Source organism: Trematomus bernacchii, unplaced genomic scaffold (genome assembly GCF_902827165.1).
Source record: "Trematomus bernacchii unplaced genomic scaffold, fTreBer1.1, whole genome shotgun sequence".
NCBI classification, from domain to species: Eukaryota; Metazoa; Chordata; class Actinopteri; order Perciformes; family Nototheniidae; genus Trematomus; species Trematomus bernacchii.
The window spans coordinates 13,291,454-13,363,542 of NW_022987727.1; the positions used below are offsets into that span (position 1 = coordinate 13,291,454).

At 40.4% G+C, this 72,089-nt stretch overlaps 3 protein-coding genes across 4 annotated transcripts in view; all 3 read left to right on the top strand.

Annotated features, from left to right (window-relative positions):
* The first annotated feature begins 3,829 nt into the window (after positions 1-3,829).
* ampd1 lies at positions 3,830-16,407 on the top strand. Its single transcript, XM_034144583.1, has 16 exons — positions 3,830-3,944; positions 6,326-6,331; positions 7,036-7,201; positions 7,507-7,660; positions 8,703-8,868; positions 9,276-9,495; positions 10,142-10,271; positions 10,391-10,585; positions 11,199-11,330; positions 11,541-11,704; positions 12,396-12,522; positions 12,715-12,878; positions 13,591-13,711; positions 15,002-15,175; positions 15,524-15,634; positions 15,989-16,407. The coding sequence occupies exons 1-16, from the start codon at positions 3,923-3,925 to the stop codon at positions 16,142-16,144; spliced, it is 2,208 nt and encodes a 735-aa protein (XP_034000474.1). The 5' UTR covers positions 3,830-3,922; the 3' UTR covers positions 16,145-16,407.
* An 8,502-nt stretch (positions 16,408-24,909) lies between these two features.
* On the top strand, positions 24,910-46,511 carry dennd2c (DENN/MADD domain containing 2C). Of its 2 annotated transcripts, none has more exons than XM_034145244.1 (19): positions 24,910-25,203; positions 28,545-29,594; positions 31,112-31,236; positions 32,328-32,401; positions 32,560-32,718; positions 33,828-33,906; positions 34,143-34,187; positions 35,237-35,424; positions 37,123-37,232; positions 38,051-38,120; positions 39,323-39,400; positions 39,746-39,886; positions 41,394-41,542; positions 42,463-42,640; positions 42,880-42,921; positions 43,766-43,874; positions 44,248-44,490; positions 45,606-45,692; positions 45,770-46,511. In XM_034145244.1, exons 2-19 carry the CDS (start codon positions 28,741-28,743, stop codon positions 45,799-45,801), a joined length of 2,763 nt encoding a protein of 920 aa, XP_034001135.1. In that variant the 5' UTR covers positions 24,910-25,203; positions 28,545-28,740; the 3' UTR covers positions 45,802-46,511. The 2 variants fall into 2 exon arrangements, with proteins under 2 accessions (XP_034001135.1, XP_034001136.1); XM_034145245.1 differs by having other exon boundaries at positions 35,240-35,424.
* A 24,760-nt stretch (positions 46,512-71,271) lies between these two features.
* The window catches only part of LOC117494137 (RING finger protein 223), an 11,229-nt gene continuing 10,411 nt past the window's right edge, over positions 71,272-72,089 (top strand). Inside the window, exon 1 of the mRNA XM_034144852.1 lies at positions 71,272-71,566. The gene's annotated coding sequence lies outside the window, so the exon portion shown is untranslated. The remainder of the gene's footprint in view (positions 71,567-72,089) is intronic.

Genomic DNA, 72,089 nt, shown 5'->3' on the forward strand with positions numbered 1-72,089 from the left:
ATTCAGCCCTAGGGTTCAAGATAATGTTTCAAAACTGTTTTAGCTGGAATCTTAAATAAACATTCTAAAAGTATGCCTAAAACACATTATCTTGAAAATATCAGAATTGACTAAATGTCCTGTGAGAAAAAATGGTATGGCATTTTTACAACAACTTAAATTATCATCTGCCAATGTCTTACTTGATCTCTTTCAAAATAGTTGCAGCCAAGGAACGTTGACATTTAGGATCACATTCCCTAAAAATAGATGGCTTGTTAAGTGTCTTCGTGCTGCACAGCGTTTTAGGATGGACTGAGAAGCAGAAGTGTGTAACATAAGTGAATGGCAAAGTCTGTGCAATGATGATGAGAAACACTTATTTCACTCACAACCCAAAATTACACAAGATGTACTTATCTATACTTACCTCTTCTGGAATCTAAGAATAAAGATAGTATTGGTTTTAAATTGAATTTGTGGAGATTTTGAAATATCTGTTTCTAAGACCTTTGCCCCTACCATAATGGAGGTCAATGGAATGGTTTGTGGTGCTCAAAAATCACATAACAATATATGTATATAGAGAGAAATATCTCATAAAGGTTGGTGACAGCATGTTGTCTGGATTTGACAGAGTACCAAGCACGCTGATTCTGGAAAAAAAAGTGTCAATGTGGAACTTTTCAAACATACATTTTCTGAGGAGAAAGAAAATCCAAATCCATTCATCTTGTGGCAGAAGTATCAGAGATGGTTATATGAAAACCGGGATGAATAAAGCTTATCCCAAAACTGGATATTTGAATATGAATTATGTATTTTGGCCTTGTTAAAGGTGGGGTAGGTAAGTTTGAGAAACCGGCTCGAGATACACTTTTTGTTATATTCCATGGAATGCTCTTAACATCCCGATAGCAATGAATATCTGAAGTGCTTTGACAAAAAATCCATTAAAAAATGTAATCTGTGGAAGCCCTAGTACTGTAAAAAGCACGACCAATCATTTTAGCCGGCCCGGCTAAAATAACTGGATGGCCTACCTGCCTGTCAGCCTTCCAACTGTGCACAAACTTATCTCGTGCCCTCATTGGTCATGTGCGCGTTCGTGTGTGTTGGAGGAGGGGCTCTGTAAGGAAGTGGGAGATTTTTTCCGGTTGTGTATTTTCAGATTCTAGCGCACTCGAGCCGGTTTCTCCAAAATTACCTACCTTTAAATGGTTGAAATATATATTTATTTGATTTATTTATTTTTGCAGCAAAGTCGGTTTTACCAGTAACTTCCGTAGGGATTGATGGTTATTAGGGGCATTTTATTTGTAATGGCGTCTGCTCCACTTGTCAACAGGGCCTTTAGGTACAGTCAGTGGCGACCAGTGGCAAGTTACTTCCAAAATGTAATACAGAAGCCTACAAATGACTTATTACTGTCTTTTTTAAGTAATAAGTTACATTACAATATTACTGTCTCTGAAATGTAATGAGTTACACTACTTTTATATTACTTTTGAGTGACTTTACCAAAATAACCGCAAAAGAATGGCTAGGTATTTTAAATGCTAAAATGTAGTTTAGTGCAGCTCATTATACATCCAGTGAAGGGCAATGTGGTATAGCATAACAACTTTTATTACACGGTTGTTATTAGTTGAATACTCAATTCTTTGTTAATACAGCAGTACAGACCACTGTCAAGGACTATAATGAAGGTTGCTAAGGAGGATCAAGAAAGAGAAAGGAAAAGAGGTTAAAAGACGGAGCACTGGACGTCAGATAAATCACCAGAAGAAGGCAGAGAGGAAGTAAACAATAACAGGAACACGGAATGGGCTCTGTAGTTTGTTTAGTATATGGCCGTGTAATAAGCGGGATAATGTGCAGCGAGGCGGTCATTATGATCAGGGAACCCGACGCGAAGCGGAGGGATCTGATGAGCCTGAAGGGTAAACACCAGGCTTACTAATCTACCCGCACAATTTTTCTCTGGTGTCGGAATGTCTTGCGATGTTGGTAAATTCTTAAAAAACAAAACACCATTTAATTTCGGGTTGAAATGTGTTGTAACTGCGTTACTGAGAATTGTTACGGGTAGTATATTACCCAAATTTCATTAGTAATGCGTTACATTACTTCGTTATAGCAAAAAGTAATACATTACTGTAACTCCGTTACTTTTGTAACGTGTTACACCCAACACTGGTGGCGACTCGTCATTAGGGGCAGGTACAGCCCCACCTAGTGTCAGCAGAAAGTAATGAAAATAATAATTCCAAAAATATGCAAAAAGAAAATATGTTAAAATATATTTTAAGATCATGTTTAGTCGTCTAATTCGTCTGTACATTGCTGTTTTAGTCTGCGTTCTTCTAATTAGTGTCCACAGTGTGCCTATTGAGCCGTGTTGAGCGATGTGGGGCAAGCCCCTCTCTCTGCTGTCAAAATGAATGGGTGCTGTAAAAACTACACTGCGCATGCTCAGAGTATTTTTCTATTCAATGTGCGCGTCAAAAAAATAATCACCAGTGGGGCCAGTGGCGGTTCAAGACCAATTTGACCAGTTATTTTCTGAGGGGGGCACAATAAATGCAGGATGAAAAAGACAAAGACAGTATGAAGTAATTGCGCATAAGAAAACAATGCAATACAGTTATTGGTATTTGTTTCAGTACACATATTTATTTCAGATACTTATAGTTACCGTTTTTACGCTCTAATGGGTCCGACTAGAATGACAAATAGCGTTAGTTCCGCCTATTCCGTCAGCCAAGAAATCGTTTAATCATAAACCTTTTTTTTTTTTTCATTTTCAAAGTCAGTGTTAGGGGGGCACTGGGTTCTTTACTGAAACTCTGCCTTCATTAACTCGGCCATGATGAAGTCTGTTCCTGGTCCCTTCCAATTCTGTGGTCTTTTTATCGCCTTTGTAACACCTCCTTATGATACGATCCTAATGACTGCGATCTATTCATTAATATCTTAATTTATCGTCAATTATTGGGTTTTCTGGTTCTTTTCTACAAAGCACATCCTTAAAGTGGCTTGACCATCGTGACTGCACATTTGTATATTTCTGGGTTTTCATTCTTATCTAAAACTTCTATTCTCTGCCTAGGTCCCTGGTCCCTCCGGAGATTCCTATGTTGCTTTTTGCATATCATTATGTGGAAATATTGTTACCGGTATGGCCAGCTTGTTCTTGATGCACATTTTGTACGGCCTTTGCCTGTTATCGTTCTGCTTTAACAGCGCGTGCCTGCCTGTCATCCTTATATAGGCTCTGTTTAGCATTCATGTCTTCAGTAACAATAAACTGAGAGTTCCTTCCATATAGTTCATCTTGCAGTCCAAGGAAGAACTGGTTCTCTACTTGTTTGTCTGCATCTAGGTGGTCCTCGCCATCTCTACCAGTATTGCTTCGTCATCTTTTCCTTGTCCTATCCAGTGTGTTTTACTGATACCCATAATTAGTAGTATAAAAAATGACCTGTCATGAATTAAAAAACCTTTGTAAACAGAAATATCTTTCTTATTTCAGAAAGTTCTGGACATTTTCACGCAACATTAAAATGTAAATGTTTTCGTGATGAACACCCATCAAAAAACCCATCAAGCATGTGCAGAGCTACTTGTGCAGCTATTGTATCAGGGTGTTATATAATACAAGTCCCCCCTACACACACACACTCTTTGTCTACACTGTGGCTCTCAGGGACTCCTGTGTGCACATAGACTACTTAAAATAGAGTTGGACACATATGTGTTCCCTCGTTACGTCTAGGCGTGTCTCTAGTGGGCATAGCGGGTTCTGGTTACACTTGAGAGGCTGAAGGGGCTTAATACTGCACAGACCCGGCAAAGGGCTTCACTCTTCCCTACTACAGTGGCACAGTAGCTGACCACCCTTTACCAGTCCTAAGGGAGCGTTTCATAGAAGAGCGTCACCATGCCTAAAGTTTCAGTGCCAGGTGAGTATCGGCAGAATGACTCGGTTTGAACGTTTACACTCATCTATACAAATAGCATTTGGATATCATTTTCAAGAGGTTTCTTTAAACGACTGCACAGATGAACTGAGACGGTGTTCACTAAAAATGTTCAATTCATTTTTATTATGCTCTTCCATTAGTTGTTTTGGCCAACATATGAATAACAAAAAAAACCTTGACCTTTCTGTCAAATGCTGCCCTCATGGCTGCTTGTTGGGATGCATGGAAAGAATAGAAGTGACTGGCAGAACCTGCAAATATGCTTTGAATGCATATTACAAGGGTCACGCCTCTTACTGTGTGTAACATAAACAGCTGTCAAGGAAATAAATTCCCATCTGTTAGCCATTGTTACATTGTCAGTCTAATGTATGGCACTGACAGCTTTAATGGCAGGTTCATTGGGGTTAAAATGCATATAGTTCCAATATGAAGTCCATACAGACTAATATATAGCCATCGCAAGGTGTCATTGTCTTCTCATAATTGGAAATAACTCAGTGGAAATTACATTTAACTTTGTGATTTGTGTGATTCCAATTCCAATTAAGCATTTTAAAGCATTTTAAATTCATATTATAAAACTCTAGGGTTATTTATCCAGTGAGGAATTGAGTATCAGCTGTCAACATGTCAAGAGAGGATGTTTGATGGATGTGAAGCGTTAGCAGATTCTCAAAGGTCAATTCTTACTTAGGTGTTTTTCATTTTTCTTCTTATCCCCAGTTTAAAAAACGCTTTATCATTACTACTAATAAAATGCTGTTCTAATGGTTGCTAATCCTAGACTTACCATATTGCCAGCTATGATGACACATTATGCCTTTAACAGTTTTTAAAATGGTAAAAAATAGAAATGCAATGGTCCAGCCAGCTGCTGCCTCAAGAGCTTGGTTTCACAACTAATAGGCGGTTGTAAGTATTGGTGGAGCGTGTTTTTCAGACTGTTTCCGCTTGTTGGTTATGTGGCGACAGGGATTCCACACCGGAGTTGTCGTGCAGTCCATGCAAGCAGCTTTAATGATCTGCCAAAGCAGAGCTGACAACAAATGTATCAATGATAAAACCCTGATCAGTCTTATATTAAAGGGCCAGATTGACCAAATACCATATTAGCCACACAAATTGTTTTAATTTCATTTAATGTGATAATTATATATATATTTAATTGATAGTTATCCTCGTTAAACAATCTCAAGAAACACGTCTTGGACGATAACTGTTAAATACTTTCCAGTTACTATAGTATACAGTCCCAACACAGATCAACACAGATCTTTTAATGTAGTTTTGTTTTTATTAACTTACTCCCTTTTAATTGCTGCTCGAGACATGACCACACTTATTTTGTTTCCCTTTAACCTGGACCGCCCCACCCTGACTGGGAATTTTTGCTTCCTCATCAGAGGGAGGAAGTGAGTATTGGGAAGACGAGAAGCATTTAAAAACCATGATTTACTGTATGGATAGATGTGAGACATCTAAAATATTCTTTTCCCGAAGCCTATTTGAATTCAACCTAGTAATATGGATCTTGGTAAATGAACTGGATGTTTACACCATACCATGTGAAATGGAAAAAATCGAATATACTGGGACTGGACACCATTTATTATATATTGTTCACATTCAATTTCAGTTCGATTTGTATCAGATGCCTTACAAACAGAGCATCATCAACACTAACTGAACTGAATGTGAACTTTTATATTTATAAATTACTCTTCCACCAAGCACCAATGCTTATCAGTTAGCAAAGCAACGCACAAACAAGATTTAATTGATCTTCAGGCTTGTTTGAGCCCGTTGAGGAATGCCAGGGAGAAACAGGAAATGCATCTTCACATGCACAGAGAGGTTTCATAATGCAGTCATAGAATCACATCACCTGAGTATCCTGCATATTTGATCCAAAACGTCACCATAAGGACTGAGACCACGAGATCATGCATGTATCGTGAAGATGCAATTACCATCTTGTCCAGCTGCTGTTATTTGAAACATTATGTAAAGTCATGTGTCCTCTCCATTATTCATCCTCAAACTGTATGTTACATTAATTCCACTTATCCATTCACCATTAAGTGTATGCATTGTACAGATATCTCATCTTAATTGCTCATTACCTTATCTTCTACAATTGCATGTATTTTTTTATGAGTATTCTATATTGCAAATGTATTAATAATAAAGGAAAGGTATAGTCTGTATCTAAAATGTAATAAATTAATAACTACAGCAGTAAAATTGTGTCATGCATTTACTGTCACACTGGTTTGTATTACCTTTCTAACCAATGCTTTTTCTAACACTCGCTTTCCTATTCCTGGTGGTACTACTTTCTTGTTGGGCGTAATCAGGTCAGAGTAAGTATCCAGGGTGAGAAGTGAAACCCTAAAATCTCTTTGGCGTTATATGCCATGTGTCTTAGAGTAGAAAGCCTTGGCTTGTGGCTAGATAGTGCATGTAACAAGTATAGTTTGAACTAAAGAGTAGTAAAGCAAGAAATGCCACTCATGTCGTTTCTTTTTTGCTTGTTGCGGAACTTCTTCATAGCTTGGTTCCTCTAGGACCGTGGCCCTCTTTTTTTGTCATTCTTTCAACATGAATTCTGATCAAATCATTTCACTACAGCCTGATAGATTGGGTGCAAATAACAATTACAATGATACAGTGAGAGATGATAAGAAAACTGGGTCTGTAATTAGTTTGAAGGTTTGAACCATGTCATATAATGTATAGTATTTCATATAGTGTGTGTCAGTGGTTTATCACTGTAGTGCTTGTAAGTGTAAAGTGACTTTAGTTGTTGAATCGATCTTTGGTCATGTATACAACGCATGTGCTGGAGTCTGTACACAGCAGGTTGGGTAATGTATGTGCATTTTTTCACGTCATAGATGTAGGATGTCATGTGCACCATTCATTCGTCAAGAAACTAAATAATTCTCCCGTCATATTCATGCAGCATAGATTAGAGGTCAAGAGCTTCTGCTTGTGGCTGCATGATTTGATTGAAGCAGAGTGAATTCCTGTTTTTAATCACACAAACATTTGCTGTGCCTGACAGAGACCGATGATAAGATGAGGGCCTTCGCGGAACAGGTCTTCGCGTCGGAGACCAAGGGTGAGGATGTCCGCGATGAGCTCTCTATATTTGATGTGGATGAGGACTGTCCCATCATGCACATGGAGATGGCCCACCATCTGCACACTGAGGATGATGCTGAGAAACGGTGAGATGGGAGATCACATGTTTTCAGTTTGTGCTTGTGTCTTAAGAAACTAATCAAACAATAAAATTAAATAATGTACTTTGAGGGAAACTTTTCAGATATGAAACAGTCTTTCTGTGGTTGCAGTGTGGCTGGTATGTGCAACCATGTTTGCATACCTTCCTTGTAACAGTGTCCTTAATAATTGACTAAGAAATTCTGCTGGATGACTTCATGTGTTTCAAATTGCTTTAACAACAAAACCTTTCAGACATTTTGACATTGGATGAAGCCAACCACCAAACCTTTCTTCTACTTGTCCACAGCAAGAGGCACCAGCGCTGCCACACCATGTCCCTGCCAGCAGCCTCTGCCAAGGCAGGTGGAGCCACTGTAGTGTCAGTGGAGGTGGAGACACCCACCTACCTGGAAGTACCTGACTTCCAGAGAGTGGCCATCATCGGAGACTACGCCTCCGGGGTAGGCCTACGCTTAATTTTCCTTCAAAGCTTGAGTGTGGGATTTTCACATAAATTAAAGTCTGTTAAGTTAAAGCCCAAACAAGTTCCCTGTTACTGAACACTGAGTTTATTTTTTTTCCTTTTCATCTGGAACTCTTAGGTTCAACCTTTAATAAGTATTAGCAAACAAATAAGTTCTTATCCTGTACCTTTTCTTCAAACTTGAAAGATGCTAATATGCTAACACTATTTTTATTAGTCTACTGAACATTCATCAAGATAACACATTATTTAGATATTTAAAGACTTACATTTGAGTTCACTTGACTTAAAATATGTTTTCTTTCTGGTGGGAAATACGCTTGTTTGGTTCTTTGCCCAAAGTTAAATGATGGATTCAACCTCTAGCAGCTAGCTAGCTTAGCCTAACATAACAACAGGAAACTGACCTCCTTTAAGTAAAAAAAAACATGTTTTGACAGCATTAATAGCATGTCACCAAAGCTTCCTAAACTAGAATTGGGTCAAGTTAACCTGGATACAGACTTTAAATGTCACTGACTAAACGTGTCTGTGGGTCAGTGGCCTTGAAGCCTCCCTCTCACTAACAGAGGCCCATGAATGGAGCTCATCTGAGAGCAGGCTGGGGTTTAAGTTTCATGACTGTAGGTTTGACATTTACAGGCAGAGAAACTTCTTTGAGGAGCTTATTGTTGTTTCTGGTTTATCCTACTTAACAGCTCACATTTGTTAAGATATATATCAAGAATACTGACCATAAAAAAATATATACTGTAACAGAAAGCACATGGTCGCTCATTGAATGCAGCATGTTGAATTAAACAGAAAAATAGGGACAGATAATGTTAACTTTAAGAAAATGCATTCCCTAATATTCCTTTACCCCTTCAAGCAAACCGCCACAAATCATTCATTACATTTTGTAGTAAGGCTTTTGCACAATTGTTGGGGCAGGTGGTTCATCTTGAAAGGAATGCCACAAATGTTGACATATAGCCACAACTTTCAAATATGTTACATCTTCTAAATCCACCCATCAGGTGACCATGGATGACTTTGAGCTGTCCTGTAAGGGTCTGTACCGTGCCTTGACCATCAGGGAGAAGTACATGAGGCTTGCCTTCCAGCGTTTCCCACGAACAACCTCCGAGTACCTGTGTGATATCGAGGGAGAGACCTTCAAACCTGAGGATCAGGTGCAGCCAGGTGAGGAGGAAAGCTCATTAGGATGGTGAACCTTGGGTTTAAATACATGAATTATCGATGTGTTTTCTTTACCATTGGGTATCCCTTATGAATCATGTGTATGGTACATCCATCAAGTGATTGAGGAAGTGTTATTAAAAAGGATGGAGTTGTCTTAAACTTGATAATGAACCATAAAATCTACTTCGGTAAGTAGTTTGTTATTTACTTTTTTATCTGCATTGACCAGAATACATTTCATACAAGCTGATTGTGCAGGAGAATAGACAATTATTGTTTATTGTTCTATAATGGGCTTAAAAAACACTCAAAAGTCTCTGAACACTTTCTTGACCTGGTCTCTAATGCCTATGGACTTCATCAGTAGAAAAAATTGGTAACATTCCACCTTTGCATCCGTCCATCAGTCTTCACAACTCCTCCAAAGAACGGAGAAGACCCCTTTGATACCAAGACCCTGCCAAAGAATCTGGGATACGTTGCTCGTATGAAGGATGGTGTCATCTTCGTGTACAACGACGCTGCTGCTGCCGATAAACATGAGCACAAAGACCTGCCCTGCCCCGACTACAACACCTTCATTGACGACATGAACTTCCTCATTGCTCTCATTGCACAGGGCCCAACGTGAGTCCTTTAAAATGGGTTGATTGCGTTGTTTAAAATGATTAGAACTGACATTTCTCAATAATCTCTGTTGTTCCTCCCAGGTTTGTTTTTTTCTAGTTCATTTTTTGTACAATACAGATCTTTTAATGTATGTCATGAGTCCCAGGGTTGATTTACTATTATATAATTTACCCAAGTTGTGCGAAAAAACCCAATAATTCCCTGATGGAAGTTGTTAATTTAAGAGAATAAACTTGGATATTCTTTGAGAATAAATTCATATATGTAAAAAATAAATATCACAAATTTACTAGAAAAAAATTGAATATTCTCTAAGATTATTAAAACATAGATATGCAATACAAAAAACTTCAATAGGGTTATAGTCACAAATAAAATAAAAACCTGGTAAAAAAATCTCCTAAATGCCTGATAGATTTAATCTAAAAAAACATCTGTTACCATCAATTCAGTTTATAACGTCAATCTCTTTTTCGCAAAATGACTCCCTTCTCTGGCTGCTTATCACATTTTAAAAATGTATCATAAGCCTCATACTTACGAACACTTATGAAACATATCTGCAAATCTGCTATTTGACAGCTGCATGTTTATAACCTCACAGTGAATCTAATGTGATAATGTGCTTCTCTTTGTTTTGCAGTAAGACTTACACTCACCGCCGTCTCAAGTTCATCCTGTCCAAGTTCAATGTGCACGAGATGCTGAATGAGATGGAGGAGATGAATGAGCTGAAGTCTAACCCCCACAGGGACTTCTACAACTGCAGGAAGGTAGCCATGAAAAGCATTTTGCATGGACACCGCATGTCTTTAGCTCCCTCTTGTGACCAAACATTGTTACTACAACACACCTCAGTGATCTTTCCTCTATCGTCTCTCTGTCCTTACAGGTGGACACCCACATCCACGCTGCCGCCTGCATGAACCAGAAGCACCTGCTGCGCTTCATCAAGAGGTCTTACCGCGTGGACGCTGACCGCATTGTGCACAAGCTGAACGGGAAAGAGGTCACCTTGAAGGAGCTCTTCGAGTCCCTTCACCTGCATCCTTATGACCTCACTGTGGACTCCCTGGATGTGCACGCTGTACGTTACTCACATGAAACATTGGGGGGTTTAGATTTGAATGGACAGAATAATTAAAACGCATTGCTACATATTGAATATCCAAAGGAAAGGAAATGAGAAACGGCCAGTCTCTGACTGTGTTAGAAAGCATCCTAGTATTTAATACCTTTGAAGAAGTACAGGTGTAAAGGCAGCTGAGAACAACGCCAAAGGTTTTATGATAAAAATAATGATAGTTTTTTTGTCACAATTTATTAAAACTATAGGATACTGGTAAGACATACAATAGATATGTTATTTTCTTACACAATTGATTTGGATAGAAAATGCCCAAACACAGCCATTGCAAAACTTGTATTCAAAACTACATCAGCACTCGAAAAGCACCAGCCCCCCTTAAAGGTCAAATGCCCTATGTGACCAAAAATATAACTGTCTAAAATGTAAACCCATGCTACACATTATAATCGGGCTAAAAGTTTTTCTGTAATCCTAGCGACAAACCAACAAACCGAACCAAAACATAACCCTTGGCGGATGTAAAAAATAAATCCCAATCCCAGTCCGATCGCCTCTTTTAACCTGCTGTGATTTAAGTGTCTTTTCTTGTCTCTTTGTTGTTTCCCTGAAGGGAAGACAAACCTTCCAGCGTTTCGATAAGTTCAACGCCAAATACAATCCCGTGGGAGCCAGTGAGCTGCGTGACCTGTACATGAAGACAGAGAACCACATTGGTGGAGAGTACTTTGCCACCATCATCAAGGTCAGTTTTTAATGAGATAAGAAACAAACAAAATCTAGAAGAATAGTCTATGATAATTACAGATCCATATTTGTCAAACCAAAATGACTTCCAGTTGGCACATGCAGTATGGTAGGCCAAAAAGAGATATGTCTATTTTTCTGCCAAATGTATCAACTATGTGCCAAGCTTCATGTGATCTGGTCCTGATTTGACCTTTTTGCTAACTAGGAAGTAGCAACTGACCTGGAGGATGCCAAGTACCAGTATGCTGAGCCTCGTCTGTCCATCTACGGCTGCAACCCCAGCGAGTGGGACAAGCTCTCTGGCTGGTTTGTCAAGAACAGAGTCTTCTCTCCACACCTCAAATGGATGATTCAAATTCCCAGGATCTAGTAAGTCTTCAATGTTGATTTCTTCTTTGCAGTTCGACACAACTGTGAGACAAATTATTAATCATGTTGAGACACATCTATTTGTACTCCCCTTAAAGGTCACCTATTATGCAAAATCCACTTTTTCATGTCTTTTATACATAAACATGTGTCCCCTCTGTGTAAAGAGATTCTGAAAGTTTCAGGAAAAAAGATTAGCTCACTTTTTGTCCTGATCCATTTATATAAAAACCTGTCTGAAAAGGAGCTGATCAGATTTTGCCCACTTTATGATGTCATAACGATTTTTTGGCTTGTGTAACCATTAGCCAATTAGTAACCCCCCCCCCACACACACACACCTTATAACCTGAATCTCCTCCTAGAGCACCATTGTGTTCTTTTTAACCAAATATCTCTCAGAGGGGCGTGGGGAGTGGCTCCTTATTTTCATCTAAAGTAACAGACAGAGAATCAGCACTTTTGAAACAGGGCTGAAACAGAGGGGATTATGGGATGCTGCAATGTTCTGTTTGGTGTTTCGAGCAAAGCACTTCAGAGATATGTTTGTATATATCCGAGACCTATAATATATTGATGAAAAACAGTGTAATAGGGGACCTTTAAAGTTTGAAAAAAGGCTCAAAATGAGTGAAAGATGTATAGAATTGATATCTAAAATGAGCTTTGTTCCGTCCCTCTTCTATCTTAGCGACGTCTTTAGAGAAAGGAACTTTGTGCCCCACTTTGGTAAGATGTTGGAGAACATTTTCCTTCCAGTGTTCCAGGCCACCATCGACCCACACTCCAACCCCGATCTCAGCATCTTCCTCCGGCATGTGAGTCATTAACAGTCGTGAAAAATAGATGCAAAATAAACCAAATTGTTTCTTGGTTATAGGATAGATTTCCCCACCATGAATTTGGGACTGTTTGAAAATGACTGGGGTGAAAGGGAGTACACCAGAATAAGCTCCAGAGTGAAGCTTCCTATTCCCTGTATAAATCACCGTTTGCCTCCTGGTGTGTAGGTGACAGGTTTCGACAGCGTGGACGATGAGTCCAAGCACAGTGGTCACATGTTCTGCTCCAAGAGCCCCAAACCAGAGGAGTGGGACATCGCCAAGAACCCCTCCTACACCTACTACATCTACTACATGTATGCCAACATCACAGTGCTTAACCAGCTCCGCAGGTCAGTAACTTTGTCTTTTTTATTAAATTGCAGGACCACGATTTTTCTTGATGTGTTTCCCCTCATTTATTCATATGTTATCTCTGTAAATATGGAAGCCCTGAGAGGCATGTGAGGGAAAAGTGTCTTCTGGCAATCCGCTTTCTAATTTGGATTGAAGTTATTTTATTTTATTGTGCTTTCTGAATTGTGTTTTAATAGGTGAACGATTTGCCAGCATAATCTTTCTAAGTTCCTTGATTTAAAAAAAAAAAAGTGTTACCTGGATCATTTTTGTAAATGTTTTTTTTCCATCTGTAAAAAAAAGGTTTGTTTGCTAGAAAGATATGACAGTAATGTTACATAACATGCTAACACAATATATATTTACTTGCTCTATTCAGATTTTGTGGAACAATTAACCTTTGACTGGACTAACACATTACTATTTTGTTATCCTATTGTGAACATGGAGTAGTGGTGCATTACAGCCCCATGTGGCTTGAGTGAGTAAGTCAGAAAACGACAAACAAAATGATCATGACCTAAAGGAATTTCATTAGCCAAAACCTTTTCCTGAGCTGTTTCACAAATGAAAACAAAATGTCAAGAACTAAGAAAGTTCCTGTGTCATACACACAGGAGAAATTAGTCTTCCTTCACATATCTACCTTCTGTGAAAATGTTCCCAGTGAGTTTGTTGTAAAACATTTGTTTATCATCTGGTTTCCAGAGAGAGGGGAATGAACACTTTCACGTTCAGGCCTCACTGCGGTGAAGCCGGAGCTGTCACCCATCTGCTGGCTGCCTTCATGACTGCTGACAACATCTCTCACGGCCTCAACCTCAAGAAGGTCAGTTCTCCAGTCACTTACTATGAAGTCAATTCAGCTTCACTTAGTGGAGACCACCATAGCTGCATTTAGTATACCATTCATACTTTAAACAAAGAAAACGTAGTTAGTGAATTATTTATTCTCGAATGGGTTTTCTTATTTGGATAAAAGTTTGAATGTAAGACAAGTCTGGAATGAAAACCTGTTAACCAGGGAGAGGAGCACCTTTATGGAAATAAAGGTGGGTTTCCAAAATGTTATGGCTACCAATATTCTTTTTAACTTTAAGGCACAATGCAGAGGTGCCGGCATTACATTTGGAAATATAATCAGGCACTAGAAGCACCCTATTATTTTATGTTGTAATGCTCTACCTCAATGACAACTTGTATTGTTCTAACAACCTTACACACATCTTCTGTATTCTCCGCACCCAATTCAATATTATAACAGACCTACTCCTTTAATCTGGAGGCAAAACAAACATTTACAAATAAAACATGTTCTTGATATAAATCATGTTCTTTCTCAATATATGGTATTTTAATATCTCTGATGAAGGATATTAAGACCCCATTCTTAAAGAAGTCCCATTTTCAAAAGGCTTAATGTCTGAAATATAGATCCAAATGGGTGTTGTCCTGGATCGTACTTAATATACATTGTATTGATGTTCAGGCTTTAGCTGTATTCATTTATATTGCACTTTCACTTTCATATTGAAAACTAATAAACTGTTCTGTAAATACGGCAGTGTTAGCCAGCCAACTGCAGTCCTTTGGCGAGAAAATGTTAAACCAGTGGAGTAATACATTACTTATTACCTGTAAACAAATGTTCCTTATTTATTATGCTTTGAGCCCTGGGAACAGCCTGAGAAAGTGTTGAAAACCTTAAAAGTCAATGTTAAAAAACCTGGCCGTTGATAAGAAAGGCTTATAGACATTTTAACAATATTTTTAAATATTCTTCTTTAAGCTGTTTATTACTATACCATACCTTATAGCTTTTAAATCAATTTTATAACATTTTTATAATTTGTATTGCTCCCTGTAAATTTGTCTTGAATTGCAAAATTGTTATCATTTCTTTTTTACATGGTTTGCACTGATGTGTCTTGATTTCAGTTTGTCAATCACCTGTGAAACCCTGTTAACTGCATTCACTTGTATCAAAGATGCTATAGAAACAAAGTTTGATTCATTGAGTGAAAATCACAGATATACCAGACCTTGACAAATAATATCCCAAATTGACTGAGCTATATCTTGTAAACTGATCATATATCTATCGCTCTTCCCTACCCAGAGTCCTGTGCTGCAGTACCTGTACTACCTGACCCAGATCCCCATCGCCATGTCCCCTCTCAGCAACAACAGCCTGTTCCTGGAGTACGCCAAGAACCCGCTTCTGGAGTTCCACCAGAAGGGCCTGATGGTTTCTCTGTCCACAGACGACCCCATGCAGTTCCACTACACCAAGGTCTGAGCCCATGGAGGGAGGGGACAATGGTGCATGCTGTGCTGAATATAATAAGTATTGTATTGCATCTATAAATGATTACATTTTGTTGTACTTACATTGTACATGCAAAGTAATGTTCAGCACACTCAAATGGAAATAGAGTTGGATCTGCATTGAATGAACATGCAGTGTAAGCATACAGTATAACGGGTTTATGCAGAAAATCCGCTGTAAAATACTGTCTTCCACACTTAATGACAAACCTCAATCGGGTGGTAGCTTTGTCTACAGGATGTCTTTTACGCCTCAGGAGCTTGAAGTTGGAGTGATGATCCAAATATCAGAGTCTGTTCTTTATGTCCACAGGAACCCCTGATGGAAGAGTACGCCATTGCAGCCCAGGTCTTCAAGCTCAGTACCTGCGACATGTGTGAGATCTCCAGGAACAGCGTCATCCAGAGCGCGTTGTCTGATGAGGTAACACAGCTGACAGAGAGCTTTAATGGAATACTTTAGCCTTACAAATTATGATTTGTATATAAATCAGAATAAGAATCAGAATCGGGTTGATTACCGAGTAGGTTTACACATACGAGGAATTTGGCAGGGGGGAGTGTGTGGGAGAGAAACTCCCTCAGGAGGGAACTTTGGGATTTAAGCCTTTGCAGAACATTTACATGCACACAAAGCTATATGACACACTACAGGAAAGGGAAACCCCCCAAAAGTATAAGAGGACCTCTTTCAATATAATAGATTACACATCCAATCCACATTTAAGGGATTTTATTCTCACAACAAAATGTGCTTGTGGTTCTTTCCGTGTTCCAGGAGAAGAAACAATTCCTGGGTGACCATTACCTGAAGGAGGGTCCGGAGGGCAACGATATCCGTAAAACCAACGTGGCCCAGATCCGTATGGCCTTTCGCTATGAGACCCTGTGCTACGAGCTCCACCGCATCCAGGAGGGCATGAAGTCTGAGTAAACACACTCAAACTCATCTCTTTGATCTGATGTAGAAAAGTATCTTCATTTGTCTTTCACAGTAACTCTTAAGAAACTGAATCTTAAAGAAACTTGAGCCTCTAACACACTAATGTTCTCTCCTTTGGAGGAGGAAACTTTTTGTCTTCACTTTATATAATCTGCACACCTTCTTCAATTGATCTGTACATCATAGTATGAGTATTCCATGTGGAGAAACATCATGTATGAGAATGAAAGGAAATAAAATGTAAAATGAGAAGAGTCTTTTGTGGTTGCTTCCATATTTCATAAAGGAATCAGGATTACATTGCAACAATATTTACTTGATAGCAGGATCTAGTCTTGTGTTGATTTTGTGACTTAGCTTTCCTTATAAGCTCTAAATGAGTCTCCTTTAAGAGTTTAGCTGCATATACATTTAGCTGTATCAGCAGAATGAAAGGGGAACATGTACATGAGTAATGAACGTATTGGTCTGAGTTGTTGCACAGTGCATCACTTTTTCTGTTAGTTATAGACTGAGCTTTCACGGTGTCTGTCATTCCAATGAAGAGACACCCCTAATTTTATTGAACATCGAAACTGGAACAACTGGAACAACAAAGGTTAACATTTGCTATATCTTAGCTAGATCTTGTTCCCAATATATCCTGTTTGATTGATTTAAGTCTTGGATTTCTTTGAAAGGTTTAAATGACTAAAGTAAGGACTTAAAAGTCGAGACAACTTGAAAGGATATGGCGTTCCACTAAACTTGAAGAATCTCATTTAATTTGGCATATTACTCTCAATGAATATAAGAAAGCACTGCGTAAAGCGAGAGCAGCTTACTACTCTTCATTAAAGGTGGGGTAGGTAATTTTGGAGAAACCAGCTCGAGTGCGCTAGAATTTGAAAATACACAGCCGGAAAAAATCTGCTACTTCCTTACAGAGCCCCTCCTCCAACACACACAAACGCGCACATGACCAATGAGGGCACGAGATAAGTTTGTGCACAGATGGAAGGCTGACAGGCAGGTAGGCCATCCAGTTATTTTAGCCGGGCCGGCTAAAATGATTGGTCGTGCTTTTTACAGTATTACGGCTTCCACAGATGACATTTTTTAATGGATTTTTTGTCAAAGCACTTAAGATATTCATTGCTATCGGGATGTTAAGAGCATTCCATGGAATATAACAAAAAGTGTATCTCGAGCCGGTTTCTCATACTTACCTAACCCACCTTTAATAGATGAAAATAAGAATAATGCAAGATTTCTTTTCAGCACTGTAGCCAGGCTGACAGAGAGCCACAGCTCTATTCAGCCTTCTATTCCCATAGCACTCATACCCCATTCACACCAACGGTGTTTCGGGGCCGGTTCGGTGCTGGTGCTTGAAAAGCACCGGGTTTTCCTGTTCACACCGCAGCGGAGCAGCCTCTAAACTCCGGAATCCGGTTCGTTTCGAGCACCAAAAAGTTGTCCGTGTAGAAGCAAGAACCGCATACGTCACGCTTACGTCGGAGGGGGGCGAGATTAACCTGAGCTAACAGTTAAGGCGAGTACGGCAAATAAAAGTTGTAACAAACAGTAGTGCTGAGCAAAGTGACTAGAACGCAACCACACACTTGTTAAAAAAAAACACACTTTATAAAGTCAGGCAACACTAACCAGGCTTCGTGTGATTCTGTTTATTTGTACCTTACTTTGACCATCCGTTCGCTGTTATTGATCATTGTGGAGAGCAGGCAGACGTTTTGTTTGTTATTATAGCAGCTATCGGATGGAATCAATGCATGGGCTGCACAGGTTGTCATGTCCGACTATCACAAGTAGAATCATAATGAAAAATACGCCGGTAAAAAGTGCCTGGAGAAAACGGCTTAGCAAGTAGTCAGTTTAGCTTCGGTTGCTATGCTAACATCACCCATGTTATACCAGAGAAACTTTCATAACAGCGTTGTGATGCCAAACAGCGTCAATTCAGACTGACACACATTCACATAAAGGGAACTGGGGATATGTAACAGCTGCTTGTGTGACAGTCAGACAGTGAATACTTTAGAGCCGTGTGAGCTAACCCGGAGCTAACGGGAGAATACACTCGTGGAAGAGCAGCAGCACTGCAGCGGTCGGTAAATGCCGCTGAAACACATTAATAAACAATGAACCACGGCACTCTGGATAAAAGTATAAGGTTGGAGAAGTCGTTATTTAATTTAATCTGGCTTCGTATGATTAAAAGCAACGCAGTCCCCGGCCCGTTGTTGTTGTGAGCAGGGGCGGACTGGGACTACAAATCAGCCCGGGACTCTCGACTGGCCCACTTCGGTACCGCCGGCCCACCTCGGTAAATTATCAACGGGGGGGTGCTAGTGAGTTATCCGAGCGGCCCACATCGTCCGGCCGGCCCACTTCAGTACCGGCCCATCGGACCCGAACGTCCCGATGGCCAGTCCGCCCCTGGTTGTGAGGTGAGCTCCGTTGGGGAGAAAATCAGCGACGTAAACTGTGACGTCATGACGCAGCAGCGGCAGCGCCAGTCGGGCTCTGAGCGGTGTGAAAAGAGCCGGAGCTAAACCGAAGTACCGGTTCTGAACCTGAAAAGCTCTAGCACGGAGCTTGAACCGGAGTTGCGTTGGTGTGAAAGGGGTATCAGTAGTAATGATTTGATGTGCTTTTTTAATGATAAAATTGTTACTCTTAGAAACAAAATTAATGACCTCTTGCCTTTGACCAGTTATCAACAGCTCCCGGAAACATAAGTTCTAATATTACACTAGATAGAAAATTAGAATGCTTTTCAGCCATAAACCTTGAACAATTGAATTCAATTATTCTTTCTTCTAAACCATCAACGTGTATCTAAAGGCCGCTACACACCCACCTGAGACCAAAGAACGCGTACCGAAGGCGTCCCGACTTTTACGTCAGCTACGTCGCCTGCATCGGCTATGCCGCCCGCTACGCCGTCCGCCTACGAACACACCGCAAATACTTCAGTCGACGAGTGGCAATAACTGTCCTTACCAGCAGGCAGCGGTAGTGTGAACAGCCAATCAGAGTGATTGCTTGGGCCGACTTTCTCTGACCTCCCGTGGCCGATTCAACATGTTGAATCGGCTGCGGGAGGTGTGAAAAGGTGCCGTAAAGAGACGACGGTGCGGGACACACCAACCTGAGTAGGGCGCCGCGAATGCCCGACTGCCTCTGACGGCCTCTGACTCCCAAAATCTGGTTGGTGTGTAGCCAGCTTTAGACCCGATTCCAACTAAGCTGTTAAAGGACGTTTTTCCATTAATTAACACTTCTTTATTAAATATTATGAATATGTCTTTATTATCAGGCTATGTTCCACAATCATTCAAAGTAGCAGTGATAAAACCTCTTCTTAAAAAGCACAACCTCGATCCAGAGGTTTTAGCCAACTATAGACCTATTTCTAATCTTCCGTTCCTCTCCAAAATTCTTGAGAAAGCAGTCGCAAAACAGTTGTGTGATTACTTAAAGGAGAGGTGTCATGGCCATTTCCACTGATCATAATTCCATTGTTGAGGTCTACTAAAATAGATTTATACTGTGCATTTTTCCAAACTCACATTGGTTTCTCATACAGCATCTCTTTAAACTACTTGTATTCACTGAATTTCACTCTCTGCCTTTAACGGCTCGTTGTAGCTCCAATAGCTCCAGCCCCCACCCTCCCTGTGAGCACAGTGTGCTCTGATTGGTCGGGACGTTGTGAATCGCGCTGAGCTCCGTGGAGGTGTTGTTTCCTTGTTTAGGATACACAGCCAAACACAGCCAAACTCATCCTGAGCACACACAAAGTCACATCCGAAGTAAAAACAATAAGTGTGGCTTGATATTGAGTAAGAAAAAGGTTGATAAACGCTGTGAGAATGGGTCTGCAGAGAGAATTTTGCCGCGATCCCAACTGTCTGTTATCAGCTTGCAGCCAGGGAGGACAAATCAGCTGAGCTGCCTGCTCCCTGCACACAGATGTGTGTGTGAGGAAGTCCGTGGATTGGTCAATTTGGACCAATCAGCGGGGGCTTAACGTAACGGCTCCGCGGACGTAACGTAACGGCTCCACGGATTGGTCCATTTCGTTCCGGGTACGGCTTGACATCATGCCGTCCCGGAAGAATCAAATGGACAATGACGTATCTCCAACGAGGCGTTTTGGGGAGGTATTTTCTGTGTTAGAGTTTTACTCACTATAGGGTGTACTTTGAGGGTTTTGGCTCTTGACTCAAGACTCAAATCAAATCAAGTTTTATTTATATAGCACATTTTTAAATTATTTTTGGTCGAGCCAAAGTGCTTTACATATAATAAAAATACCCTACAGTAAAGACACTTTACAGCAAATACAACAGCACAGTTTGTTCAGAATATCAGTATGAGAAAAACGACACCCTCTGTCCTTAGACCCTCACATCGTACAAGGAAAAACCTACACTTCAATGGGAAAAATGGGAGAAACCTTGGGGAGAGCAACAGAGGAGGGATCCCTCTCCCAGGACGGACAGACGTGCAATAGATGCCGTGTGTAAATCGAAGAGATAATACATTTTAAAGCGTAGGTAGACCGAATGTTTGGAAATGCATGTGTCTATAATAAGAAGATGAATCCACGAAGATGTCAACAACAATCCTGTGGAAGCCATCAGGGAAGCAGCATGACGAGACCCAGGCAGGACCGCAGAGGCAGGCCCAGCCACGACCCGAAGTCCACGACTTAATCCAGAACTCAGGATAGAGGATCCTCAAGGACTTAAAAACGTGGATGACCTTAAACTTTTTGATGTTAAACACGGCCAAAACTGAAGTTATTGTACTCCGCCCAAAGACTCTACGAAACAAAAAAGATATATTATCTATGGATGGCATTGATTTGGCCTCCAGTGAGACTGTGAGGAATCTTGGTGTTATATTTGATCAGGATTTATCCTTTAACGCCCACATAAAATCAATCTCAAGGACCGCCTTTTTTCATCTACGTAACATAGCAAAAATCAGGCATATCTTGCCTCAAAACAATACAGAGAAACTAATCCATGCATTTGTTACTTCAAGGCTGGATTATTGTAACTCTTTATTATCAGGGTGTACCAAGAAGTCAGTTAAGTCGCTTCAGCTGATTCAAAATGCTGCAGCACGTGTACTAACTAGAGTTCGGAAAAGGGACCACATTACTCCTGTTCTGGCTGCCTTACACTGGCTCCCTATAGAACACAGGATAGAATTTAAAATTCTTCTTCTCGCCTACAAAGCCCTTAATGGGCAGGCGCCATCTTACCTTAAAGAACTCATTATACCCTACTGTCCTACTAGGGCATTGCGTTCCAAGAATGCAGGGTTGTTGGTTGTTCCTAGAGTCTCTAAAAGTACAATGGGAGCCAGAGCCTTTTCTTATCAAGCTCCACTTTTGTGGAATCAGCTTCCAGTTTGTGTTCGGGCGGCAGACACCCTATCCGTTTTTAAGAGTGCGCTTAAGACCTTCCTTTTTGATAAAGCTTATAGTGTTGACAGTTCTGCTGTTTAAGTGGCCGTGTCATACCTGACCTTTACCTCACCTCTATTAAGCTTACCATTGATAAAAAGATGCTAAATTGGCTGTGAATGGAAAGGATGGATGTTTCCTTCATGTTGTTTCAGGCATATGAAACCAGGCATGAGAAACTAGACAGAACATCCTGAACTTTTGACCTATACACACAAAACATTCTAGATGGTGCAATAAAAGCGTAAAAGTTCCTGCTACCATTCTGAAAAGGCGCTTGTGGTTTTTGACACCTTGAGAGCGGTTACAGCGGGTATGAAGACAATGAGGCACAGGATTCAGGCAGCCTACACACAGATTCGAATCAACTTCCTGGGCCAGCGAATCGTAGAGACAAGCTGTCCTTATTTGTCTCTGTTAATAAATGAAGTCTCTGTTAATGAATTCAATTATAAAGTTTGCATATTTGAAATTGAAATGTTTAAAGAAAATAATTTGATTCTAAAAACATGACATTGACAATGTGTTCTGCTTTCATGAAAAATGTTCATATTCCCTCTCTTTAAAATTACATATCAGTACTATAAGTTTGTATTTGTTTAATTTTTAAACCTTACATTTTTTAATGTTCAATAATTAAAAGTTGAACAGTTGTGACCTCCTTCTGATTGAAAGAGAAGGGAGGAGGAAGAGGACTATAAAGAAGGATGGAGAAGAAGGAACGTGACCGCTTTAGGATTTGACTTGTGAACCTGTTGCTATTGTATTTTGACTTGGTGTCTTTGTTATTTTTTAAGGATTCTTTTAATCCTCAATTTTTGTTAAAACCTTAATAAAACCGGTTTGTACTTTGTACATTTCGACCCAATTCCTGGTCTCTCTCGTGGTTTCTGAAGGTATCTGCTTGGTCTTAGAGTGAGGTAAGAACACCCTTCCTTGGAAAAGGCTGACATTAGTTGATAATTTGGATTTTAAATTTTTTACGGGGAATAGAAACTCTGCTAAGGTTAAACTATAGTTTCACATTGGTTACTGTGGTTGAGGTGGTTTTGATTAATGTTGAAATATGACATATGCTCTGCTGATGTGGTAATATCACTGCTGTGATATTAAATATTTGACTCTGGCTGGTGATGTGACTGCTGTGACATTAATGTTTGACTCTGGCTGTGTTTGATATTACATTTGCATTGTTTTGATTGATATATTTGGGGATCCAGAGAGGGTGGGGTTAGAGACTGTGGGTTCTGAAGCTGCCCTAATTACCAGGGAGTCTCCCATTAACAGAGGGATTCTCCTCCTGGGGCAGTTTAGATACTGCTCTGGGGTTCTACCAGCCCACCAACACCTACTGTATTACACTATACACACCGTTTTGCTATCCTGGCGGTCGGAGACCGACGCTTTAGTGCCTGAAATAAGTGATACGACGGGCAGTTTGGTGTTAGAGGCCACGCTGTAAACGCCCCCCTAAGCAGATTACGTTGATCTTGCGTGTAGATTCTGGGGGGTTTAGTCCTAAAAAGATTGGACGGCCGTTCACCGGAGCCTTGTCAGCACCGGAGTTCGGTATCGGAGACGGCCTAGATATTAACATTGGCTGTATCGAAGTTAGATTCCTTTTCAATAATTAGGGCTGATTAGATTCAGCCCCTAGTTTTGCTGCTATAGGCTTAGACTGTCGGGGGACACCATACTTTTTCCTTCTCTCTGTCTGTACCTGTGTCTATATGCTGGGATCCTGAGTCGTGGCTGATCCTGAGTCCTGAGTCCTGATCTGAGTCCTGGACTTCGAGTCGTGGCTGAACCTGTCACTGTGGACCTGCCTGACTTTCATCATACTACTTCCTTGATGGCTCCCACAGGATTGTTGACATCCTCGTGGATTCATCTTCTTATTATAGACACATGCATTTCCAAACATTTGGTCTACCTATGTTGTAAATGTATTATCTCTTCGATTTACACACGGCATCGATTGCACGTCTGTCTGTCCTGGGAGAGGGATCCCTCCTCTGTTGCTCTCCCTGAGGTCTCTCCCATTTCCCCTTTAAACGGTGGGGTTTTTCCTTTTTTGGACGTTTTTCCTTGTACGATGTGAGGGTCTAAGGACAGAGGGTGTCGTATTGTCATACTGATATTCTGTACAAACTGTGAAGTCCACTGAGACAAATGTAACATTTGTGATATTGGGCTATATAAATAAACATTGATTGATTGATTAAACTGTAGGCTCCTAGTTTTGTGTACCATGGTATGAAATAACTACAGAACAAATCTAAATCATATGCTGAGTATATGATTTAGATTTGACTAATATGATGAGTCTCCACTATAAAAATATTAAAGTGCCTTTCAAAATTCTACTTAAAAATGATTATCTGCTGAAAAACTGGCATTGAGACTTTGAAATTAGCTAAAAGTGATTAAACACATTACTTATACAATTATATTTACAGCAGTTTCAGATGTTGTTACTATATGAATAAAAGTAAAGTCCCCATTGATATTTATTAGCTCGTGGAGTCTCGCAGATGCAACTCATAAACACAATGTCCATATTTCCCATGACACTTGAAGACAACAGTATTTATTCATCGTTGACAGCTGCAGGACTTGATGTGATGACGTCTTCCCTCTTGTCTTCCAAACTTTCTCACAATCAAATCTGCGTCAAGCTGTAGGCAAACACCAAGAGTAAAACCGGAATGTAAATGACCTGCCATGAAAATAAGAGGAACTTGATTATTATTAAACACGGATATGGAATGGGTCTACGGTAAACTTAATTAAAAAAATAACATTCACTTGTGAGGAACAAGTAGGAAAAGTAAGGTTTCAGGCGGATTGGATTTTTACACACAGTTTTTCATGATTTTCTTAAGCGCGTTTTTACTCAAAATGGCAATTTTGAAGTTTGCAAACTTCAATGATAGTTATTTTCCTATAAATAATAATAATGACATATTAAGACACAAAATCTGAAAAACATCCCCCCAACTGAAGTTTTTTATTGAAAATAAATATACTTCTAAAATATATTACATGATAATACTGAAAATATTTGATCAAAATTTATAAATAAATACTAAGCTTTAAAACAGTTAGCTACAATGAATTGTGTAATGTCACATCAAAGTTGTAAAAAAACTTGGGAAATCTTAGAACAGTTTTGCGCTTGTCAGTAAGAAACTTTATTGTGAAAGTTTTAACCGGAAGTAGGGATGTTTCTGACTGCCTTGACACTAACTGTCCTGAGTAGGAGGGCGAGGAGTGCTTCACTTTTCTCTAGTAGTCCATGGACACTTCCTTTGTTGTTGTGTCTAGTTATTAGAAAAGTGGACACATTTTTGTTCGTCATTAAAGTATTTTCTATTGAAAGTATTTTTAAATAAGTTAACTATAACCAGCTGTGGACTACAACGCCTGGACTTTGTGAGGCTGCTAACCTCCCCGGTTTGAACGATGCCAGCGAGTGTAACGTTACTAGGATTTTATTTGCGTTTTTTTATTTTATCGACAGAAAGATGATGAAAGAGCATATGTTTTGCTTAAACTACAAGGGGTAAGTCACGACACATGTAATTTGTCTCTTTTTCCCATGTGGTGTTATGGAATGAGTATTGATGTCTTATCACTGGTGACTAGGTTAGTGTCTCTTCAACAGCTAGCTAGCAATGCATGCGTTTATGTAAAGAAAGAGTACCCTGCTTCATTCAGCTATCAAATATAACGCGTAACTCTGCTATGTTTTCCCCAATACATGCAGGTTTATCGATATAGCGGGGGTGATATTTCAATCAAACTAAGTATTAAACATGACTTTGTATCAATAAATCCTGCTGTTTAATTCGGTATGTATCATGTATCAGAAGTGGAAGAAGTATACTCAGATCTTGTACTTAAGTCAAAAAATAAGTACCAGAATGTAGGAATACTCTGTTATAAGTAAAAGTCCTGCAATCAAAATGTTACTTGAGTTAAAGTACAACAAGTATTATCATCAAAATATACTTCAAGTACCAAGAGTAAAAGTACTAATTTTGCATAGATGTTTCAGAGTGTTATATAAGATGGTAAAGGTGCAGCTCATTTTAATAAGTGTGTATACTGCAGGGTAGCTTGTGAATTTACTCCAGGTACATTTTTATGTAAGTGTTGTTTATATTTCATATCATTATACAAAATATTCAAAGTAACTAAAGGTATTAAATAAATGTAGTGGAGTAAATGTACACGATTAACCTCTGAATTGGAGTGGGGTAGAAGTACAAAGTAGCAAAACAATTGAAATAGGCCTACTCAAGTAAAGTACAAGTCTCTCAAAATTGTACCTAGGTACAGTACTTAAGTAAGTGTATGTGTTACTTTAACCACTGTTCAAGGGTAACTTGTATCCTTTATCGACTTTGTCACCTAAACAAGTTTAACCTGGTGGTAAGGCTGTGTTAGAGTTAGCCACTTAAGTTATCTTTGCCTTTTGTTAAGGCCGAATACTAAGTAGCTCCTTATAAGTCAGTGATTGAACTAATGCGTTGCAATAAGAAATCACTTTTTTAATTGCTTTAGTTTTAAAGGGAGTTTGGCAATATATTTTCTTCATAAAAAGAACAGTGAACGTTTTTCCGCCTTCTGCATCTAACCCTTTACTGTAGTAAAGTCTTATTGATTATCCACACACTTTATACAGCAATACGAGGAATTTGGCACATTTAGATTGCAGTCAGAGGTCATTGAACCTAAAGGTAGAGAGAAGAGCAGCGTTCTGCAGGTGTTCATGAAAAGCAGTTGAGTTAATGAGTAAGTGACTATAACTGAACGTTGCTGAAATGTATATTCCACTACTCCCTTTAAAGAAAAGGAACATATCACACACCAGGAGCACTGTTTATGAATTGTTCTGCATTTATTTTGTGCTAAATCCTCTTCAGTTGAATCACACAGAAATGGTCTATTTTTATTATTAGTTTATGAGTTTATGGAATAGTTTGGAGACATTGTCAGCACAGTGGTATCCACAACAAATGATGGAACGTGTCATGTTAAAGTGGACTATCACTCTTTCAATGGTCCTGTCAAAATTAAAGGGTGTGTTGCTCAAAACAGTGGTGAAGGATCAGTCATTTTTAGGCACTTAATCTTGGTGTGTCCTTTCTCGCTGGCATTTAGCAAACCCACATTTTCTTTTATTATAGCTTTAACTGTCACTGTTGACGGTGAACCACAGGCGTGCAACACCTCGCCTTCAACATGTTGGGTCATGCCGAGCGTCGTCAGGAGGGCGTTTTGTGGTGCTTTTGAAGGCACAATTAGGTTTGATTTACCTGCCTCTGGATGAGGGGGTGCTTCAGCTTTACAGGTCCTGCGTCTGGTTTCTACGTGGATGAGTCAGTGAGTTTCACTAGAGTTACCTTTCTGCAGAGTTGACGGCCTAATAAAACGTCAGTGAAGTTCATTTGAACCTGCAGATTTGTCATTTAATACCACCTCATGGTGTGCCTCACCGCAATAACAACATTTGCTTTAACCATGGGAAAGGGGAAGCTGACACTGCTTGCAAATGTTACTGAAACCAGCTAGTAGCTGTTCTGGATTTACCGTGTTTCAAAGACAATATTTGATTACTATCACAGGGTTTGAATGTAGATGATCCAAACATAGCTCAAATCAGTGGTTTTCTACTGGGTGCAAATCTCTCTGCACAATAATTATGGACAGTCTGCTGATCCCTCTTCCTGCAGCTCGGGAAGTGCAACTCATGCCTTCCTGTGCAACGTACCGCACACAGACAAATATTGCAAGTGGGTCAGTTTGGGAGTGGGAGTCGCATTGTCATCACAGGGTCTGGCAATGATTGAGCAGCATTCTGGTGCATACATATATTTGATTTAGGTCAAACCAAACAAAGGCGTCACTTTCAAGACTGACTGACCGACTGTCTCTGGTTAAATGTATTCCACCAAGCCCCCCTCTTGTACGTCTCTGCAGGAATGCAGCTCATAGCGTTATTATGATCATGAGCTGTGCAGTGGAATTTTACCATGTCTCCCCTTCTCCGCATTTCTCCCAGCCTCGGTCCTAATGTGCAACGTGTCCAAATGGTTTGGTTCCAGCAATCCAGGAGCTGCTGTGTAAGAGCGTACAGTGCAGCATTGATGTTGGATCAGGGAATATGAGGAGGGGGGGATGCCGCTGCAGAACTTTACATCAAGTGTTTGATAGCAGACCATAATAGCTCTGTAATCTAATCTAATCATAGCTCAAAGGCATCATTTAATCAGTCTGTTTTTATCTTGCGTCTGATGAAATGTACACTATTTAAAGAGCCTTTATTCCACTGCGTAGATACTGTAGGTGTGATTAAAGTGTTTTCTATCTTTCGCTTGATTGTCAGTTGGCTCATTACTTGAAAATCAAGTGTTTTCTTGCCTTTCAAGTTCTTTGAAACCACTTAAAAATGCACATTCCTCCCACTCATCTGAAAGACAGTTTTGCAGGATTACTAAATTAGATTTAATTCAATCATTGGCATTTTCTATGGGCCAGCTGTCCGGATAAGGACGACGACTACAGAGTAGACAGAATTCCCCTGAGGCCAGATAATTAGGGTTGGGGCTGCTCAAGACACACAGCAGCAGAAATCTGCAGTAACCTTGTTCCTGTCACTGTCTTTCCTTATTCTCCCGGGATTTGATTTTTGGAAACAGACCTTGACAGGAGCCTGTCCTTCCTGACCCTCTCTGTTCCTTCCTACAAGTAGTAGAAGGCTTCAGATGTGTGTTTTTTTAGAAGTAACTGTCCTCCTGTGTTGCCTCTGTATCCCTTTGACCCCGCGAGGTGCTGCCTGGACTTGTTTGTAAGTACAGTGATTGATGAGTAATTTGTGTCTTCTTCTCTTCCTTTTAGGTCGTTTACAAAAGGAGATACGGGGGAAATGACACTCTGCTAGCACAGGAAGACTTCTAAAGAAATCAAGGATCAGTAACAACTATAAACCTTGTGGCGTTCCTGCTTTTCTGGATTATTTGACCACCGATTACGTGGCTTCGCCTATCCGTCTTTGTAAAGAAATCCCTGATGCCTTCACTTGCCCCCTCTCATCATGCTGGCTCTGAGGCTGGAGCAGGGCAGGCGAGGGGGTGGTGAAGTTGACCGCCTGCAGAAAGGGGCCACTGTGGCTCGGCAGTCGGGGAGGCCCCCTACTCAGGAGCAGGGCATCAACATCAGGCAGAAGATCTCCCAGTGGGAAGGTCGCAGCCAGGATGCCGGGGTGAAGGCACATCCTCCGACTGTATCCCGATCTCTGTCTGGAGAGGTCCTTGGCAACGGATGTCCCAATGAGGGATTGAGAGGGGGGCTTCAGGGGAAACCAAACCTCTCCAAATCTATGGCTCTGGGATTGGATTTTCGGGAATCCCCAGCACGGGCTGAACATGTGGTCGGTAGGAAGTCAGAACCTCTGCAGAAATGTTCCACAGAATTTTCAACCACAACCCCGGGGAATAAATCACTTGTAAAACAAAAGTTTGTGTCTCCCAAAGTGGAGACCAACACTACAGATAAACCAACCCTCACTGCCAATGGAGACCGAAAAACGGGTCGTATCTTGGATGTCGACGCAGTTTCTAAACTTCTACCTCTATCGATGGACGACCAAGATGACAACATTCCTGCTGGAAACTTCTACACATCACGGGGTTTCTGGCGTAAGCTGGAGGGGGACAGGCTGCTCTGGCAGAAAGGCCGGGACTCTACAGGTGAAGTCCAGCCTCCTCCCAAACCTCTGCGGACATTCCAGTATCGGGGATCCAAAGACAACGCTGCGGTGCGATGGGACGGCAGATCCACCCACAACAACCGCTCCAGGAGTAGGAGGGTGGCCCACCCACCCAGCTTCCCACCTCCCCCATGTCCCGTGGCAAAGACCAATGGGCTTTCAAGGCATAAAAAGAACAGGTGAGGCACTGAAAGAGTTTTGAAAAAAAAGGTATTTCTTGCAGTGCTTTATTCAATTGATGAAAACTGCTCCTGCTGAAGGAATAAGGAAACACACTCAGCACATTAAATATTCTGCTTTAGACTGCTGCTAAAACAGATTTGATGTAATATCAGCAATGTTTTTAGTGCAATTGTGAGGAGGAGTCTAATTGTTGGCCCGGGGTCCGGGTGTGATGTCACATGATATCAGGCAGCATTGTTCTTTATTGTCTGGATGTGGCCTAGTTCCTCAGGTCCAGGGTCATCATCTGCAGGCTTGCCCACACCCTTTCACACTCACTTTCTCTCATTCGCTGAAGGCTTAGCAAAACAAGAGATAACTTGTGACCCATGCTCACGTTTAGCTCAGGACTCATTAGGTGACGTACTGTAGTTCTTTTTAACTGTCATATCCTGATGTTGTCTGTTGTCATCATAAAACACTGTTCAGGAGCCACTGACAGAATAGGATAATAAGCAAAGACATTGAAGACAAGACTCTGAAGATAAGGGGGCCATATTATTTCAAAGTGGCCATATTATGCTCTATGGGGTTTTCCCTTTCCCGTAGTGTGTTATATTGGTGCTCGAGCTTTCTGCTGCTCGGCTCCCAGACTCTGGACCTCCCTGCCACGACATATCCGACAGTCTGATTCCATAACAACATTCAAAACCCAACTAGCACTATTGGGCCCCTTCAACTTTTCTGCTAAACTGCACTTAATTGTTCAAAAAGTTGGCTAAATATAACAAGATGATCCCCAAGTAGATCTGATCCTAAACAATCTGGCAAAAGTGCACCGAATAATAAAGGTACAATGTTACCATTATACTCATATTGTTTGGTTCATGTTAATAACTTGTCTCTCGCCTACAGTCCTCCTGCCATGTTTGCACACAGTTGGCAAACTTTTACAGGGCTTCTTGTTTACCGACTTCACAGGAGGCAGTTAGCTGTCATTCCTTCTTGTGCATTATGACATTCTTCCATGGGGCTAGGTGTGACATCACACTGAACCGTGAATCATGCAAGATCTGTTTCAGCAGACGTGTTCCCCTTTTTTTACGCTAAACTGAAATCAAGTAGATGTGAAATAAAAAACGAAAACTAGCACTGAACCTTTAACCAAATCTAGACGACCGTAAATCAGCTTTAATAAATAAATGTATATTTTATTTTTTAAATTTAGTGGAGGAATGTTGACCTAATTGTAACTATAACAGACATTGTGACTTTGTCAAATGCTATCCCAGAATCCTCTTTTTCCATGCTTTGCTTTTTAAGCAAGTTTCGTACCATATGCTCAGTCATTTCCTTTCATGATAGTTGATAACACTCTCTCTGTCCTGCTGACATTTGATATCAGCATGAGGAATGTTGTGGTGTGACGTTGACTAAACACCAGACAATAGAGTGAACAATATTACGGTGGCTATCTTTAGGACAGCAGCCAGGCCACACTTTTTCACTGCCTTGCCTTCCCTTCCCGCCACAGGAAGTCCTTTGAGTACGAGGATGCGGCACGTCTGACGGCGAAGAAAGGAACTCTTGAAGGCGAGGATGGACACTCGAGCCTTTACCGCGCCTTCTCTGACGACAACATTTACGAGGATATCGTTTGTAAGTGGAATTCCCATTTGATCATTAAACTGACTGTCTGGCTGTCATGTATTTTAAACTGGCTTTGTTTAAGAACAGACAAACCAGGTCACAAAGACAGCTGGGGGCCTGTCATAGGTTGAATGAACAGTTCCGTTTTTGCTATGTTGAGAATTTAATTGAAGATGAAATAACAGCACACAATGGAAGATACGTAAGTAACTAAGTAACCACCACTGTTAGAAATGAGATACATTATGGTACTGCAGGGAACTTTATTTATCTGTATTTGGAGGTGCAACAACCAGCCCCAATAATCTATTTATTATTAAAATAGTTTGGTAGTTGATTTTCTGTTGAATCAGCAACTTCCAAACTATTTAGTGAATAAATCATTTTAATATATATCTGGTTGCAGCTTTTCACATTGGATTTTCTTTTCGTTATATCTGATATTAAACTTAATATCTTTGATGGATTAAATAAGTAAGTTTAATGCATACAAATTGTTCACAGCATCTTTATTTGTTTGACTTTTGAAAGAAGACATACTATGCTAATTTCAGGTTCATATTTGTATTTTGTGCCTGTGACATGTTTCCATGCTTTAATGTACAAAAGGGTCTTTATTCTTCTCAAACTGCCTGTTATGCAGCACCTCTGTTCACCTCTGTTGTGATTGATCAACCACTTAGAGATGAGTCAAAAATATCCCACCTCTCAGCATTTCACGTTCAAGTTGTAGCACTAGCCAATAGAAGTGCAAGTGTAACATAGTGATGTAAAGACTCCAATGGAGGCGTTTCATGCATGTGTGTCCTCTGGAGGAACCCTACAGGAAAGGAAAAACCAGAAATAAGATTAATAGGGCCTTTTTAAGGATAACATGATGAAACAAGAAAAATGATTGACTAATTAATTGATAATGTAAATGACCGTTATTATATTAAATATATTAATTGACGCTTCCATGGAAAATATAAAGAATTATAATGTATTGGCTCTTATACTGTGTTTCTTGTTCAAAGCCAGTATTAGGTGTGGTGAAACTATCCCCTGAGGTAACCTCCAGACAGCCTGTCTAACCTTTCCATCACTCTGTCATCCCCCAGGTGACGTTACCAGAGACAACCCCTACGAGGATATCAAGCTCAGTCCCATGTGTCTCCCAATTGCAAGGCCAAAGGTATTGAAAGATATTACCATTCATATCTCCTTTTCATAAGTATTTTTCATCAGTTGATAATGGGTGTATCAAATGAACCTAACCTTTCTAAAGGAGGGAGGAAGTATTGTCGTTTAATACCTTGTAATTATGATGACTCGGCACCTTTTGTCTTCCAGCTGCCTCCAAAACCCCAAACGTTGCAAGGCTACGCTAGCAAGGTGGATAGAAAGAGGTTCCAAACGACAACGGCATCCAAAGCCTCAACACTTGCAGAAACTCCCAAACCAGCTACACCCCGGCGCGCAAGCACTTCAAAAATACAGAGGACGCCTCAGGTACACGGATTATATCATTAGTCTTTGTGTTTTGATACAATGGTTGACTACAGGTTTGAATATGAAAGTATTTATTTTTAATCACAGGGCAATTCTGGATGATTTTACCTCTTTTTTTTATTATGTTCAATGGGTAACATACGTTTAACTTGGGGTCTATTTTCCCTTCCCTTATTAATCCTGACACATGTTCACTGAGATGTTTTGTCTATTTATAATATAGAGACAAACAAAGTAGGATGTATGTTCCTCTGTCTATGATAAATCATGTGTCATGTTGGAAAGCACAGAGGGGGCGTGACTTGTTCAGCAGGAAGTAGAGGACGCTGGAAGAAATAGATAGTGTTAGAGCATCATATTCGGTTGCTTCAAGAGACTTTGTACAGAACACATGAATTCAGACACACGACTCATGGCGGTGCGAAGACCGTGGACATGGAGGGACTTTAATGATAAGGTGCAGTAAGTAAACGGAGGTCAAAAAATGTTTGAGTAGGAGGGCTCGCTGTACTCAAAATTAGTTTGAAAGTAGATTTGAAAATCACAGGTCAATCTGAGGTACTCTCTTTTTAAACAAATTAAATGCAATTTTTTTTAATTGGCTATCATGTTAGACCTAAAAAGCCTTTGTTTTTGTATTGTTTAAATGACAGCAACTCTGTGTCTTCTCAACAAATGGTTATTTTTGGATGGTATTTAAAAAATGTAAACAACACTTTCTTTGTTGACCTTTTTGTATCCCATTATGTAACTATAAAGTTAAGAATAAATAGTCTGCTTTATGTATTTCTCTGAAAGTAGGGGTATTTCATTCCTCCCCATACGCTGTGTGTTGTCTGTCTCCTTAAAGATACGTTTCAGCTTCCTGTATGTGCCGTATTGTGTGTTGAGCCATCTCTGTGCATTATTGCAGAGAGCTTAGTTGACTTGAAAATACTCAACTGTTTCAGGGCATTAACAGAAGAATGCAGGAAAGTAAGGTTACACAAATGCCTATAATTTAATCATGTACTTAGGGGCTGTTATATCATGAATCCCTATAATCAAGATTCTATAATGGATGGGAGATGATGGGGCTGACGAGTACCTGTGTGTGTTCTACTACGCAGTACGTCAACAAGATCGAGACCATCTTTGACGACAAGCGAGGGAGGAAGAGAGTGAAGAACCAGGGGGTCTCAGTGCGAGGTAACACATACACACACAGATGTCCAAATGTCACTCACATCAACACTTCAATAAGATTAAGTCGAGCCTCGCTGGAAATACCCAGCGTTTGATGGTGCACACAAGGCCAGCTGCAGCAGGCGAAGCCGCTGATTATGAAACAAAGGCCGACTGTCTGCATCTGATTATGGCTTCTCAAGTTTTTTCCATTCCTGTGCCTCTCACTAATCCCTCCGTCCTCTAATTCATGTCAACAGAGGAGACGAGTGGGACAGAGAGCGACCCGGAGGACAACAGCAAAGGTACCATCAAGGGTTAATCTCAGTATGTTTGATTGACTCTCCCAGGTATAAACAAAGGGCTGCATAGAAAAAACCAGAAACATTCATAGTGTCTGTTCTTTTGCTCCAGGGAAGTAATTATTATATGAGCCAGTCAACGCTATACACTATTTCTGTCCAATCAAACGCATACAACTTCAATTTGACTGTAATTCACCTCATCATACTTGATAAGCACATATATAAAAAAGCTGAAACAAGTCATTTATCAATAAAAAAATGCCAAGTGCTGTCTAGATTTAGCCCCTTTTGATATAGTATAGTATGATATGTATAGTCTACAGCCATGCTAGCGTCTCTGAGAGGCTGTACTTTAGCAGAGGTGCTTTTATCTACATCCCAGCGTTAGCATGTTGACATGTTGGAAAATAGAGCTGCATCAATTAGTTGATGTTGTTTTGATAATCAATTAAAATAAAAGTAATCTCATGTCAGACAATGCTGTTTTTCAGCCTCTCAAAAATTTAGATTTCATTATTTTCTCTGTTTAACCGAAAGTTTATCTGAATAACTTTGACTTATTATTAAATTATTATCATCAGTTTGTCAGGTGTTTGGCCATAAACCAAATTATTGGAAAGAATGTAACTTCAACCTTGTCATTTAATTCTGTTGTTATCAGTCTGTACCAGATTTTATGATTATATATCTAATACAATATTTGTGAAAAGTAGTCGACTTACCAACAATACCATCTATAAAGCCAAGCAACGGTTTCCTCTGTAAAGCCTACTCAGAAAATCCAATTGAACATAGGTCAATCATCTTTTTGCAAGAGGTAACAATGAAGCTTATGGGAAATATTGTTTAAACTTTGAGAAAGTCAAATAATACCTCTGCTCTAAGAAATAGACAATTATCCATGGCCATTGTTTTGGACACTGTAATCTGGGTTAACTTCACAATCACACTGTATGTTGATATTTAGCATGCCTCATACTTCTCCATTGTGCTGGGTGGGATCTGTCCCAGAACAAGCATTTACCTTAGTCTCACTGTGTGGTGTCCAGCAGGCTCCAGGAGATCAGTTTACATCCAGTCTACACTGAAGCGTCGGCCAGGCTACCGCACCCTGGAGAGAGACCTGATCCAGCTGCAGCAGCAGCAGCTTTTCCAGATCTTTGTGGTGGTGTCGCTGAGAAAAGGCTCCCCAGGAAACACATACTCCCCCGTAATCACGCAGCAGTTCCCTAAACTGGTAAGAGGAAGCTTTTAACATAACATCCTTTTTTAGGCACAAGACATAACTGTACTTTGATCACAGTGTTTAAATAGGACGCATTATGGTCATTTTCAGGTTCATAATTGTATTTTGTGTCTCTACTGTAACATGTCTCCGTGCTTTAATGTTCAAAGAGCACTTTATTTTTCTCATACTGCCTGTGCTGCAGCAACTCTTTTCACCCTCTGTCTGAAACCAGAGCCCAGTCTGATCTGATTGGTTAGATGGCCAGCTCTGTTGTGATTGGTCAACCGCTTAGAGATGTCCCGCTCATTAGCCTATCACGTACAATGTGTTATGGCGCATTTCCATTGCAGCGCGTAGCTCGCTTTAAGCGTGCCGTGTCGTGCCGTCCCCTTTTTTGGTTGTGCTTCCACTAGGCCTCGTTCCGGCGCGGCACGGCGCGGGGCCACTTTTTCCCCTCTTTTCTGGCCCTAGAAAATTGTGGTTCTATCGGGGCCAACAAACAGGGCTGAGTCGGGCTGAGTATGCTAAACTAGAGAGAGGAGCGCTGGCAAGAGGGCTAGAACTACAACAAGATGGACATATTTGACCGTGATTTAATTGTAATACACGTTTCAAAATGATGCCGAAGTAACAACATACTGATACCGGTTAGTAAAAACCATGAATTAATGCTTTGACAAGTCTGCAGACAGACGGCAGGCGATAAACCTTTTAAAATTCGTGTTTTTCTAGATGGAGATTGGCTAAGCTAACGCAGTATATGCCCCGACCGTCCACACTCACAACAACGGCCTATACAGACATAAATAAACCAGCGACTGTATTCACCATGACACAGAGAGTCTGTGGTTTGTACTCGTTTAACTTTTGTCGAGTTTCTGAACATATATAAGGAGCTGTGAGCTCTGAGTGCTAACAGCTAACGGCTGTGTTGTGTTTCTGGATTTCTCATTGAAGATGACGTTACGGCTCCGCCTACACTGCGTTACTATAGTAACTACCCCAGTTCCTAAACTGTAATGGAAGCGCAGCATGAAGTGAGTCGGCCCTGTTAAGGCCCAACGCGGCCAAGCCGTACCGAGCCGTACCGAGTGTGGCCGAGGCCGACCGTGTAGTGGAAATGCGCCATTAGAGCGCTAGCCAAAACAAATGCGAGTGTTACATAGTGATGTCACTATGTTACTGAAGTAAACAAAGGAGTCAAATGGAGGCTTTTAAGCAGGAGGGAGTGTGTGGGAGAGAAACTCCCTCTGGAGGGAACTTGCAGACCATTTACATGCACATAAACCTTTATAACACACTAAAGGAAAGGGAAGACCCCAAAGAGCATCATAGGGCCTCTTTAAACTGAATGCTATACTAAGTGTAGAGCTTTCATTCTAAACCATCGCCTTTCAAATATTCTCATGTTAGATTGTGGCCATTTTTAGAAAAGGTTTCCAGGCACCTGTATGTGAAGATACTAATTGTTGTTTGGTGGTGATTTTGAATCAATGTAAAATACTAATAACAAGTCAACCGTGCATACGTCATTTTCAATACTTCAGACTTATTAAGATATCTTCTGTTATTTTAAATGATATACAATATAAGTTCTGTTGTTATAATGCAATTGAATGAGCTTTGATTTCACCGGGGTCCTCCTGAAGCTACTTCAAAGAGTTACTCTGTAGAACCACTGCTGTAACTGGAGTGCCTCTGTTTCAGTTTGAGAAGTCGTCGCGGATCTCCAAAGAGGCGGAGGACCAGCTGAAGGTCATTCCCCAGTTCTGCTTCCCCGACTCTCAGGACTGGAAGCCCTCCTCAAACACTCCAAGGTCAGCAGATGCACTTCAGTCATATTTTTAATTGCATGCTAGCTAGGTGTACACAGAAGTAATCATCCCTAAGGCACCATGGTAACATGATACTGTCTTTTCATCTTTCATCATTTCCTTTATGTCTGCTTTTGTTGTCATTATACACACACCTTTCATGTGCTCTAATAAATGTTTAACTTTTCTTTCCTGTACACTATTTAGATAAGATCAAGTACTGTAATTAACACTTGTTTTATGTTTAATACCCCCATTTCCTTCGTTCTTATTTATATCCTCAGCTGTGACCCTGATGTTGCAACAGCTGAAATTCCCCACAGTGATAATTAACATTTCAACCGAGTTAATTAAATCTCTAAGTGCTATGGGGCAGTGTGCATTCTTATTTTCTTTTCTGTTTCACTACGGGGATCATTGTTGCAATGTGGGTTATGATGTCAACTTACACTGCCTTCCTGTACTTAAAACACTTTTTATTTGGTAGTGTAAACAAATACACACCGACCACGCACCATTTATCTAGTTTCTGCATGCCTATTTCTATTTCATTATTTGTTATCAACTTGTTCCCAAAGATGTTTTCTCAATCTCTTTTTTTGCCTTTTACATAAGGAAATACAGACGTTTTAACATTAGTGATGTTTTTTTATCTTTATTTTGGGAACCAGTGCCTTTATTGAAGTGACAGTGCAGAAAGGAGGGACAGTGGTAGTGACATGCGGTGAAAACTGCATTTTTTAAGCAGTTATGAGTAATATAAAATCCCTTAAACGTCATCTCCTGTGTATTGATCTAATAGTTTGTAATGTTGTTCACAGTGAGACCTTCTCCTTTGTCCTGACCTCAGAGGACGGCAGCCGCTGGTTCTGTTACTGCCGGAAGATCTTGGTGAGTGGCTGTGTTAACATTTCAATCTGAATCATTGAATCCGTAGCTCTGTGTGTCACGACATGGCAGCCGGCCACATGCTTACTCCAACTCTCTGAGGAGAATGAGTACATCTGATTCACAGACCATAAACCACTTCTGAATCAATGACACAAGGCAAGAAGAATGTCATCATTTCCCCTTTCTTTGCCCCACAACGAGAGCTGCTTGTAGGTCTTTTTAAGACACTTTTCAAAACACTTCTTTAGATTAACATGCTGTATATCTGCCTTTCTTCTTTTAATGTTGGTTCATGTTTGTTTATATCGTAACGATCATACTGTGGTTGTCGTGTTGAGCTCTCTGTAACTATGTTTTCTTTTGCTTATTCAATCTTTAGTGCAGACAGGCCTAACATGAAGAGTTCTGTTTGTTTTGTTGGCAGATAAGCTCACTGCTACTATCATAAAAGTTTAGACTTTAAACTCTTTGTTTATCCAACACAATTCTGCAAGGTTATCGCTATTAAACGTATTGTATGGGCTTTTCAGAAGTACCTGACTGTACTTCATGATGTAGTAATCGATGTTTTTGCAATTGAACACCCTTACAATTTCCTTATACACCGCTGTCGACATAGAGACAGCTGTGACATTTAATTTGCATTTGTTATGAATTCTTTACTTATACTGCAACAAGACAGAGCAAGCCTGTATTACTTACTATTCCCTAGAGGCTGCTGAGCCCTGTTAGTGTTACTTCAGCAACAAGGCAAGTTTTCTGTCAATCAGGAAAGTTCAGTAAATCACAGAGACTCGAGGGAGAGAAGCCTGAGGGCATCAGAGGAAACAGAAAACATGTTCTGAGTTAAATATAATCCACCATCACCAAAATTAACTTAGTCTTTAAAGCCTCACACACTTGTCCCAGGGGATGATACGCAGAGTGGGACACAGCCATGAACAGCTGTCAAATGTGCAGAGTGGGACAAGTCAGTGTAGCATCAAAATGAAACAATTATTTTAAGGTAAAATAGACAGGGTTCTTTAATGTTAATATATTGTTTACTTTTTAAAGATTCTTTTGGCCAAGCCCCAGTACATGGGCCGCCAGTCCTCCAATTAAGCTCTATGGCGGCCCTAGTGCTAATATATTCGACGTGTTTAGCATATTTATCTTATCTGCTACTTGCTCGCTGACATGAAACTGTTTGTGTCGTTCAGCCCGTTGGAAAAGGGAAGAGGCTTCCTGAAGTGCACTGTATCGTCAGCAAACTGGGCTGCTTCAACCTCTTTGCAAAGGTAATGCTACAATAAAAGAAGCTTTTGTTGGGAGATGAAAAGGAGCTGCCTTTGCTAAAGTTCAATGGGACCCCTCGAGAAGTGTGTGTGAAAGCTGCTGCCTTGAAACTCCTTGAATGTATGAGGATGGAATGACGTTAACCTAGAAGATAATCCTGAGCAATCCCCGGGTGTGTGTGTTTTCAAGATATTGTATTCATGCAGCCAGGTCACACCCATTTTTCCAGTTGGCCGGGTTTTATTTGCAAACAGTAAGTGTGGATTAAGCAAGAAGGAAAACATCTGCGCCACTGTGTGTTTAATCTGCTCTCAGGATACTCAGTGTTTGTCTGTCTGTCTGTTCAGATTTTGGAGGAGGTGGAGAGGCGCAGGGAGATTTCCCCAGCGCTGGTTTACCCATTTATGCGCAGCGTAATGGAGGCCCCCTTTCCAGCCCCCGGGCGCACAGTCACCGTCAAGAGCTTCCTGCCTGGCTCGGGGAATGAGGTAACCCTGAAACCAAAATGGGAAACATTGATCAGTATTTTTGTTCTTCCTAACCACTTGTTTCTGCAGACTCACAATGACTCAGAATGGGAGGTTTTGTTGTGCAAACAATAGGGGTAGCAATTACGGCTTTAAAAGGTTCATGTTGGGACAGATTTATATATATTAACAGACAACAATCATCAATGTAGTCATTACTGTTTGCAGATTCAAAATAAGTCAAGTAATGAACATCTTCAGGAGTTCAGAGGAAGTGCTGCAGAATCACTGCTTTCTTCTCTTTCAGCAGTTAGGGGGTTATTAAAGGGATAGTTTGTGAGTGGGTTGGTATGAGGTACTTAGCCATAGTCTGTTTATTACATAAAGTAAGGGTTAGGAGGGTTACTTTAAAAATGTGCTCTGTACAATTACATGTTACAAAATGTAATCAGTAACATAATCTAAGCATCAAAATATAAAAGTAATGTAACCTGATTACTTTCTATTACTTTTGGATTACCTCAATATCAAATAAGATGTTTTTGATTTAAGTGGATTACGTAAAACAACAGAACAATGAAACCTTAGTAAAGAAGAAAGAAATATGTCATTGTATATTAGAGGCTAGGCATACGGAAAGAATAGTTTACAAATGCTTTTAAATTGAAGGCAAAGTCTTTTTGTGTCCACCTAATGTACTTATATAAAGATATTTAAAATAAAGAAGAATGAAAGTAGTCTTTATTAAAAACAAAATCCAGGCAGTAGGTCTACCTCTATAATATATCAATCTTTATTTTAAAATGTATTGTAACATTGTAATATACCACTAGTAATTTTCTTGTCCTTTAAAAAAAAAAAAAGTATGATAATCTGATAGCGTCTTTTTTTGTGCAACTCTAAGGGAATACAGTTAGCGCTTTTTGTGTCCTGATTAGTTATAGTCCCCGGTAGATGACTGCCAGAAAGCTAGAAGGCCTAAAAAGACCACCTAAAACATGTACTATCAGTAGTACCTTTGCTTTGCCGACAAGGGGGAACTGAAGTCATTATGTATGCTCTCTTCAAAGCCAGACTCCTTTGACAAAAACAATCATTTAACCTTGGGAGTAAATGAGCTGCTGGTCTGCCGCTCGACTGTTTAGATTGTCTATGGTATTTTGTGACTTATCGGACTAACCCTTTTCGCACACTTTGAAGAGAGCATCGATTACAGCTTCTGTTTGAATATATTGTTTTTCTTTGTGATTATAGAAGACATATTATGCTCATTTTCAGGATGAATAATTGTATATAGTGCCTCTACTGTGACATCTTTACATGCTTTAATGCTCAGAAAGGTCTTCGTTTCTCTCGACTGCTTTTCACCCTCTGTCTGAAACACTTCAGTGCTTCTAAACTGCAACCTTGATGTTTGTAAAGAGTCTGTTTTGCCAATTGTAAATACTTCATCAAGCAGTTAGTGTACAACAACTACATGTCATAACACGGCATTTACACTCATTCTGTGCTCTTGTTGCTCGTGCAGGTTCTGACTCTGTGTCGCCCAGTGGACTCCAGGCTGGAGCACGTTGACTTCGACAGCCTGCTGCAGTGCCTCAGCGTCGGGAACCTCCTGCAGGTGTTTGCCTCCCTTCTGCTGGAGAGGAGGGTCATCTTCATCGCTGACAAACTCAGGTACAGCTGCAGAGCCACATCAATACATACTCTATATATAAGGATGTCATGGAGTACTGACACAGAGTTTTATTATTTTATTAAATTAGACTCTCCCTTGATGCGTGGCAGCTATACAATACTTGATTAAATCACACAGACCTTGCACTAGTGTCAGTTATCTGTGTGTATCTTGGCCTCAATAAGCTAAGCTGTGGCAAAGTCCCAAAGGCAAGTTAAGTCAGGTTTATTTGTACAGCCTAATATCCCTTACAGTGTCCCAGTGGGCTCTACAGGGCTACACAAAGTGCTGACTCACCCCAGGCTTATTCAGCAGGACATTTCTCAGTTAAGTATAAAAACATAAAGCGTTTTTCCTTATTTATCGTAAAGGTTAAATAAAAAGACATATATACGACACAAAATGTATCAGTTGTGAATTATATAAACGATGATATTTTGCATATCTGCCAACATGTCAGCTGATACTGATAACAAGCCAATATCAGTATATCAACGCTGTGCTTGGATAAGACTTAAAAGATTGCGATGGAGTCGGCATGTCATGTGCTACAGAGTGGTTTAAAACTGACTGTAGTTATTAGAAATAGGATTATCTAGGAGTTGATTGTATAATAAATGTTCACAGGTTTTAAGAGGAGATATAGATGTTCAATTGGTTTTAAGTTATTTATAAAGGGAGTAATGTTAAATACCGTCAAAGAGTATAAGGGCAGATCTGTTGCATTTTTAAGTACTCTTTGAAAACACAAGTGCTGTTTGCTGAAAACTCTTTTAATATACGGTGGAAAAGAATTATAATGGTGTGACCAGGCTATTTTTAGGCGGCTACGATTGAAATCTTTGTGTCATATGATCTGTGTGAGAACTGAATGGTGTTTTTGTGGCTTCATCTTTTCTATCCTCCCTGTTCCCTGCAGTGTGTTGTCCCGGTGTAGCCACGCAGTGCTGGCACTGCTGTACCCCTTCACCTGGCAGCACACCTTCGTGCCCGTGCTACCGGCCAGCATGCTGGACATCAGCTGCTCCCCCACCCCATTCCTCATCGGAGTGCTGGCCCCCTGCCTGCCTGAGCTACTGGAGCTGCCCATAGAGGAGGTCAGTTAGAGGGAAAATCATTGAAGAGAGTATTAAGCTCCATCTCTTGGCTGTCCTTTTACTACATTTTGTGAATGAATCTCTACTTCTTCTGGGTGTAGTAATTAGAAACACCCTGAAGAGACTAGCTAATTCACCCTACCTTTTTATAACTGCAAGCCATGGCTTTGTATGACTATTGCGAAACAGTAACCTCTCGCCGTCATTAACTGTCATTCTTCTTGTTGCCGTCTCCCCAGGTGCTCATTGTGGATCTGTGTGCAGACAAGTTTGTCATTCAGGTGTGTACACATAGCATTATGTTGAGGGAATGGTAGGTGTGGTCCCGGTCGGGAAACACGGCTTTGCCTACACTTGTTCCCTGTGTGCATGTGGAATGTTTTCAGGGTGACAGAGAGAAAACCGTGTTACACCCAAACAAGCACTGCAGACATAAAAACATATAAAATGTCACTGCAGACTGTCAACAGTAATCATACTAAATGTATGATAAACACATTTGTTTTGTTTATATTTAAGTCTCTCCTATTTAATTATATTTAAACTCTCAGTCTCTTTCAACTAATAGGAAATGCATTGATGGCATTGCCACTTTAACATTAGCTGTATGTTATACAGAACTTATTGTAATACTGCCGTTGGCAAAATGCAGCACATCATTGATGGAAAAGTATGAATAAAGGGATGGAGATTATTTAAAATACACAGTGTAGCATGTAGAGATGGTATATGATGGACTGTGAAGCACTTTGTTATTGTAGCACAAAACATCATTCCTAAACACATGTACAGCTGTTTATTCATTTGAGCAGATTGGCAAACATGATCAATACATGGGAAAACCAGCACTTGTATTCATTCAGAAGTACATAGTCATTTGATTTGATTGAAGTCACAAAAAAAGAAAAAACTGACCAAATCGGTTACTGATGCATTTGAATAAACACACATCATGCATCAGCAGGCCTAGCAGCAATAATAAAGTAATTATAAAAAAGCAATTACTTGAGTGTACAAAGGCTAAAGATATCATAAGGTATGTTGTGACAATGTGCGGCAGAGTTGAATTGTTTGATTGTAAAAGGTATTTTGTGGCTGCTGCTGACCTCTGCTGTGCTATGACAGCTGGGCGATGAGGACTGCATCCTGCCTAACAAACTGCAGGCGGCGCTGCAGCAGATCCTGGAGCAGCGGGACGATATCCTGAGCCAGGAGGACGGAGACAGTCGTGGAGGTTAGTGTAAACAGATATTACCAAACAGGTCTGTCAGCTTTTTAAGTGTGGCTTAAGTTTAGCCCTTACTGTTGCAATATCATCATCAATTTTAGCACCACAATGACGTTTAAATAGTAAGTCATAATGTTCCTAAATGTGTCGGTCTAAAGAGGCCCTATTATGCTTTTTAGGTTTTTTTCCTTTAGTGTATTATATGGGTTTTTGTGCATGTAAATGGTCTGCAAAGGCTAAAATCCCAAAGTTCCCTCCAGAGGGAGTTTCTCACACACACCCACACCCACCCTGAACCTGAAAATGAACATAGTAGGGACCCTTTAAGAAATTAATGATCCTGTTGACCCTTTTCTCTTCATCAAATATGGCCGTCCAGGTCAGCAGGCTGATCTGAGCTCTCTGCTGTCAGAGGGTTTTGTCCGGTTGTTCGTGGAGCTGGTGGGCCACTACCCTCTGCACATGGTGGAGTCCTCCAGCGGGAGCAGGGAGTTCCAGCGCGACAGCTTCCGCAAGTCCCACCCGTCCCGTGGAGTGCGGCAGTTCCTGCAGTTCTTCATGGACACGCAGATGTTTGCCGGCTTCATTCAGGACAAAGAGCTGCGCAAGGGAGGAGGAAGAGGTAACTGTGTTGGGTTGCTTTGTTTTTGTAACCCATGTGTACCCAAAGGCTCAACATGGTATGAGAAGGAAAAATGCCACAACATCTGTTGTGATTGGTCTAAACTCTAAAGTCTTAAAATCTGGTGGGGACTTACTTTCAGCAAGTATTTAGCCATATCACATTTAGAAAATCACACTTTAATCACTAGTCAAAATATGGATTTTCTGCTAAATTTAATTTAAAGGTGGGGTAGGTAATTTTGGAGAAACCAGCTCGAGTGCGCTCGAATTTGAAAATACACAGCCGGAAAAAATCTGCCACTTCCTTACAGAGCCGCTCCTCCAACACACACGAACGTGCACATGACCAATGAGGGCACGAGATAAGTTTGTGCTCAGATGGAAGGCTGACAGGCAGGTAGGCCATCCAATCATTTTAGCCGAGCCGGCTAAAATGATTGGTCGTGCTTTTTACAGTACTACGGCTTCCACAGATGACATTTCTTTATGGATTTTTTGTCAAAGCACTTAAGATATTCATTGCTATCGGGATGTTAAGAGCATTCCATGGAATATAACAAAAAGTGTATCTCGAGCCGGTTTCTCAAACTTACCTACCCCACCTTTAAAACATCAACATTTTTACGAATTCATAGATACTGCTCATTACTTCTCATACCAAGAAAACTAAAAAAATGAACTCACTTGTAAGTGAATAGAAGGAATAAGCTGTTTACTCCCTGACATTAGATGTCATTGCTGCCTAAGATGTCCCTACCTTTTAAGTTCCCATAATGCTGAGACAAGTCATTCAAACAAAGTAGTTCACAGTTTGAAGTATAGCGTCAGACATTTCCACATAATAAGATAATCTTATTGAATAAAAAAAAATTTGTTGTGTTTAATTCAATCATACCAAACCAGACATGTGACTTAAATTAAATCAGTCACATGTCTGAAATAAACGCAAGGAATGAGAGAAACAGGGTAAAGAGAATTATCTTTGCACGCAAACACCACAACAATAAACCATGCTGCATTTGGGGAGAATTTAAACTATGTTCATTTTAAGTTGAATATTGAATTGTGTAAACATTCCGTCTTGGTGGCTCAACACTTGAAACTCTGTTCCAGGTCTCTTTGAGGTCCGAGTGACCGAGTATCTGGATTCTTACCCCGAGCCGGAGCCAAGTGGTGTGAACAAATTTCTTAAAGGACTGGGTAAGTGTTGCTCTTTCATCAAATGTTCACTTTTTAATGTTAAGTCTCAAAGGCTAATTGTTTTTATCTTATTTTAGGGAACAAGATGAAGCTCCTCCAAATTAAATGAACACACAGCAGCACTCTGGCTTTTAATGAAAGCCTTACAAACAGAACACTTGTTGCTGCTGGACTTGCTGAGGAAATGAATGTGGATGTCGAGATGCGTATGAGACGGTGAAGAGTTGGAGAAAGAGAGGTTCATCTCAAAGCCATGTATGCATGTTTGCAAGCAGTGCACTTTTTATTGGACGAAAACTGGAAAAGGTATTTCCTTTTTGTCTTTTTTTTTTATGAAACCTTGAGGCTAAGGCAGATTCAACTCTACTGCACAATGTGTGCATTTTACAGTCAATGCAACTTAATGTGTGAACTGCAATCTTGTAAGTACTTTACATTTTAAAATACTTTGCATCGTTCCAACCTGATGCATGTTTTTATACCGTACATTTTAATGTACAATTCCATTATCCATGTTGCATTCCCTTCAGCACAAACCTGTTTACTTCAATTTGTTTGCATTTCAGATCAAGTTTATATAGTTTATTGACTCTGATCAGAACATTTCAAAGTGTCATCACTCCTCATTAATCACAATGAGTATTTACATTTTGATGAGGTTGATTCATTCTCTGTCTTTGACCTTCTCCTTGTTAACTGGAGTTGTAAATATTTTCTTTACATTTTGCACAATGTTGAGAACAAGTGTACAGCATTTGGAATATTTTTGTATGAAATCGTGATGTCCTACTTTGAATAAATGGAACACCTTGGACAGCATAATGACTGACTATGGTATTTATTATGCTAATGCTTTTGGTTGTTCATAACCCCGTGGCCCCAAGAGCTCATTGCAATGCAAATTAGGACAAAAAGGAAATCAATTAAGAAAAGCGTCTTCAGCATGAGCAGCATTTAGAGGATAGATTTACCGCCTTGCAGTCTCATCCCTCTGCTAACCAATCACGTTGAAGTTTACATCCATGTGGTTCTTGAATGAAAAAAAAAAGTTTCCCTGCAGCCTTGCCAGGGCAGAGGCATGGAGAAAACAATCAAATACAGAAATGGCAGAGGAGAGGAAAACATGATAAACACACACAGACCTGGGACAGCCTGTTGCCATGGCTATTCCTCTGGGGGTTACTTCAATCACATGATGAAGATTTGCATATTTCTGCCTTACATGTGTGCTCATTTGAACTGCCAATTTAAAAAAAGGGCGTAATATATTCCTTCCACTAGTTTGCAAAGCTGGCATTGGGTTTTATTTTCTATTGCTGCCCATTCTTTCGTTAGAAACATTGGAGATATTGTTTTTTTCAGTTTGCAGACTTTTTCATCAAGCTGTTTAATCTATACTTTAAAAAATAAATTAAAGTCACGTCGGTTTCTTTTGCATGTGTTCGGGTTACTATACAGTGTTTTTGCATATTTTCGACAGATTATGAAATGTCGTTTTTTATTGGGGCCTCATTTATAAAGCCTTGCGTAGGATTGACGTGGGAAGGTTGCTTATGTAGGACAAAGCAAATAAATACGCACAGACACTTTCCGATTCATAAAACACTGCGTACCGGCACAGGACTTGCGTACGGCACATCCTACGCCGGTTCCCCTTTATAAATCACAATCAACTCGAAATGCGGCGCAGCTTTTGCGGGCTTCACGTAACGCCCATATTTGCCTATAAATAGTAAAAGAAACGCCCATTCATTCATTCATTTTGACTGACTCCATGAAGAAGATCGCAGGAAATGACAACAGAACAGCTAAAAAAGACATCTCACACCGTGTCAGATTTTGGTTATTTTGGGGAGGTCGAGATAAATCATATTGGTTGGTGGATGCATGGAGGTCGGTCGGATCGTCACCAACATAAATAAATAAGTGGCCCGAAAAAGGTTAATGACAAAAAAAATACACATAACCTTCCTCAGGCAGTGTGTTTGTACCGGGGACAGGAGACACCCCCTTGATGAGAAACTAAGAAATGATCGGGGAATCCCTCCGGAGTGGAGTCATGACGACTGGATCTGAATTATTTTGTTGTATTTGGTGGTTTGTGTTCCAGCTGTCGATCAGCAACTATATATCCATAATCCACCAGTTAAAGGAAATACAACGTATGTGTACCACATATGGTTATAGTTTCCATACCTCCTGTGTTTTACGAGCGACTTATCAAGTAGGCTATTGGCGAACGGCATAAAACATGATTAAACATGATAGGCAGGGGTTAAGTTGGGAATTGATATGTGGGGGGGCTCTGTGTGGAGGTGCGAGAGGGGGGCGGAGGTCGAGGATCTCATTATTTGACCTTAAGGGATATACACTACGGCCCTAAAACAACTGCTCCATTATCTGTATCAAATGCACACATTGATGCCACCAAATGTCACAATAAAAATAGAAAGTAATACAAATAAACTGGAATTCATTTACATCTTAAATTATTAATATATATACACAAAAAAAGGTTTACAAATATCCAACCTTTAAATTGCTTTTTTAAATCAACACTGCTCTGCACACTTGCTAAAGAACATTTGTGTGGAAATCTCAATTCATTTGTAGGGCTGCGTGAGTATGGCCAAAAGTATGGGAGTAAATCTCACTGTAAACTATTTAATCATCACCAAATTCTGTGTTATTATGACCGATCATAACTCAGCTTTATGCAGACATACATTTAGCATGGTGTACAGGGCCGGTTTTTGGCATAGGCCTAGGGCGCCAGATCTGGGGGGGCGCTGCGCAGCTCTGGGAGGGACTGTTTGCGCTCATCCTAATTTTCGGCCTTGATGTAACATCATTCATAATTAAGTAAAGGTAACACCCTTTTCACCCCGGTTACACTTTTCATTTGCCCTGTACGATGGGCGCTGTAAGTGATGAAAGTGGGGGGTGTTGGCTTATCAGGCGTCCGCAGCTCACAGCTAAAGTGGGCGTGGGAGCGAGCAAGAGAGATATATGCAATTTATGTAAACAAATATTTCCAAGGCACTCCTTTATAATTATTGGGATAAACAGGTTTGAAATCATTTCAATGTATACTATAGGACAGTAAACCAAAAATATCGTTTAAAACTTGAGAGATATAAAAATATGCATAAATAAATGTTAAAGGTAGGGTAGGTAAGTTTGAGAAACCGGCTCGAGATCGCTAGAATTTGAAAATACACAACCGGAAAAAATCTGCCACTTCCTTATAGAGCCCCTCCTCCAACACACAAGACCAATGAGGGCACGAGATAAGTTTGTGCCCCGACGGAAGGCTGACAGGCAGGTAGGCCATCCAGTTACTTTAGCCGGGCCTGATTGGTCGTGCTTTTTACAGTACTACGGCTTCCACAGATTACATTTTTTTATGGATTTTTTGTCAAAGCACTTAAGATATTCATTGCTATCGGGATGTTAAGAGCATTCCATGGAATATAACAAAAAGTGTATCTCGAGCCGGTTTCTAAAACTTACCTACCCTACCTTTAACTAGGTAAAATAAGATATGAATGAACAACAAAAATAAAATAAGTTACATTTATTTGTTATTCGCTGTTATTTGTGAACCGGCCCTGATGGTGTAGGAAACGGGCTCCTTTAATCAATTTGTGAAAATGAATTCTTCATATATGATAAAGGTAACATTCTATTTATGGTATTATTTCCACAAATTTCTCTCCATTCTTCCTTCTGCCAACTTGCAGTTTCTCGTCTCTCCCGTTGATATGCTTAGTGCGTACGCATGGGTCAGAGTTTGCGTTGAGGGCCGCACATTTTCCCGTCCAGTTAGTTTTTTATAAATCGCACAAATAATATGGCCAAGTTATGCACCATGGCAACGACGCACAATTCCCTGCAGGGCACGTTCTTCTGTGCGGCTGCAGCCCTGAGCTGTTTGATCTGAATGTTGAAGATGTATTTATTGTAGAAATGGCTACTCCTAATGTATCACATTAATTAAACTTTCCTTTTAACATGAAATATTAAAATGGCTTTTCTTGTTTAGTTTTTGAGGGGAAGAAGATTTGTGCGCGTTCTGCGTCCACGATGACTAACTCCTATAAAGTATAGGAACATAATTAGGCTACTTATAAACTAAAAACTGTGCTCCACCCCATGCCTGGTGGTGAGCGCACAGAAAGTGGGCTGCGTCAGGTCCGGAAATTCAGCCAACAACCTGAGAAACCCGTCTGCACCCGACAGCGAGCCCGACAGCCCATTATACGCCGCCTTGCCAAGCGTACACACAAGGGAGGAAAACGTCAAGGCATCAACCAAGCGTTTGTTCCTAACATCCACCAGGAGTCCGTGAGGGGAAAATAAATGTCCGCCGTCACAAAATCCCAGTTGAACCGCTGTCCCCCAACACATAAACACATAGGCCTCACGCCGTAAGTGCGGATGGGGCCGCTATTAGCTGTCGTCAACTGCGTTCCGTGTCCCCCTCGAGCAACGTCCTCCCTCGACTCGGAACCACGCTCCGTTGAGCGCCCGTGTCACAAAGAAACCAGCTTCCCGAGACACTGTCGCTAACGAAGAGAAGCCTGCTCGTGCCGCCAACGCTCAGGGCCACTACCGAGCGCCGGCTCTCTCGTTTCCCGGAGGTTTGTAACTGCAGGGAGCGATGCACTTCTTCGCCTTGGCCCCGAACCACGCGTGGTAAAAACACTCTCCTGTGTCCCCACGCCGGCTTGGAACCGCCGCGGCCTGCTTCCCCAAAGCCCTCCTCACTGGCGAGGGGGCACTGAGCGTCTCAGCCAGCACCTCTGCACCGGGCTGCTGGGTCGCCAGGAAAAAACGGTCGGCCTTCTCAGCCAAGGCGCGGGGTTCAGTAATGGACGTGTTAGCTAGCGCCATCTTAACCCGGGGCGGCAAGTGGCGCAGGAACGTCTCCACAAACAAAATCCGGGGATCTTCCCCCCCCAGCAGATTCAGCATCTTCTCCATGAGCTGGGACGGCTTGCTGTCTCCCAGACCTTGAATTTCAAAAATCTGGCGAGCCCTCTCCTTAGCAGATAAGCTAAATGTCTTAAGGAGAAGGGCCTTAATCGCCTCATATTTGCCATGGCGCGGGGGATCTGCGATAAATCCAACCAACCTGGACGACGTGGAGCTCCCCAGCGCCACCACCACGTGAAAATATTTCAGGTCCCCGTCACGGACCTGGCGGCAGGCAAAGTGCGCCTCCACTTCGGAATCTATCACGAAAACGTCAGGGTCACCAGTGTAGAGCCGATGAAAGGGAGTCAGAGGCGGTGTGTTCAGTATGGAACTCCACACTTTATTTTCCATTTGTTAGAAGACAAGAAGGGCGTTCACACCAAGTTCTTTTCCCACAATAGTTCATGAGAACTCAGTTCATGAGAACTCTTTTAGTTCTGATGAACTAAAGCAGATCGCGTTCACACTGCAATGAGTTCCTGGGGGTGGATTAGGCAAATGAAGCCGCTGACGTCACTTCTTCTTCTTCTGCTTTGGGTTTACTGGCAGGCCGCAAACCACTTCACGGCATATACTGCCACCCGGAGTCCCCGGCCGGAAGTCCCCGGAATTGGGGACTGGCTTCAGTAGAAGCTTACTGAAGCCTTCCGAGTAAATCGCCAGAACGCCGACACCTCCTCATCTCCACCGCTCCCATGTTTTCTTTTGTGTTGCCATAAGTTAGTCTCTGCGTTTGTGCACTGGGCTAATGCTAATGCTAATAATGCTAATGCGAGGATAATAAAATGGCGGCTTCACAAAACTTTTTGGGAGTTTTACGGATCGTGGTTTGCATTCCGCCCAGCCAATCAGAAATAGGAACCTTTTTCTCCCACGAAAGTCCCTGCTCTCTAGCAGGGACTGAAAAGGGGGTAAAAATGGTTCTGATTAACTAATTTAGTTCAGGGGACTTTTTGGTGTGAACGCAAATATATCTGAGTTCTGATGAACTATTGTGGGAAAAGTACTCCGGTGTGAACGCGGCTAAGGTAGGAACATCTGCTCGTTGCTACTGTCAAGCTAGCATGAATACCACAACACGGTACCCTCTCTAACAGGTCCGTGTTGCAACACACAATATACACAACGGTGAATCATGTCCCATAATGTTCCACCACAATACCTTTTAAGACCTTTTTTAAGACCCTTTCCATACATTTTAAGACGTCATCGCCACTTGGAGTTTTAACCGGTTACATTGGCGACACACTTTACCTCACATTTACTATATACAGTATTGATTGTCCTTCCTCCTTATCTTCCAACCATTTGGACGCAAACTTGCATTTCCCCATAACGATGTTGTTTAACAACCGGCGTAAACGGACCTTTGCGCGCTATCAAGCAGTGAGCGTGCGATGTCCTGTTCAGATGACGTCAAACCCAACGGGATGCCATAAATAAACTACACAGAATCACTCTACACACCTACGCAATGATTACATTCAGGCAAACTGTAGAATACAACCTCTTTGGACAATTTATATACTTATTGAAAACAAGCTACAAAATGTAATACCTTGGAAAATGCCGTTTAATACTTTTTAATAGCCTTAATTTTCGCTAAATATCAACTTTTAATACTTTTTAAGACCCCGCGGACACCCTGAATATGCGCAGAGCAAGCTTCTCCTTTACTTGTCCAACAAATATAGAGCGCTGTTAATGTGCACTTTATTAATTATTCTGTTTTATAAAAAAAAAAACAGTTTGGAGATGTTAAAATAACGAAAATAATATTGCTAATAACAAAAATCCCAATTAGTATTTTAAGGTTTGTCACTGTTTATCAGAAAAATAATATAATTTATGATCCCCACTCCCCAGTGTTATTCTAACCACAATTATGTTTTAGCAGGTTCTCCTGTCATGTCTTGTAAATGAAAATCATAGTTGTATATTATGTACAAACTGTGAAGTCCACTGAGACAAATGTAACATTTGTGATATTGGGCTATATAAATAAACATTGATTGATTGATTGATTGATTGATTGATTGATTGATTGATTGATTGAGTAAAAGTACAAATACCACACTGTAAAAATCTTCCATTTCAAATAAAAGTACTTAATTGTAAATGGTACAAAAGTGAAAGTATTTCAGAAGAATTAGGATTATTATTATTTAACAATTTTTTTTCAAATATTTTAAAACAAGAGCAGCAAATCTTCACATTTATGAAGCTGGAACTGTGAAATATAATTGAAGACTTTTTATTTTTATTCCAATTAATTTTCTGTTACACACAGTTACTCTCCAGCACCACTGGATGCTTCAGACCATGCTCACAACACAATGTTAATATTCCCCTTCTTGACACCTATTAGTTTGGACATGGTAAACAGTAGGAGCATTACTGAGCAACAAAGCCAGCATTTACATGTATTACATTAATCACCTTGTGTCAATCTCAGTAAAATCCACAGTCCACAGTCACATCAAACCACTTTTTAAATGTTTAAAACTAGGGATGCTCCGATCGCCAATTTTGGGGCCGATCGCCAATCGCCGGAATCAGTATCGGCCGATACCGATCGCCGATCCGATCGAGTGGGCGGGGCCTAAATGGAAGGTTTAAACATCACTTTAAATCTTCCATTTAAAGTGATGTTTAAAACTCAGTTAATGGGGCTCATTCACTGGAGCTTCCACAAACAACAATCAACTTAATTATTACATTCAAATTATGTATATTATTCAAGTTTACATTCACTTTGGATAATACCACGGGAGAAATGAGCGGAAGCGCTCTCTCCCTCTCTCTCTCCCCCTCTCTCTCCCCCTCTCTCCCTCTCCTGACAGCCCGTCAGTATCGTCTCATGCAGCTCGCTGATCCAGTAATGTGTGAGGCCGACAGTGAAGAATAAACATATTTATAACTAGTTTAGCTTGTTCCAGAGGTAGATAAAATAGCTAAGTGTGTTAGGTCTAACTCTTGTGTGTTTCGCTCCGCTCACCGGTCCGTCACAGCGGGTGGAGCTGCAGGATTTCTGCTTCACACACGTTGCATACCGCTATTTTACTGTCTTTTTCGGACACCTTAAAATAATGCCAGACCGGTGAAGCCATTTTGGCGAGCTTGTTTTGCCGCGTACAGAGAAAAGTGTCATGTATTTTTCGTCATGCGATCGGCCCTCGCGATCGGCATGTTTAGAGAGCACCGATCGATCGGTAGAGAGTGAGTATCGGCAGATCTCGATCGGTGACCGATCGATCGGAGCATCCCTATTTAAAACACAGTGAAGATTTCACAGTATGAGAAGCTCAGGTGTAAATAATGAAATGAACGATGGCTGAATTCATGGATGAACAGTATGTATGTATATATATACATATTTTTGATGGTATACTCATTGTCACAAGTACACCCTCAGAGAGCAGGCATAACAGTCACGGTTGCCAACTCTCACGCATCTGGCGTGTGACACACGCTTTCACTCTCAATCTCACGCTCTCACGCTGCCCAAACTATTCTCACGCCAAAAACAAGATGAACCGGCGATCGTTTTTGGTTGGTTATAGAGTGGCGAAGTCCCTCCCCTTCCGGTGGACCTCCATGGGACCTTATTTCGGAAAAATTATGTATTGGAGTCAATGGAGAGAGAAAGATTATCTTTCGATCCCGTTTGAATTGTGCCACGAATTACACATATGATGTTTGTCAATTTAAAAGATAATTTTGCAAGTAAAAAAAAAAAAAATGTGTCGTAAAACTGTGAAGTAACACATTTGTTTGTGTGAAACGCTCAATGAACTACATCTCTGGTCTCACAGAACAACACACGTCACCAAGATGGCCGTCACTACTGTCTTGTCAACAAAACGATTGACGACCCTCACTATCACCACAATGAAACACGTCCTGAAGAATGTCATGCAAAGCTGCCTGCCTGCCTTCCTTTGATTCTCTCTGAACTGCTGGTCTTTTTAATGTTTAATGTCAACCATTTGTGCAGATAGCATGATGTAGAGAAGATTGCCGATGCTAGCGTTAGCGTTAGCATTTCTCCCCCGGGCTTAAATGGTGTATTATAGAATGATCACACCGGTGACAGTACTATTCAAAGGGTTCACGAAATATGACTACTACTCTTACTGTTTAACATTTTGGGTTACTTAAAGCTCCCATGTCATGCTTTTCCGGTTATTACCCGTCCCCTTGTGTGTTATGAAGGTTTTTATGCATGTAAATGGTGTGCAGAGTCAAAACCCTCAAAGTACACCCTGTAGCGAGTAAAACTCTAACACAGAAAATACCTCCCCAAAACGCCTCGTTGGAGATACGTCACTGCCCATTTGAGTCTTCCATTTAGTTCCGGGTACGGCCTGATGTCATGCGGTACCCGGAACGAAATGGACCAATCCCGAAGAGCTATGGCCACACCCAGCGGTGCTGGCCGCACCCTCTGCCAGCCTAACATTTACTGTTGGAAGCTCTGGTTCAGTTCACAATCGATCCAGTCATGCCACTGCCAAGGACCTGTTTCCTGAAATGTGAGGAGAAATCTGAGCTGTTTGTCCTACCGACGGAAGAACCACGACGAAGTCAGTGGTTGAAATGTCTTTTTAACACTGTTCCTCCAGAGGTTCGAAGAACCGGCATTTCACAGACGAAAGCTTCCAAAACATTGCCCAGTTTGAGGCCGGATATGCACAGCTTGTTTGGACCGCTTGGAGCAGGGGAAGATTCGGGTACACAACCTGTAAGTTTGCATTGTTATTTGTGTATTTATCAAACAAGGTAGCTACCACGACTGTTTAAATGTGTAAACATGTTTCGGACTGCTAAGCCAGTGCTAACTGTGCTAACTAAGTTGCTAGCGTTTCCATATATCAACTCCAATATTAGCAGATTGCCTTACATACATGTTCCTCATAGCTGGATAATGTCTGCATTCACACACGAAATAGTCATAGACCGTATACTCCTGGTGATTTACCGTTCGGTCAGTCGCGAAACGTAATTACATTATAGCTGGCGTAGCGTGTATGCTACCGATCTACCGACGGAGCTAGACCTTAGTTTGGTCGGAAAAACATTTTTGTTATGCTACGTTGCTAGCGTTTAAATATATCAACTACAATGTCAGCAGATGGCCTTACATGTTTGTCATGGCAGGAGAATGTCTGCAGTCACACACACGGAATACTCATACAGTATACTCCGGGTGATTTACCGTACATTGTGACAGTACATGTATAGCTAACGAGGCTAGCTATGCATGCTAGCGGGAAACATTGTATGACCGAACGTAGCAGACTACCCGTAGAATAATGCAATTATAACCACGTTATTGCTAGCCTAATATGAACCACTAACTTTTGTTCATAGTAGTTTTATTACACTCCGTTACTCCAAGCTAACGTTCATATCGTGTTAGCTACCAAGGTAAACAAAGCTAGGTTAGCATATTAGCAGGCAAGCTGTTCATTAGATATATCCACACTCCTACCACAACTACTACTAACGAATCTAAAACAACTAAGTTTCTCTAATATTTTGTGATTTGCATTTTATTTCGTCCAGCCAGATCCTGCCGGACAATACATGACTGGACGACCACACTGAGGCATCGTCTCAAAAAGCCCCGGCTGCTATAAGCAAGATGCCGACAACGGGGAGTAATTGACGATATACCGTGTATATATGTATATTTACGTTCATTTTGTACATTTCTAAAAATAAAGTTTAATGGAAATACTTAGTAGGCCTATCCTTTCTTCCCTGAATTATTTGCTCCCATAACATATCATTCATATATAGCAAACCATGATTTGATTTCTCATCAAACAGTAGTAGTTTATAACGGGTAAAAATAACTTACTCTTTGTTATGACCGGCTCGTAGGCCACAACGGAAAGACAAGGAGACATACACGAGTTTACAAAACCACGGCACATTTATTGTGGTAAATGCAGAGAGAGGGGGAGAGGATTGCTGAGCTGCTTGGAGGGAGAGGGGGTCTGCTGTTTGACTCCGGGCAGCTGGCTAGCACCTCGGCTCCGGCCAGGTGTCCGTGATCGCGCTGATTAGCCTCTTCAGCTCCACCCCATCGTAAGACAAAGGCCCTGGGGCCGTCACACTCTTCTATAACAACAGTTGTAGCTACAGTTCGGTTAGTTGGCGTATAAAATATACGGCTGTACCGACGCCATGATAAGACTGATGTTCGGCTGAGAGCAGCCGTTTAGACATGGGCGCAGCCTCTCTGGTGGTTGACTAATCAGAACAGAGTGGCCGAGCTGACCAATCGGAGCACACTAGGCTCACAGGGAGGGGGGGGCAAGAGCTCCAACGAGTCGTTTAGTGGAGAGAGTGAATACTGCTGAATACACATGCTTGACAGAGATGCTGTATGCGAAACCAATGTGAGTTTGGAAAATTGCACAGTATAAATCTATTTTAGTATACCTCAACAATGTAATTATGACCAGTGGAAATGGCCATGACATGGGCCCTTTAATGTTACTTCATGTTAAGGCTAATAAAAATGACAAGGCTGTAATGCTAACTAACGTGCTAGCTACTAGCTAGCTTGATCCAGACACTCCTGGTCCTTTCATCAGACGGGAAGCGAAAGAACGACCCAAGCAAGACCCATTGCTGGTATGATAACAACCTGGTACTAAGCACACAGGCATCTTGTTAAAGTTATCTTATCTTAGCCAGCGCCATATAGATAGATTCTATTCTATGGCGCTGATCTTAGCTATCTCTTAGTGGAGGAAAACAATTGTGACATCACTTACGCGACTCTGGGATTTGTAGTCTTTCTAGTTGCGTATTTTTCATAGTCTTATATTTCAACAGTTTTACGACAAACTGTGACTTTTTTTACATGGAAATGATTTTTTAAGATTGACAAACATCATATGTGTAATTCATGGCACAATTCAAACGGGATCGAAAGATAAGTTCTCTCTCCATTGACTTCAATACATTATTTTTCCGAAATAAGGTCCCATGGACCGGAAGTAGATGGGCGTGACTTCGCCACTCTATTTACAATGTTGAGTTGACAGCTGCTCAAGCTGTCGATCCGCTCCCTCCCCGCCCCCACCACTCTTAACAACGTTAACAGACAGCAGAGCAGTGGGAGCCGGTTGGTCAATCCCCGACCCGTATTGCGCATGCGCAGATCTAAGATCCAGTAGAAATGATAAAGAAGTAAAAGTCTGCTGCTTATTGTTCTACTAGGCCAAAATAGAGTCAAAGAGTATATGAGAGTGAGAGTGTGTTAATTCATATATTTGGCAGTTTGGAGTAAGTCTGTAGATGTGTTTGTGTGTGTGTGTGTGTTTCATGTATAGGCCTCTCACGATAATTAATTTTGTTGGATACATTTTCCCGGAAATTATTGCGATAAACGATAATATTGTCGGCACCGTTGTATGACCATTTTAGACCACTGACATAATGATAATATAATAATAATTCAAGTACATCCTTTCAAACTGCTAATCACATCCTCATGTAAATGGCAATTTATCGAGTTCATTTTTATTTATCGTACGATAAGTCAATTAATTGCTTATCGCGACAGGCATACAATAAAACAGTGGAAACAAACATGTGTTTGACTTTCATTAGTGAATGAAACTTTGTGCCCTTTATAGTCTGTGTCCAATATTGTGTATTTGTATATATTGTATATATATATATCCTATATATATGCTAAGGTCCCGCTGCTGACACGATAGCAGTCATTTAGTGCGCATATGTGTAATTAAACCCATGATATCAAAATCTCACTCCAGCCAGGTACCCAAAGTTGGCAACCCTGATAACAGACTCTGAGAGAACAGGTGCTTTTTAAACTAAATGACCTCACTGGCTGCAGACAGCTCTCCCTTCCTTCACTGAGATCCCCAAAAAAAACATGGCTCTCACCCTAACAGCTGGACCCAAAATACAAATATTTTAACGGCAGAGTTTTTTTTTTAATTATGATACACATGGGTAAGCTCAGCCTGCAGGATGTGGAGCAATAAAAGCAGTTATCTTCTACATAGGCCATGTATTAGCATGTATGTCTCCATTGTGACCACATGGGAGCACTATCTCCACGTGCTTCCACTGAAAGGACCTGTAGCAGTCCTGTATAATGCACTGAAGCTTTTCTGTTTCAGTTCATCAACATCAGCATTTCAGATACAATTACATGCTTGGTATTTACGTATCCTCATACCTAGAAAATCCGTTGTATGTTTGACAAGTGATGGAAGTTATTCAGTGGTAGGAAAATTATTACTTATTAGTCTGACTTTAGGCGTTCAACACTATAAATAAAGATCTGATTACAGTTTTGGATTGATGTTTCAAATTTAAGGCTACATTGAATATAAGTCTGGTAAATGTGTAAATGTAATCCACAGCCAGAGAGGGGAGAAGTACTCAATTACAAGTAAAAGTCCTGTAATAGCAGAAAAGTATTAGCATCACAATATACTTTAAGTTCCAAAAGTAAAAGCACTCATTGTGCAGATTGGCCCATTTCAGAATAATATATATGATATGTTTTATAATTATTGATCATTAAAGTGTTATCAAAGCTGGTAAAGGTGCAGCTAGTTTCAATGACTTTGAATACTGCAGGGTAGCTTGTGAATTTACTCCAGGTGTAACTAAATACTTATTTAAGAGTACACATTATTAATCCAAATCTGTAAAGTTACTAAAGGTATTAAATACATTTAGTGGAGTAAAAGTACACAATTTCCCTCTGAATTGTAGTGGAGTAGAAGTATAAAGTAGCATAACATGGAAATACTCAAGTAAAGTACAATTACCTCAACACTGTACTTAAGTACAGTACTTGAGTAAATGTACTTAGTTATTTTACATGTATGTATTGGCATGGTTTACATTACATTACATGTCACTTGTTAGACGCTTTTATCCAAAGCGACTTACATACTCAATACTGTGGGCAATCCCCACAGGAGCAATTTGAGGTGAAGTGTCTTGCCCAGGGACACAACGACATGCTGACTGCAGTGGGATTTGAACCTGTGACCCCCTGATCCGAACACCTACGGACAACCCACTACGCCACATGCCTCAGCCGGTTTACTAGGACACTTGATGAAACTGAGCCAGCTTTAATGAACTTTGCTTCACTTCTGCTTTACATGACAACTTAAATAAACTTCAGTGAAAAAGTCCTATTTTTGGTGTTGATCTGTGATGGGATTTGGGGACAATAACACAAGTATAGAATATGGCACCTGAGAATGTCCAATAGAAAATGTAAGTGCATTTCCATCAGGCCTATCTGCCAAGGCCCCCTCTTCAGAGACACTTTCATTTCACTTCCCGTGATGATTGACTTCAGCCCACCTTTAGGAGAGATTTGATAAATTAGACAAGTCCTGATGAGTTATTCACAGCAACTCAAATCAGCAGCAATAAATAAAAAGAGCAGGTTTATGGAAAATATCATAATGTCTACCAAGACAAAAAATGCCCTGGAGTACAAGTTTAACTTTGATGTGTTTGCAGTAAATGTAATTTTGTTTTTATGTCTCATATATTCTTTGGTGCACACAGAATGTGACCAGTTCACATTCATGAGGCAGATACATGCACTGCTGTATTCACAGCATTAGCCTTGAGATAACCAAAAGCTGTGTCTTGCTCCTGTTCCTAGACATCCAGAGAATGCATTTTAGACAAACCTGAAACAGTAAAATGCTAATTATATTTTGTTCTCTGTTGCATTTAACAGACTTATGTCAGAAACAATTCTATATCCGTCATAAGGGCCATAATACTTTGACTTTTGTTATTTTAGATAGCTAATAAAGGAATACGAGTACTTCTTCCACTGACTTTTCAGTCGTCTATCATTCATTTAGGCGGCTGTCAATCAAACAAGCTGGTCTCCAATGTTGCTGCTAGGCCTTTCAACCTTCTCCACTGAAGATCTCAAACTATACAACTATTGAACAGTACCTCATAAATTGTCTCTGAGAGGAAAATATAATTAATTGGTACATTTTCTGTTTCTCAATGCGTAGTTTATTTAGTAATATCAAACACACACATATTCTACAGTTTAAACAAATCACTACAACAAGGCAAACTATCAATAAATAAGATGTGAAGCTGTACTCAGATCATTAATGGCAATTCAACAATAAAGAAGGGAAACTCACTGTTAGTGATGTGTTAGGAGACTTGAAACACAATTATAATGTATTCATGGGAGTCCTGCTGGGAGTGAATTGTGTCTTCTTGGCCCTCTGGGGGCAGCGTTCTCTGGGCATGCTGCATGAAGAGACACCATGCTTTTACCTGTGGAGCACTTTGTAACTTTATTTTAAAAGGTCTTATTAAAGAAAGATCATCTCAATTACCAACAGTTTATCACCAGTTCCCCTACTGGTCTCAGAGGATAACACCATTTGATAGGGGAAAAAATGTTAACCTGACTCGAAAAATGCATGAAAATAATGAAATACAATTAAAAATATGATGTTGAATACATATTTGTTGTAAGCAGTCCAAAAGTTTCAAGAAACAAGTTTCTTCAAACCTGTTTATTCTTCAATTTGTTCAGGTTTTAACATGTTCACTTAGTATTAGTTATGTTGTGGTGTTTCAGGGCTTTTCATTCATTTGCACCTATTTCTGCGATATCTGCTTTAAAGAAGTTTGCCACAAATAAACGTGACTTTCTCACTTTTTCCTTAACTACTCTTCTGGAGCCTGGGAGGCTGGATAACACTGCTGGGCGCTTTCAGGGCATAATTGAGCCGTTGGCCTCTATTGACCGTCCCACACACGCCACCCACTGTATTTGCACTGCACTAACTCTACTGATGTGTTCTGCAACCAAGCAAAACAAAATGTGCTATGGTATGAGTCAAACCCTGACTCAAGTGTTGTGGCGATCCAAGTACTCACACAACAGGAAAGAATGAAACAGAGAGGAATCAATGAAACACAAACACAGAAATAGTTGAGATTAATCATTATTATTTAGTTGCGCACCACCAAACAACAACAATGGGGAAACATTACCTTGCTTCAACAGCAACCAATCGCAGAAATGGTCCCACAAATATTCAGAAACACAGGACACTTATAGGTTTCCTAAATGACACACGAACATGTTCCCTAATCATGTTTAACGCACACACATTGTCAGGTCTCCTAAACTTGGACGCACCAACATCAGAGCAACATGTAAGTTCCAGATGTCACACACCAACATCCTTATCGTTTCTTAGCTAATGCATGCTGGATATGAACCACTAACTAACAAGACTTTAACTGTATTATATCTGAGGAAGACCTCTCTTGGAGTTCCTCTGACCTTTGCCAATCTGTACAGGGTACATCTGCTGTTAATTGCAAAGACCATTGATAATTAGCAAAGAGACTCATGGGCCTCTTGCAATATCTGGAAACTGTAATTAAATTATAGTTATATTGAGAAGGTCCAAGACTTGACATAACACAAGGGTTGCTGTTTTTGTTTTTTTTGTTTAGCTTTGAAATAATAAAGCTGTTTAACCTACATTTTGAAACGTTAGGGTCTTCGGAGACAATGCAAGATCCAGCTTAAAGATCCATAACAGAGCCGGCCAGCTAACCAATCAGAGCAGACTGGGCTCTGGTTTCAGACAGAGGGTGAAAAGAGGTGCGGCAGTATGAGAAAAATAAAGAGCTTATTGAACATTAAAGCATGGAAACATGTCACAGTACAAACAAATATGAACCTGAAAATGAGCACAATATTTCCTCTAAGTACTGTTTCACATACGTTTGGGGCAGTCAACATGTCTTACTGCAAGATACTAAACCCCAAATTGCTCCCATAGGCATTTTAACTGTGTTGAAGTGTTTGTAATTCGCATTGGCGTCAGCTAGATATGTAACATTTAACAGTTTGTACTGGGCTTTAGTCCTGCAAATCCCTACAAACATTTTTTAATTAATCGATTCACAACTAACTAATTATAGGAATTGGGCCTTCGGGGCCTTTTGGGTTCTGAGTTGGTCATTACAGTCTTTGAAATGTAACATTTGTCTCTATGTGTCCTTGCTCAGTTGAAAACAAATGTCATTAAAGGATAGGATACCATTTTTTCAAGTACATCTTCAAACAATACTCACATGGCCATATGAACATTGGAGCAGTGTTTGCGCTCTGTAATCTTTTCTTCTCTTCACAATTCTAAAGTTCAGTCAAAGCTAATGTGATACAGTCTGTCTGAAAAAATCGAAATGCTATTTTCCAGTCTGGTCTTTTAATCATCTCTTTGTTACACATATAGAGTGAAACACATAAAGACACGGTTAATACTTTAGTGAAATATAAAATGTATTGGAATTGTTTATGTATATGGTGAGCGACGACGTGTGTCACATTTTGTCTTTTTTTGTGTGTGTATTGTGCATAAAAATACACTCAGCATAAATGTAACCATAATAGCCACATGTTGACATTAATGGTCAGTGTGCCGGATATGACCATCACAGACCAAACAATAATATAGCATGAGCTGATGACTCGTAATGATAATCATAATGTGAGGCTGACCCTGTAAATGAATAATACTTCCCACTTCCCGGGACAAATGACTTGGCAAGAAAACACAGAGAGCACTACAGTCAGGGCGGAAGATATTTTTAAATAGAACGTGAGTGTTTGCGGATGTGGGCCATAAAGATAAATGAGTGACCTGAGCTTACAGTAAACTATAACGTTGACCTTATTATGATTGTGATTCAATATTTATTAGTTTATATCCATTGTTTTGAAGTCCTTGACATGACTCTGTTCTCTAAGAAATAAGTGACTGGATCCAATTCTAATGTGAAGTCTCATAAAGTATTATTACATTTGAAGTACAGTTGATAAGCAATGTGATATATTGCAATACATCTCAAATAGAGGCTTAAATATAAACTAAAATTGTAGAATTACAAATATTTTCGTGCAGAAATAACAGCATCTGCAGTATTGCTAGCACTGAGCCCTTAACCTTTAGATTAAAAAAGATTACAGTTACCCCAAAACTAAACTCTTCGTTCTACTAAAAATTAGGGATGGGAATTTGAAAGCAAATGTATATTCGAATATTCGACCCCCCAAAAAACGGTTAACCGGTTAACCGAAAAGTACATATCCTATAAAAAAAAAATTGGGTAAAAAAAAAAATTCAAAATCTTTTTTTTGAAAAAAAAAATTTCAATAACTTTTGGAAATAAATAAATACATGTTCAAATAAGTATAGAAACCAAGTCGAATTTGTCAAATGTATTGAACTGGTGATCACAGTTTGACAGCTATAGGCCTACAGCTTTCATGTGCGGAGGCGATTCACAATCAGGCCAGCTGTAGAGAAGACCCTCTCAGCTGGAACGGAGCTTGCGGGTATAGCAAGGTATATTATATATTTAAGCAATAGCTCACGACAGGCCGTGGTATATGCTCATTATATCACAGCTAAGGGGCGTGGTTCGGCCCGACGCGAAGCGGAGGGTCGAATATATCACTATACAGCTCACCTGTCAACAAGTGGTGGGTTAGCTTGTAGAACAAATGTAAAATATCTGGCCTGAGTCCGTTTTAGTTCCAAAACACACTCGAGCCCCACCGACACACAGGCATGTTGCATTATGGGATGTTTCAGCGTTGCCCAGGTGTGTCTTTATTGCTGTTGAAGTCAGCACAGGCAGATCAGAAAGGTGGAGCGTCACAGGGTGAGTCCACTAAAGAACACACTCAGCGTGACAGACACATGAAGAAGAGCTTTGGATTGGATACCATAGATATACAGTTTTGCGGGGGGGTCCATTATAGTGCCGAATGATTTGAGGGGAAATAATGAATGCATGTGATATGATTCTATATATAAAAAGGAATGATCATTTTTGTGGCTAATCAAAGAAATAAAACCTAAAACTGGGTTTAAAACGTTGGGGCACGCCAATCTTAAGGCAGGAACAATGTCACTGAACGTCTGTGTTCATTTGTTTTTTATTTTCTTGTATTCCAATAATACAATTCATCGAGAACAATGGTTTCACCTTTTTCCTTTCCCGTGATTATCTCAACCAACCCCTGTGTCCAAGATAAACATCATCACCAGGTGCCCGAAACCTCCTTCAAAATAAAAGCTTAAAGAATTACTTCAACTATTATAAATGTAATACAACCAAAAAACAGCTAGAAAATAAATGTTTAATTACTAAATAACATAAATCATTGTATAGCTCCAACAATTATTTTTGAAAGATGATGCACATCAGTAATAAACGTATATTTAAATGATCATGGTGTGATTGACACGATCTGAACCAAACAAGGATCTTTGATGAAGTCTGTATAGTGTTCATAGTGTAGCATATATCACGGCCTGAAGTGAGCTATTGCTTTTATAAAACGGTTACCAAGTGTGGCAATATGAAAGAAAAATACACACTCTAATTTAAATAGTTTTTATTAGTAAATAATGATGTTCAAAATAAAATAGTCCCTCTGTTGCCTTCTGCACGAAACATAGTGCGAGGTGGTTGCTATGCAACAACACTAACAACAGCTAGCGAACATATTAGACAGAGAGCGTTGATCCATTATTTGGCTATTTATTTACATTAATGTGTATGTTGCCGTTTATTGTGCACTCACTGAAAAACTGTCCAGCATCAGTAGCATGGCTTACGTGGTTACTTGTATAGGCTGAGGTTGTTCTAGGCTGTTCTTTGGCGTGGAGAGAATATTGCTCCACTTTCTCCGGTCCCCGAGATTCGGCTTCCAGTAGCTCTGGAGAGAGCTTTCGCACCTGTGGCCACTAACGGTCATAATTTCTCTGCTTTGTTTCAAGACCTGCATCAGAAAGCTTTTGAATGGTGATACTTTTCCAGTTGGTCGACCTGCTCTTCACGTAGCTCTACATGTCGTCGTTTAGGTGCTTTTTGTTCTGGAGATAGGCACTCCTCAATCCACTCCTCCATAGTAAAACATGGAGGTCGAAGTTAATCTTAAAGCTCCCATGTCATGCTTTTCCGGTTATTACCCGTCCCCTTGTGTGTTATGAAGGTTTTTATGCATGTAAACGGTGTGCAGAGTCAAAACCCTCAAAGTACACCCTGTAGCGAGTAAAACTCTAACACAGAAAATACCTCCCCAAAACGCCTCGTTGGAGATACGTCACTGCCCATTTGAGTCTTCCATTTAGTTCCGGGTACCGCCTGATGTCATGCGGTACCCGGAACGAAATGGACCAATCCCGAAGAGCTATGGCCACACCAGCAGCGGCGTGTTCCTCCTCCAGAGGTTCGAAGAACCGGCATTTCACAGACGAAAGCTTCCAAAAACATTGCCCAGTTTGAGGCCGGATATGCACAGCTTGTTTGGACCGTTTGGAGCAGGGGAAGATCTGGGTATACAACCTGTAAGTTTGCATTGTTATTTGTGTATTTATCAAACAAGACTGTTTAAATGTGTAAACTGTGTTGGACTGCTAAGCCATTGACACAGTGCTAACTGTGCTAACTAAGTTGCTAGAGTTTCCATATATCAACTCTAATATCAGCAGATGGCCTTGCATACATGTATCTCATAGCAGGAGAATGTCTGCATTCACACACAAAATACCTATTGACAGTATACTGCGGGTGATTTGCCGGTCAGTCGCGAAACGTAATTACATTATAGCTGGCGTAGCGATCTAACACACGGAGCTTGAGCTAGTTTTGGTCAGAAAAACATTTTTGTGATGCTACGTTGCTAGCGTTTAAATATATCAACTACAATGTCAGCAGATGGCCTTACATGTTTGTCATGGCAGGAGAATGTCTGCAGTCACACACACGGAATACTCATACAGTATACTCCGGTTTACCGTACATTGTGACCGTACATATACTGCATGTAGCTAACGAGGCTAGCTGTATGCTAGCGCAAAACAATGTATTCATGCAAGTTACATTGTATGGTAGCAGAATACCCGTATACGATTGCAATTATAAACACGTTATTGCTAGCCTAATATGAACCACTAGCTTTTGTTCATAGTAGTTTTATTACACTGCATTATAGTTGCCTTTCCTCCAAGCTAATGTTCATATCGTGTTAGCTACCAAGGTAAACAAAGCTAGGTTAGCATATTAGCAGGCAAGCTGTTCATTACACAACTACTACTAACGAATCTAAAACAACTAAGTTTCTCTAATATTTTGTGATTTGCATTTGATTTCGTCCAGCCAGATCCTGGCGGACAATCCATGACGGGGAAGGGATTCTACTACTACTGAGGCCTCGTGCTAAAAGGCACCGCACCGCACCGGCTGTGCGCAGGCAAGAGGAGGAGGAATGGATGATATACCGTGTATATATGTATATTTATGTTCATTTTGTACATTTCTAAAAATAAAGTTTAATGGAAATACTTAGTAGGCCTATCCTTTCTTCCCTGAATTCATATATAGCAAACCATGATTTGATTTCTCATCAAACAGTAGTAGTTTATAACGGGTAAAAATAACTTACTCTTTGTTATGAGAGTAGCTCGTAGGCCACAACGGAAAGACAAGGAGACATACACGAGTTTACAAAACCACGGCACATTTATTGTGGTAAATGCAAAGATAGGTGGTTGAGAGGATCGCAGAGTTAGTCTTCCTGCAGCCGCTTTGGAGAGAGACTGGGGCCGTAGTGTCCGGAGGTGTCCGTGATCGTGCTGATTAGCTTCTTCAGCTCCACCCCATCGTAAGACAAAGGCCCTGGGGCCGTCACACTCTTCTATAACAACAGTTAAAAATATATATGTATATAAAATATACCGCTGTACCGACGCCATGATAAGACTGATGTTACGCTGAGAGCAGCCGGGAAAAGCACTGACATGGGCGCAGCCTCTCTGGTGGTTGACTAATCAGAACGAGTGGCCGAGCTGACCAATCGGAGCACACTAGGCTCACAGGGAGGGGGGGGCAAGAGCTCCAACGAGTCGTTTAGTGGAGAAAGTGAATACTGCTGAATACACATGCTTGACAGAGATGCTGTATGCGAAACCAATGTGAGTTTGGAAAATTGCACAGTATAAATCTATTTTAGTATACCTCAACAATGTAATTATGATCAGTGGAAATGGCCATGACATGGGCCCTTTAAATGTTTTTGCGGACCTTTTTGATTACAGATTTGAAAACATCGTTGCTCGCTTTAAAAGTAGCACAATTCATTATGTCAAACCTTGGAAAGTATCTAAATATCCCTGCCCTAATGCCAAAGGAACTGCACACTGAATATGTTTTTGCCGTTTGATGTCTATGTCTGGACCGTTGCGTAAAAAGGAGGGTTTCTGCTCCGTTACTTCTCCGCTGCTTTCTTGTTCCAGTTTGAAAAGCAAACTGCAAGCAGTTTGCTTTTCGGCCCAACTGTATACTGTTTATCTCAGACGCGGAGGGTTACTGAGTTGTTGTGAAAAGTAACTTACAATTCTACCCGTGGTATACGCTCAGTATACCACGGCTAAGAACCAATCAGATTGCTTGATTTTACTTGTCCGTTTTATAAATTGAATTATTCAATTTGATAATATGTAATCAACTTAGGCATCCCTCCCAAAAAAAAAAATAATAATAATAATAATAAAAATATTCATAACTCATATTCGAACACCTGAATAATTTCGAATATTCGAATATTCGATTAATCGTTCCCATCCCTACTAAAAATGCATTTCAGCCTTTCAAATCTCACCCATGGCATTTAATGGATGTGGGCTTTTTTATTTAAGTTCAACAGTGACCTTCTTCCCAAGCGGCAGCTAACTTGTTGACGGTAAAGAGAAGATGCAGACAGTGAGTACATTTTGGGTGCTTGCTACAAGAACCAATATGCCTTTTTCGAGGTTTAGAAAATATAGAAAAAACACTCCCTGGCCAGAGGCTGTCACATTAGAAGATAATGATGCTGATGATTTCTGAGATGTACAGTATATGTACTTCAAAGTGTCTGGTTATCTCATCACCCCAGAAGCTAACTGTATAAGCTAAAATGCTTCAGCTAGCTTATTTTTTTAGTGTTTCATGAATTGAATGAGAATTAGAATACGTAATCTACTGAAAAGGACATAGGATTGCTCAGAATAGACAAGCCAAACGCTTGTAAAGTTCAACAGTGACCTTATCTCCACTCTGGCACCCTGCTTGTTGACAGTCAATAGAGGACAAAGACAGGAAGTGTATGCTGGGTGCTTACTAGAACCCATTCTACCGGTCTTCAAAATCCACAAAAAGACTTTCTTGTCAGAGCTTGTCACATTGGAAAAACTGATGTAATTCTGCTGATGGTTGCTGAAAAGCAGGTGGGCGTTGGAAGGTGGAAAGAGGCACCTTGAAGTGTCTGTGCTCTCCGATTTCCCTGCAGCTAACAAGTCTTCCTACAGCTAGCTTCAGTGTTTCAACCATTATCACGGTAAACCCACTGTTAAGCATTATATTCACTATATATTAGTGTTTAAATTACATCTAAAACTGTCTTAGTAAATAATCATGAAAATAAAAACATGTCATCTAGTGAAAAGGAGAACATTGTTAGTATGTTTGGCTAAAACCAAAGAATGGTTTTCTTTTTGTTACCTTTGATTGAGCAATTAAAACCATTTTGGGCCGCTGCCTCTGTACGCACCAGCATCTTACTTAGGTTGCTTAAAGAATCGCAAAGAAAGATTTGCATTCATCATCTGTCAACCAAATTTAACCAACAAGTGTTGACCATCCAACACTGCAAGTGGAAGGGCAAAAATGTAAATTGTTTTTAAGGAATTTGATCAGAAACCAGAGTATTGCACAAATGAAAGTTTTGACCTGGTGGTGCTTAAAGTAAAGTCATGGGGTTACCAAAGTCTTCGAGATGTATCTTTTGGTGAGCATAAATGTCAGTACAAAACAAAAGGCCAACCCTTCCAATGGTTGAGATATCTGGACGAAACATTTACGTACTAATTATTTAAGCAAAACCTTGTGTGCCAAATAAACTCAAAATGTCTTCAGAATCTTTAAAAATATTGCCATTCTAAAGACAGCCACACTGGTACTGATCAGTTCTTGAAAACATAAAATAAGGCTTGGAAAATACTGACCAACCTTACTAAATATTACAGATACAACACAAGGCTCATCATCAAACCAGTGTGGACAAACCGTACTTCACATTTCTTCTATAACCCGGACATACGATTGTATGTTTTACCCTGAAAAACAACATGGTTTTGCCCTTGAAAATATCTCCTTGTTGAGTAGAGTGGCCAAACAGTCAATATTGTGTCATTTTATGGCCTGCCTACACACACACACCTTCCATGCTCATGTGCAGCACTCCCCAACCTGAACCAATCCTTCACCCAACCCTCCATCCCACTAGATAACTTACTGTAGCTTATTACTCTCAGCCAGCCAGCCACTAAATCTTTGACATGCTTATAAAGCCAAGTTAATGGATTCCAGGAAGGGGAATAAAAAAGGTTTGTATTGTATACCTTCTCCATCCTCAAAGCACTCACAACTCTATGCTCAATAAATTACTTTGCTGATATGATAGGGCAGTATTTGGGTTTGGGTTACTAAATAACAGAGTCAGTTAGGCAGCGACATATTGCAGAGACATGCTAGAGCTAATGGCCCAGAGCCATTAGTCATTACCATCAAATAAAATTAGTAGTCAAATAAAAAGTCTAACTCACATCCTTGATGTTAGGTAAGAGAGAAAGAGCCTTTTTCTTCTGGATGTACGTTTGTTATTTTCATGTTTATCTCCTGAATTAAATATGAATGAATGATTATACAAGTCTGAAATGCAGTTGTAAAAAAAAAAATGTTCTTTTCTCTGCTTGGTGGAACATGACACATTGCCTTCTGAAGCAATTCTGAGAGTCTTCTGAATACAAATGCAATCAATAAGAGGTCACTATTTTGGATGAACCCCTGTGATTCACCCTCTAGGAACAGAACGGCTAGTCTGATGTAACAGGCACACCAGCAACACTGTAGCAAACAACAGACTATTGAGTGGTGATTCTGTGGGAAGACACTCCTGTATAACCACCTGCTCCCTTATCACTCACTAAATGGAAATGAATCCTTTATATGTATTCTTCGGCTTAAGCATACAGGTGGATGCAAAAACTGCGTAGTTTGTGTGTCTTTTGTGTTTAATGTCCAGTATATGAACTGCTGCCTCATTCAGTCTGCATTTGAGCAAAACTAAAAAAACAGATGGGGGATATTGTCGACAAAACGAAATGTATCTGTCAATTGAAAAATGTATTACTCTATATGTGTTTGTTTACTGGACTGGAGGTGAGGAGTATTTGCCTTATGTGTGTGTTTAGGCGAGGTAGGGGAGGACTGAAAGGAAAGAAGGGAAAATAAAAGAGATCAACATAGAAAGACACAAGGAGGGGTGTCAGAGGGCGTGAATGTGTATTCCACTTGATTTCTTCAGGGCTTCTTCTTTCCCCCTTCCTCCTCCCCCCCCCCCCCACCTCAAGGCAGAGATTTACATAAAGTGCTAAAAGGGAAGCTGACAGAGCAGGGCAGGTGATACTGGGCAACGGACGCTGAGCAAGGAGGACCCAGAGCTCACACTGAACACAGACTCTGAGCACACACCCACACACATATACACACACCTGTGACTCCAGCAGAGTTTTTAGACCAGTACAGAGGAGGACTTTGGAAGAGGCACTATTACAAACCCCTAATTTCCTGCTGGCCTCTCGGAAGACGGTTGACTTTGACTGCAGCAAAATGCATTTTCGAGTGCAAAGGGAGTGAGCTGAGCCAGAGAGATAAAACAGGGATCATCTGACATCTTCTTCATACAACAGGTAAACTGAACCTTTGCTCTAAGAAAAAAGGACCTTTAAGAAATGTGAGAGAGATGTTCCTAAAAACTCAAGATTGTTAAATTCATCTTAAATAATAAAGGGCATTTCCTTTCCCTTTTTTCTCTATTTAATGAGAAAATACAAATGCAAGTGCAGGTGCATCATGATGGGATCTAACTGAAGCCCAGTAGCAGCTGCAACATTCATAATGACATTTACTAAGTATTTTTCTGTATATTCAGTAAGGATTATCAAGTATCTGTATGCCGTTTCCTGCATTGTCTGTGGTGTTTACACATGTGCTATCTGTACATGCTCCAGGTCTTTTTTTGCCTGAGCAAACAGCCTCAGTTGAACTGTCTGCAGCACTCCACCCACTCCACCCACAGTTTAAACGGCAGGTAGATCAGGTTTCATTTACCTTTCAAACTGAGAACAGGTAGGGCAGCATTGTGGATGACGGTTGAGCTGAAGATACACATTGCTAAGCCAGACACAAAGGGCTGAAAAAAGAAAACAGCAT

Bases quoted from the DNA above. Each gene is read 5' to 3' on its own strand.
- dennd2c (XM_034145244.1), top strand. From the start codon at position 28,741: ATGCTGGCTCTGAGGCTGGAGCAGGGCAGGCGAGGGGGTGGTGAAGTT. The intron at 42,922-43,765 runs GTGTGTACACAT...GTGCTATGACAG, and splicing joins CAGACAAGTTTGTCATTCAG to CTGGGCGATGAGGACTGCAT. The intron at 43,875-44,247 runs GTTAGTGTAAAC...ATGGCCGTCCAG, and splicing joins GGACGGAGACAGTCGTGGAG to GTCAGCAGGCTGATCTGAGC.
- ampd1 (XM_034144583.1), top strand. From the start codon at position 3,923: ATGCCTAAAGTTTCAGTGCCAG. The intron at 10,272-10,390 runs GTAGCCATGAAA...CTGTCCTTACAG, and splicing joins ACTTCTACAACTGCAGGAAG to GTGGACACCCACATCCACGC. The intron at 15,176-15,523 runs GTCTGAGCCCAT...TTATGTCCACAG, and splicing joins TGCAGTTCCACTACACCAAG to GAACCCCTGATGGAAGAGTA.